General features: G+C 53.4%; 3 protein-coding genes across 5 annotated transcripts in view; 2 read left to right on the top strand and 1 right to left on the bottom strand.

Annotated features, from left to right (window-relative positions):
* Window positions 1–22,744: 22,744 nt before the first annotated feature.
* Window positions 22,745–35,128, bottom strand: nbr1a (NBR1 autophagy cargo receptor a). 3 transcript variants are annotated; one of them, XM_030087592.1, is made up of 21 exons: window positions 34,920–35,128; window positions 34,504–34,566; window positions 34,400–34,418; window positions 33,861–33,883; window positions 33,540–33,722; window positions 33,388–33,465; window positions 33,068–33,306; window positions 32,290–32,409; window positions 31,837–32,136; window positions 31,342–31,501; window positions 30,670–30,918; window positions 29,890–29,994; window positions 29,727–29,802; window positions 28,654–28,770; window positions 28,327–28,551; window positions 28,144–28,238; window positions 27,535–27,962; window positions 25,116–25,201; window positions 24,919–25,003; window positions 24,736–24,841; window positions 22,747–24,658 (listed from the first exon to the last, which is right to left on the bottom strand). In XM_030087592.1, the coding sequence occupies exons 1-21, from the start codon at window positions 35,019–35,021 to the stop codon at window positions 24,404–24,406; spliced, it is 3,114 nt and encodes a 1,037-aa protein (XP_029943452.1). In that variant the 5' UTR covers window positions 35,022–35,128; the 3' UTR covers window positions 22,747–24,403. The 3 variants fall into 3 exon arrangements, with proteins under 3 accessions (XP_029943453.1, XP_029943452.1, XP_029943451.1); XM_030087591.1 differs by having other exon boundaries at window positions 22,748–24,658; window positions 24,736–24,844; XM_030087593.1 differs by lacking the exon at window positions 30,670–30,918 and having other exon boundaries at window positions 22,745–24,658; window positions 24,736–24,844.
* Window positions 35,129–35,895: 767 nt separating this feature from the next.
* Window positions 35,896–43,696, top strand: psme3 (proteasome activator subunit 3). Its single transcript, XM_030087590.1, is given in 11 exon segments — window positions 35,896–36,048; window positions 38,392–38,424; window positions 38,499–38,522; window positions 38,524–38,562; window positions 39,244–39,348; window positions 39,421–39,469; window positions 39,551–39,669; window positions 39,855–39,991; window positions 40,084–40,138; window positions 40,253–40,339; window positions 43,300–43,696. Coding segments are annotated over 11 exon segments (771 nt in total). The 5' UTR covers window positions 35,896–36,006; the 3' UTR covers window positions 43,381–43,696.
* A 6,193-nt stretch (window positions 43,697–49,889) lies between these two features.
* The window catches only part of LOC115385536 (protein HID1-like), a 20,575-nt gene continuing 401 nt past the window's right edge, over window positions 49,890–70,063 (top strand). The window contains exons 1-18 of the mRNA XM_030087605.1: window positions 49,890–50,038; window positions 51,075–51,224; window positions 51,973–52,143; window positions 54,059–54,175; window positions 57,685–57,791; window positions 57,866–57,979; window positions 59,117–59,354; window positions 59,444–59,500; window positions 59,604–59,743; window positions 60,929–61,038; window positions 61,809–61,960; window positions 62,076–62,154; window positions 63,535–63,699; window positions 63,774–63,998; window positions 66,003–66,148; window positions 66,227–66,310; window positions 66,778–66,869; window positions 69,917–70,063. The exon at window positions 69,917–70,063 is cut by the window's right edge and continues 12 nt beyond it. Coding sequence (XP_029943465.1) covers window positions 49,973–50,038; window positions 51,075–51,224; window positions 51,973–52,143; window positions 54,059–54,175; window positions 57,685–57,791; window positions 57,866–57,979; window positions 59,117–59,354; window positions 59,444–59,500; window positions 59,604–59,743; window positions 60,929–61,038; window positions 61,809–61,960; window positions 62,076–62,154; window positions 63,535–63,699; window positions 63,774–63,998; window positions 66,003–66,148; window positions 66,227–66,310; window positions 66,778–66,869; window positions 69,917–70,063 — 2,360 coding nt within the window. The 5' untranslated portion in view covers window positions 49,890–49,972. The remainder of the gene's footprint in view (window positions 50,039–51,074; window positions 51,225–51,972; window positions 52,144–54,058; window positions 54,176–57,684; window positions 57,792–57,865; window positions 57,980–59,116; window positions 59,355–59,443; window positions 59,501–59,603; window positions 59,744–60,928; window positions 61,039–61,808; window positions 61,961–62,075; window positions 62,155–63,534; window positions 63,700–63,773; window positions 63,999–66,002; window positions 66,149–66,226; window positions 66,311–66,777; window positions 66,870–69,916) is intronic.

Raw genomic sequence — 70,063 nt, 5'->3', positions numbered from 1 at the left:
TGCCCATTTATTAGTAAGGCTTTTATTTTGGTAGGGAGTCCATTTGACCCGTGACGTCAGGGGTCACGTGCTTCTGTTTTTTCGTTTTGAGACCTGAAACGAAAAAACGAAAAATTGAAATCCAAAAAACAAAATGTGGCAGTAATTTGCTTGTGTTGGTTTTGTTTTTGGTTTTGAATTGAGAAAGAAAAAACTGTTTTTTCGTTTTTTGGTTGAAAACGAAAAAAGGAAAATTGAGCCATTTTTTCCCTTTTCGTTTGTTGGTTTGGTCAGAAAAACAGATTATACTTTTGGCCCCTGACCGCTGAAGAGCAGAATGAAGAAAATGCTGCCGAAAAGGAGGAAGGACGACAAAGAAAACACCAGAAAAGTCAAAAGTTTGGGAAAGCTTTAAAGAAAAAAAGGGAAGAGCTCGGTGCAAAGTCTGCAGTGCCGAGCGGAGCTGGCGGATTATAACGGCACTGTTGTGATATGCATGTTATTGTGTTGTGTCTCCACCAGAGGGCACTAGGTGCTAACTGAGGAAGGTTATCAGGCAGGAACAAGAAGAAGAAGACACTTGGAGTAACATGGAGAAATGTATGTAAAGCAACGATGCTAAACTGCTTTATTAAAGTTTGAGCACAAGCTCATTTGTTCATAAAAGTGATACCTCATCATTTTTTAACAAGAACAACACATGGTACCAGGAGTGAAAACCGACTCGTGCAGCAGTTTTTGTTCAAGATGGAGGCGCTGAGGCCACCGGAGGGACTGAAACTCGTCGGTAATGCGGACAGCAACTGGCGGTCTTTTAAGCAGCAGTTCGAGCTGTATCTCGCTGCTTTGGGATTGGAATCCAAGTCCGACGTCAGGAAGATTGCTTTACTACTCACCGTGGCGGGTCCCCAAGCCATAGAAGTCTTCAACACGTTTGAATTTGAACAAGCTGATGATAAACAAAGGTATGATAAAGTGATTGAAAAGTTTGATGCGCACTGTTCGCCGCAGAAGAACACTGTTTATGAAAGGTACGTGTTTCGATCACGTGTGCAACAGCCAGAAGAGACTTTTGATAGCTTTATCACGGACTTGAAGCTAAAGGCACAGTCATGTGAGTTTGGTCATCTAAAAGACTCTATGATTCGTGACCAGATTGTGTACGGCACTCATGACAAACGCACGAGGGAAAGACTGCTGAGAGAGGCTAAGCTAACTTTGGAGGAGGCAGAGAGAATGTGCCATGCAGCTGAGCTAGCCCAGCAGCATGCAAAGACATTCAATGAGTCAAATATGGCTGCAGCTCATGAAAGTGCAAAAGTGGCTGTTGTCAAAAACAAGACAAGAAGAAATATGTCACAAAACAGAGACTCAGAAACCATGACTTACTCCTGCAAACGCTGTGGTAACAAGCATGAACCCAGGCAGTGCCCTGCTTATGGTAAAAAGTGTGCAAAATGCAATGGAAAAAATCATTTTGCAAAACAGTGTCTAGCAAAGGGCAAATCCAAATCTGTGCGGCTGGTTGAAGAAACTGACTTGAGTGAGACATTCTTTGTGGGCATGGTCTCAGGCGACAACGCAGATCCCAAAGAAGAAAATGAGAAACACCCAGAAGAAACATGGATTGTGTCACTCCCAGTCAGTGGTGCATTAGTAGCACTGAGGATTGACACAGGGGCTCAAGCAAACTTAATCAGCATGACAGAAATTCAGGCGATGAAACAAAAGCCCAGAATAATTAACAAAAGAGTGGCTCTAAAAGACTACAATGGAAAGGAAATTGAAAGCAGAGGTCAGTGCAGGCTTAAAGTGACAGTAAAGAACAAAGACTTCCATGTACTGTTTACTGTTGTACCTGAGGGCCGTGAGTCGCTGCTTGGTGGGGCCACTTCAAAGAAACTAAACCTGGTAAAGAGAGTCTATCACATTAGCTTCTCACAAGATGCACAAACAGTAGAGTCCATTGTACAACAGTATGAGGATGTGTTCAAAGGCTTGGGATGCCTACCTTACACATACAGAATCCAACTGAAAGAGGCGGCAACGCCGGTGATTCATGCTCCAAGGAGAGTGCCTGCACCACTTCGGGACCGTCTTAAAATGGAGCTGGACAGGATGTGCAAGTTACAGGTAATAACGAAAGTAGAGGAGCCAACAGAGTGGGTGAACTCTATGGTATGTGTCGACAAAAAGAACAGAAATAAAGAACTGAGAATATGTATGGACCCTGGTGACCTAAACCAAAACATTAAACGTGAGCATTACCAGATTCCAAAACGTGAAGAGATCGTAAGTGAAATGGCTGGAGCACAATACTTCTCAAAGCTGGATGCGGCTCAGGGATTCTGGCAAATAAAGCTGGATGAAGAAAGCTCCAAATACTGTACCTTCAACACTCCTTTTGGCAGGTACAGGTTTTTAAGAATGTCATTTGGAATAATCTCTGCCTCAGAGATCTTTCATCGTGCTATGGACAATATGCTAGAAGGACTTGAGGGGGTTCGCTGTTATGTAGATGACGTGGTCATCTGGGGCTCCACTCTACAGGAACACAATCAAAGACTGTCAAAAGTACTCCAAAGAATAAGTGAGAATGGACTGAAATTAAATCGTGCCAAATGCCAATTTGGTGTGCAGGAAATAACATTTCTTGGAGATAAGCTGTCTGCAAAAGGGATCGCGCCAGATGAGAGAAAGATCAAAGCCATCCTCAGCATGCCTCATCCAACAGACAGAAAAGGTGTGCTCAGAATCATGGGAATGATCAATTTCATTGGAAAGTTTATTCCCAATTTGTCAGTGAAAACTTCAGCCTTGAGAGAGCTACTTCATGACTCTACAGAATTCAAGTGGACAAGCCGACATGAGCGTGAGTGGAACATCTTAAAAACCACTCTCACAACTGCACCTGTGTTAGCTTACTATGATCCAACTAAGAGACTCAAGATCTCAACAGATGCATCAAAAGATGGACTTGGTGCTGTCTTACTACAGGCTGAAGATGAAAACTGGAAGCCAATAGCATATGCTTCTAGGTCTATGACTAAAACTGAGACCAAATATGCTCAGATCGAGAAGGAATGCCTAGGGTTGACCTATGGACTGGAAATATTTCACTGTTATGTTTATGGCCTTCCTACCTTCACAGTTGAGACAGACCACCGCCCTCTAGTGTCCATCATTAAAAAGAACCTGAATGAGATGTCGCCAAGAATTCAGCGCCTCATGATGAAACTACAAAGGTATGATTTCGACTTGATGTACACACCTGGCAAGCACTCAGTGTTAGCAGATGCACTATCACGAGCGCCAGAACTGAGTCACATGAGTTCCACTGACAAGGAAGTAGAGGAACATGTAAACATGATTTTTGAGTCCCTACCAGTGTCTGACTCAATGTCAAAACGGATAAGTGAGGAAACAGTAAACGACACAGAACTACAAACAGTGATGACACACATTCAACATGGCTGGCCAAAAGGGTCCTGTCCAAAGTATTACCACATCAGATCAGAGCTCAGTGTAGCAAATGGACTGTTGCTGAGAGACAAAAGGATTGTGATTCCTCAGTGTATGAGAACAGACATTCTTCAGAGGATACATGAAGGACATCTGGGAGTTGAAAAGTGCAAGAGACGAGCCAGGGATACAGTATACTGGCCAGGCATCAATAAAGACATTCAAAACATGATTGGAAAATGTGAAACGTGTCAAAAACATCAGAGCAAGCAGGCAAGGGAGCCAATGTTGATTCCAGATCTTCCTACTGCACCTTGGCAGAAAGTGGGGACAGATTTGTTTCACTACAATGGCAAAGAATACTTATTGGTGATTGATTACTACTCCAACTTCCCAGAAATTGCCTTGCTCACAAGCACAACTGCAACCAATGTCATAACACACGTCAAATCCATCTTCGCAAGACATGGAATACCAAAGACTGTAGTCAGTGACAATGGTCCCTGTTACAACGGCAAAGAATGGCAGCAGTTCTCAATGCAGTACGGTTTTCATCATGTGACTTCCAGTCCTCAGCATGCACAAGCCAATGGGAAAGCGGAAAAGGGTGTGCACATCATCACATCATCAAGCAGCTTCTCAAAAAGGCCACTGACGCCAAATCAGATCCATATCTTGCTCTTTTGAGCTACAGAACTGCTCCTCTTGACTGTGGCTTATCCCCAGCAGAACTGTTGATGAATCGCAAACTACGCACAACCTTGCCCTGCTACACACAGATCAAAAGGAATGAAGAGATACAAACAAAGCTGGACAATCTGAAAAGGAAACAGAAGAACTATAATGACAAAGCAACCAAAACTCTCACTCCACTTGCAAAAGATGATGTTGTGAGAATCCATGATCAAGACACGTGGAGCAGAAAGGCAACTGTTCTCCAGGAAGTTGGACCAAGGTCATACAAAGTGAGAACAGAAGATGGAAACATTCTCAGGAGAAACCGCCGGAATCTTCTAAAAACCAAAGAACACTTCCAAGAGGCTAGTTGTGATGATGCACAAAGTGAAGATGCTGTGTCACTGCCAAACAAAGTGCCTAAACTGAGATCAAATGGACATGGACAATCAAATGATGAGACTTCAGCATTACCTGCTCTGAGAAGGTCTGAACGACACATTAAGAAACCTGTCAAACTTGATTTGTAACTCCATGGACATGCCTTGATGTGTTATGGGTCTATAGAATACAAACAACTGAAATGTGCACCTGTTGTGAAATGGCTTGGTATTATTGTTGACAAGCACAATGAAGAAAAATATATAGTTTGTTAATATGGATGTTTCTGCCTTTAAAGAAAAGGGGATGTTGTGATATGCATGTTATTGTGTTGTGTCTCCACCAGAGGGCACTAGGTGCTAACTGAGGAAGGTTATCAGGCAGGAACAAGAAGAAGAAGACACTTGGAGTAACATGGAGAAATGTATGTAAAGCAACGATGCTAAACTGCTTTATTAAAGTTTGAGCACAAGCTCATTTGTTCATAAAAGTGATACCTCATCATTTTTTAACAAGAACAACACAGGTACCAGGTCGACGCTAAAGAAGAAAAAAAGTGACTGCATTCTGAAGTTGCTGTTTTGTCCTCCTTTGAAGGCACTTTAAATTTTAGGGCCGCTGTCAGGTTAAAAAGCTGAAGGTGCTGTTTCAGACTCAGCCTGAGTTTGATTGTTTGTTTTTTGCAGACGACAGACGGCAAATTAATATCAGTAGGACTGATAATACTGAACACTGCCTGCTGTACTAGAAGTGTTCTTTAATAATCAGCTTTCATGTGCATTTTTTTTTATAATTGAAGCGAAGGCCTTAGCCCTCTATCAGGTATTTTATTTATTTTCTATTGACATAATTTGTGAATTTAAAGTGCAATGTTCATCCTAGCAATGAGTGTTCCTGTGCAGTTTAATAAATGTTACTGCAAGCATTAATAGCAGTTCATTTTTTGTCCGTGGTGAGTTTCATGCTTGCCAAAAAAATAAAAAATATCTATATGTGTACATATATACATATATAATTCCATTGATTGACCACATGAATCGATAGATTAATCGATTACTAAAATAATCAATAGCTGCAGCCCTACATGCATACCTGCAGCAAAATAAATAAAAATCATTTTATAAATTTGCAACTGAGGGTGGGTCCATACAGCATGAGAAGATCTCCCATCCCAGACACAGAGCAGCAGACAGAAACACAACTAAACAAGCACAACAAAATACAGCAGTTTAATTAAAAAAATATTGTTGGATGATGTTTTTGATCAGCATTTTATAAAATTGAAAATGAAGGACCTGTTCAAATTTTCTGAGGACCTGCTGACAATATTTAGAGGGCCTGTTAGAATGTTGACGAACTTCATGCCCTGTAATATAATGTCATATAGAAGCAGACTGTTTTAAAATGAAGAGAAGACAGAAAGACAGAGAGAGATAGATGGATAGAGAGAGAGAGACAGAGAGAGAGAGATGGAGAGAGAGAGAGACAGAGAGAGAGAGATGGAGAGAGAGAGAGAGACAGAGAGAGAGAGAGAGATGGAGAGAGAGAGGGAGAGAGAATCACAATAAGTCCTTTCTGCCTGTCGTGTACCAGAATAACAGAATGTTTCCCTTCATCACAGCTGACAGCCTGGCTGTGAAGCTGCTGCTCTCTGGAGGAGATCTGGAAACTGAAAGCTATGTGCCGAACTTTTAAATGTCTATGAATGTCCGTTTTAGCCAAGCCACCACTAGTGGAGATGACAAAATGCAGATTCAGCCGATCGGCTCCTCCAACATCTCGTGGGATTTTTCAATATGTATCATTCTTGCTTTGCTGGTCGACCTATGGCAAGCCGTTTTAACATTTAATGCCCAGACTGGATATTCGCAAAAGATATCTGTAATTCAGTTCTTCCTAGTCGAAAAGAACGATAGAGATATCAACAACTCTATTTCTCCTCTCCGTAATTATCATTTCAGATATCCACAAATACATTCTTCCTAGGAACGATGTCGCTTTCGCCATTCATGTGTACGGGTTACGTCATTATGGCAAGCCGTTTTAACATTTAATGCCTAGATTGCACGATCCGGAACGAAGACTGCGGATATCCACAACTCCATCCTGACCAGGCGTAATGAATCTTGGATATCCAGAATTTTCTTTAAAGATATCTATAATGTAATTTTGACTCTCCGAAAGGACTGATAGAGATATCTAAATCTGAGTTTGGCCTAGTCGAAACTGAGATTTAGATATCTCCAATGACGCCACTGAAACGTCATGAAACGCATCACATGTCCTAAATGACAATTACAGATATCCGGAATTCAGTTTCCACAAGGCGAAATGTAAGTTAAAGATATCTTAAACGTCACTATGACTCTTGGAATGACGTTGCTCTATTTTAGATGTCCAGAAATGCGTAACTTCCCAACCCCGCCAGAAAAAACAGGAGGCTTATGGCAAATGAAGCTTTTCCATGGCGGCAATGTTGTACAGAAATGCCACGGAGCAGAACGAGCCCTCAGTCAGGGCGTCTGCGGGGAGAGAGAGCGTCGTGCTGTCCAAAGCTGTCAAAGTAATGCAGAACGACCTGAACAGTTGCTGTCGCCGGACACAAAAAATGCGCTTATAGCCTGTTTAGATGAGCTACGAACGCTCATTTACACAAATGTAGCGGCCGTGGGAAACCGAGGTTTCTCTGTGAGGCGCATTTGTGGCATTTAGAGCCATTAGTGGATCAAGAACTGTTGTTCCATAAAGCAGTTGTCCTGTATTGAGATACGTATGACGTGACGACGTCAGAAGGCCAGAGAACGGAAGCGAGAGCCTCGCAGGCGGCATGTTTTTGTGGTCTGCAGTTGTTGAATAAAAGTACCAAAAGACAGCGCTTCATGTCTTGGTGTGTTGCCTAATTCAGCACTAAGGTGACCGGTACGCAACAATGGCGACGAGGAAGACGAGGACCATGACTTTTTTGGGGTGAAGAAAGAAAAAAGACGGCGGCGATGCGGCACGTTAGCAAAAGGCTAAGCTAACAGTATGGAAAAGTCAGGTATTCCACGGTTCGCTTGCTACACGGATCCAGCTACACTCGGACCGAGACGGACACGGTGGTTGACATCTTCCGAGCTGTATGCAGACGGGAAAGGACTTATTTTGACGAACGATGCCACGGATGCAATTAAACAGTGGAGACGAGCTCTTTTACTGCCCCTGGCGGGACCGGACGTGCAGGATGTTTTCTCCACCTTACCGCAGACGGCGAGGCGACGGACTACGCGGCGGCGGTGGCGGCACTCAACGCATATTTTGTTCCCGAAGTAAATGCGGCATTTGCACGTCAAATGTTTCACAAGTTGTCCCCAAAAACAAGGTGAGACTGTGCAACAGTTTTGTGCACGCTTAAGGCAAGCTGCAAAAGACTGACTTTGAAGGAGAAAGAGATAAACAAATCAGAGACGCTGTCATTTCTGAGTATGCACGGAGAAAGCCACTTGAGGAAGGTCCAGGGTTAACAGTGGCTCGCACATTGGAGGCGACTTCGCAATGTGAACGAGAGGAGGAGCAGCTGGCAGCGATGAGCGTCACGGGGGAGAAGAAAGAAGAGGACACGTCAACCGGATTCCAACGACAAAGAAAGGGAAGTACACAAAGCCAAAGGGAAAAATGAAAGAGGAGAATAAAACGGACAGACAGTGTTGTAGATGTGGTTAATCTGATCACATCAGTAAGGATTCCAAATGCCCAGCACGAGGACAAACATGGCACAAGTGTAATGGTGAGGACCACTGCTCAAAAATCTGTCGAACAAAAGGACATAAGAAGCAAACTGCGAACAGGCCGCCTTTACCAAAGGGCTAGCAGGGGCTGGAGCCATGGCCCCCCGCTGTCAAGGGCCTACGGCAAGTCGAAGAGAGGGCCAATCAGAATTCACATTAGTTTCATGTTATTCTTTGACTTGTTAAAATTTCTGTCAGTCATGGATCAGACCAGGCCTCCAGGCTCAGGGGCCTGCCTGCTGACCAAGAGGCTCGCCAGGCACACAGAGAACATCACGCGGACCTTATTCCTACATCTGCAGTTTGTTTGTTTTTCTGTCAGTCAATCCATTGTAGCCAATCACAATCCCAGGATTTAGGCCCATGCGTTGTTCTTGCTGTATGTCGGTGCCGAGTGCCGGTGCTGAATGGCGATCTTGAGACACAAATGTCAGGAAAGAAAAAGTTCGAGAGCGGAGCCCAGAAGAGAAAAACCCACAAGGAGGAAGAGATTCATGACAAACGATTACTGAGCACGAAGCTCACGGGATTTTTTAAGAAGAAAATTGACGAACAGGAAGGTGGAGATGTGGAAGTGAAGCCACGCAAAGCTTGGCTCCCGTAGCCCCGACAGTGAAGATCCACGGGACGGATTTTTAATTGATGGTTTTTATTTTCGGTTCCGGACAAACTTCATCCGTGTGTAGTTCAAGGACGCTCGTTTTTCTGAGAGGCATTCAATGACATTCAGTGCTTCCAGAAACAATGAAATAAAATGAATCGGGGGGGCGGGGGGTTTAGTCCAGGGGCCTACACCTTGGTTAAGGCGGCCCTGACTGTGAATGTGGTAAAACAAGATGATTATTTATTCACTGTAAAAGATGATGATGTACCTGAGAAAATAACTTGTTCGGTGGGAGGAGTGGAGTTGAAAATGTTAATAGATTCTGGTGCTACAAGTAATGTAATGGGAGAAAACGTATGGCAAAAGCTGAAAGATGAAAAGATAAAGAGTCATTCATACATGTCCAAAGAGCCGAGGAGTTGGTGTGCATATTCCTCAACAGCGCCACCATCGGTTAAAGGAGCCTTCAGATGTGAAATCAAGACTGGTGATAGGACTGATGAGGCTGAGTTCATTGTGATAAGAGGTGGTGAACCACTCCTGGGTAAAAAGTAGTGGTGGGCGGATCGATCCAAATATCGGTAGTATCGATACCAAAGTTAGTATCGGTATCGATCGATACAGCACGTTGAGATCGATGTTTTTCTTCTGCTCTGGCAGAGTCAGCAGCCTCTCAGTCGGACCTCAGCTCACTTCAGAGCTCAGACGCTCGTTAACGCGCTCGGCGCCGCTCCCTCCGCTCTTCACTGTAAATGGTAAATGGACTACACTTGTATAGCGCTTTTTACCCTGCATGACAGAGCCCAAAGCGCTTCACACTGCAATATCACATCCAGTGTTGGGAATAACGGCGTTAGAATAAACGGCGTTAGTAACGGCGTTATTTTTTTCAGTAACGAATAATCTAATTAGTTACTTTTCCCATCGTTGCAACGCCGTTACAGTTACTAAAAATATGAAGTGGCGCGTTACTACTGACTGAATGAAGCGCGAGTGTCCGCTGCTGCCGCACACATCAGCTGCAGGAGAGAGCAGGGAGGACGGGGGAGAGGGGAATGGGGGGGGGGGGGGGGGGGTGATGAAGACGCGATGATGATTGGTTGGTGGGCGGGCATGCCCTGCCCACGTGTCTCACTCGCTGCACGCGCTGACCGGTAAACACAAGACAGAGACAATGGCGTGGAGCTCGAGCCCAGGACATAGAAAGGTAGCGTTCTGAAACTGGAAGCCTCACTGGAAGACTTTATCCACGTCTGCCACATGCTAGCATGACACTTGTTGCTGCTGCTGCTGACCCGACCCCGAGTCCAAACGCAGCAGGAGGGAGACGAGCCGCTCTGTTAAAACAAGCAGCCAGCAGGCGACCAGAGCCGAGCTGAACACTGACTGCAGGTCCACTGGAACACAGCAGGCCTAATGTACAGTTACAGAGATTTGCAATACTTAATGGCCTTAAGTTTATATTTGTGTTTTCTTAACAGGCTGCAGTTTAGTTCAAATAAATACTAAATGGGGGGCGGGGCGGAACGAGGAGGATGTAAGGTGCGTTTCGCACGAGCTCCGCTGGAATGTGGCTTTTTTAACACTTTTTTTATTACACTCTTGTACCTTTTTGCCGGTGTGAAGTCCCAACGTTGCAACCTTTACTTTTCAACTCTTTTTTTCGGTCGATGATGGCAAACCGAGGTAAAAGTGAAACTACTAAAGCAGGCCGCAGCAAGCCTCGGCTGTCACCTGAGCCGCAATCCCCTAAACAGCCGGACGCCGACGCCGATTCCAACGCCACTCTGTTGCGCAATATGAAGGAGATGATGGAGGAACTGCGCACGGATATGCTCAGTAAGTTTGAATCCACCATCTCAGTTGCAGTTAAAAGGGAGATCGTGGCCGCTCTGGAGCCTTTTGAGAACAGACTTTCTTCATATGGTGAATCCATCGCGGACCTCGAGCGCTCAGCTAATGCTCACAGCACGGAGCTAACCCAGCTCCGTGCTGATGTTAGTAAGTTATCCGCCACTGTGGACTCTTTGGAAAAGAAATGCGAGGACCTGGAAGGTCGTTCACGTTGGAATAATGTTCGCCTGGTGGGCCTGCCTGAGGGAACAGAGGGTCCTCGTCCCACCGAATTCATGGCCCAGCTCCTACAAGACATGCTCGGACTAGACAACAAGCCTGTGCTGGATCGAGCTCACCGCACGTTACGTCCCAAGCCCAAGGATGGTGAGCACCCTCGTCCTCTCATTGTTCGGGTGAATCTGTTTCAAGTCCGGAACCAAATCCTACGTCGAGCTGGTGAAGCATCTCCGCTGTCCTACATGGGCAAGAGGATCTCAATTTATCCTGATTTCACTCCGGCGGTTGCTAAGAAGCGGGCTGCCTTTGCCAAAGTAAAGAAGGAGCTCCATGCTTGTCCCAATGTCAAGTTTGGGCTTCTTTACCCGGCAACTTTACGCATCACTCTGCCCAGCGGGCAGACGCACAAGTTTGAAGATCCAACACTGGCTTTGAATTTCATTGAGAAGAACATTAAAAAGGGCGTTTCCCCTGATCTCACTTAGAAGATCTGCCTACCTGTCATTTAGCCACTATGGTTACCAACCTTGAGGACACCATTTGCCTTTAATCCTGCTGGTTGCCCTGTTTTGTTTGTTTTTTAATGCAATCAGCTCCACAGTTCTGTTATGACTGTGGTTGTGCTTTCCAGCCTGCACTTGTCACTCTTGACGGGTCAAGGTGAATATATGACTGCAAGATTCTCTCAGGCATAATTGTCGCCTCTGTGTCTCCCTAATATGGCACTAATGACTGTGAAATGCTACAATGTTTCTTTTTCTTCCTCTCCTCTCTTTTCCTTTTTTCTTTAAGGGTCAATAATACTGTACAAGTTACTGTTTTATTAGTTGGCTTCTATCTGGTTTAGCTTTATATACATTTGTTAATGTGTAATCCCATAGATTTTCAATGGTTAGTCACAATTCCAACACCTAGGTAGTTGTAGTTTTTTAGTTGTTTAGTATAAGCTCTCTTCTGAGCATTAGAAGGTGTGATTGTTGGTTCATCAAGGGGGTATTTTGCGCGCATCCCGTTTGGGGGGGATGCTTCGGCTTATGTTTATTTGGTGGGAGGGTAGGGTGGGTGGGGAAATGTGGGCATGTGTGTTCATACTTCTGTTATTGTTTCTTTTCCTTTTTGCCTTGTTTTGTTCACATCAGTCAACCTTCTATTTTCAATTTTGCATCAGGTCATCACTTTTATATAACCCTCTTGTTGCCTAACTATGACCTCGTCCAGTGTGACATCATCCAGTGGGTGTGCCATCAGATTCACCAGTTTTAACTGTAAAGGCCTAAATAACCCTATAAAACGAAGTAAAATAATGCACCACTTACATCACCTTAGTGCCCATGTCATTTTTTTGCAAGAAACCCACCTTAAGGTTTCGGACCACTCTAAATTGAAGAGGGGATGGATCAGTCAGATTTATCATTCTTCATTTCAAGGCAAATCTCGGGGTGCAGCCATTTTGATCCATAAATCGGTTACATTTCTGCATTCAAGTACTATTTCTGACCCCAATGGCAGATTTGTTATAGTTGCGGGTCAGATTAATAACACTCAGGTAGTCTTGGCTAATATTTATGCCCCCAATTATGATGATGATGCTTTCTTTAAACGCCTTTTTCTAACTCTCTCTGGTTTTTCATCACATCATTTAATATTAGGTGGAGATTTTAATTGCTGGCTAGACCCGCAATTGGACCGTTCCTCCCCAAGACCTTGTGCACCATCTAAGTCAGCTAAGGTAATACAGTCTTTCATGGAGGAACTTGCCCTCATTGATGTTTGGCGCTTTTTTAATCCGTCTATGAAAGTGTATTCATTTTTCTCCCATGTTCATCACACCTTCACCCGTATTGACTATTTTTTAGTTGATAACAGACTGCTCCCATCAGTGTCTTTTTGTAATTATGATGCTATTGTTATTTCTGACCACGCCCCTACCTCTATGAATATATGCTTCAAGAACATTAATCCTGCACTACCACTATGGCGTCTTAATACATGCTTACTTTTAAATGATGATTTTGTTAGCTTTATTTCACAACAAATTGATTTTTTTGTGAGCCTTAATAAAACACCGGATGTGTCTGCCTCAGTATTATGGGAGGCCCTGAAGGCCTACATCAGAGGGGAGATAATCTCATACACTTGTTATGAGAAGAGACTTAGAAAAGAAAAATTAACTAAACTGACACAACGTATATCTGAACTCGACAGGTTGTATGCTACGTACAAAATCCCCGAATTCTATAAAGAGCGCCTCTGTTTACAGGCTGAATTTGATGCTTTGATGACACAACGTACTACTGAACTCCTTCTACAAACAAGGTCTCAGTTCTATGAACATGGAGATAAAGCCAGCAAATTATTGGCACATAAATTACGTCAGGCATCAACATCTCACCTTATCCCACAAATTCATACGAACACCCACAATACCACTGAACCCAGGGAAATCAATAATGTGTTTAAAGACTTTTACATGTCTCTTTATTCCTCTGATCAAGACACCACTCCTGATTTTGATAATTTCTTTAAAAATTTGGATATCCCTTTGCTCGCTCAATCTGCTATAGAAGATTTGGAGAGGCCAATCTCTATTGCTGAACTTAATAGGTCTGTAAAATCTTTGCAAAATGGGAAAAGTCCCGGGCCAGATGGCTTTCCTCCCGAATTTTTCAAAAAGTTCTGGGACAAGCTTGCCCCATTATTATTGGAAATGTACAATGAATCCCTTGATTTAGGTCTCCTCCCTCAAACTCTCAATCAAGCGTCCATTTCCCTCCTTCTAAAAAAAGGCAAGGACCCATTAGCCTGCACCTCTTATCGCCCAATAAGTCTATTGAATGTTGATTTTAAACTACTATCGAAATTATTAGCACTACGCCTAGAATCTCATCTCCCCTCTATCATCTCTGCAGACCAAACAGGATTCATTCGGAATAGGCACTCATTCTCTAATATTAGACGTTTGTTTAATATACTTTATAATACATCCTCTTCCAACACCCATGAAGCTATAATCTCTTTAGACGCCGAAAAGGCATTTGATAGAATTGAATGGGATTACCTCTTCTATGCGTTAGATAAATTTGGGTTTAAGAATAAGTTTATTTCTTGGATTAAGTTGCTTTATTCAGCCCCACAAGCCTCAGTCAGGACAAATAATATTCAATCTGAATATTTCCGTCTGTATCGCTCTACTAGACAGGGTTGCCCTCTGAGCCCTTTACTATTTGCTATTGCCATTGAACCTCTCTCGATAGCCCTTCGTTCTAACCCCCTCATTACAGGTATTTTTAGAAATGGCTCTCAGAACAAAATTTCTCTGTATGCTGATGATCTTCTTTTATATGTCTCTAATTTGCCTGTTTCGGTTCCTGCTGCTCTGGCCACCCTTCACTCATTTGGTCAAATATCTGGATATAAACTAAATCTAAACAAGAGTGAGTTATTTCCCATTAATTCCGCTGCCCAGATGTATCCCTTGACAAATTTTCCCTTTAAAGTTGCCTCCTATAGTTTTGTTTATCTTGGTGTCCATGTTACACTCAAATTTGAAGACCTCTATAAGGCTAACTTTGCTCCTCTTTTGACCCAAATCCAGAAAGATTTTGAACGATGGTCTCTCCTTAATCTATCTTTGATCGCTCGCGTCAACTCCGTAAAAATGAATACACTTCCAAGACTCTCATACTTGTTTCAGTGCATACCACTCTTTCTCCCTCAGTCTTTTTTCCGTAAACTCGATAGCCTGATTTCCGAATTCATCTGGAACAAGAAAATTCCTAGGCTTCGCAGACAATATTTGCAAAGACCGAAGTCGCTGGGAGGACTGGCCCTGCCTAATTTTAAGTTCTATTACTGGGCCGCCAACATTAGAATTTTGAAATTTTGGCTTCAATATGAGGCTTTTGATCCTCCCCCAACCTGGCTGGTCATGGAAGCAGGATCAGCAAACCCAGTCTCCCTAAAAGCCTTAGTGCATTCTCCTATTAATTCCTCTACTCTGCCTTACACCAAAAATGTGATTGTTAAGACAACACTTAAGATCTGGGTTCAATTTCGGCGCTTTTTTGGTTTACAGACGCTTTCCATTTATGCACCACTAGCAGCTAATCATGCCTTTCCTCCCTCCCTCATAGACAGTGTTTTTTTAAGGTGGACAAATTTTGGCATTCACAGCTTTAAGGATCTATATATCAACAATATTTTTGCCTCTTTTCAGCAACTTTCAGATAAATTCTCACTTCCAAATCAACATTTTTTTAGATACTTACAAGTCCGCAGCTTTGCTCATAACACATTTCCTTGTTTTCCTAATTTACCCCCTGACTCAGCTTTGGACAATTTTCTTACACCCATCTCTACTATTAAAGGCTCTATTTCATGTATCTATAATCAAATAAGTCTTTTACGTCCAGAGCCCCTAGGTTTGATAAAATCACTTTGGGAGGAGGACCTGGGGATGGAGTTGTCTGAGGAGATTTGGGCAGAGATCCTGAATCGAGTACACAAATCTTCTATCTGTGCAAGACACTGTCTAGTTCAATGTAAAGTCATACACCGTACCTACTATACCAAAGCTCGTCTAGCTAAGATTTATGATGGTGTCACTCCGGATTGTGATAGGTGTCAGCAGTCGCCTGCAAATTTAATACACATGTTCTGGGATTGTCCTTCTCTTCATGATTATTGGACTAAAATTTTTAACACCCTGTCAGAGGTGATTGGAGAAAGTATAAGGCCAAATGCTTTGACTGCTCTATTTGGGGTCACCTCTGCCTCCCTCCTCAGATCTAAGAGAGATGTACTTGCTTTTGCGACTCTGCTAGCCAGAAGATTGATTGTAATTAATTGGAAATCTACTGCACCACCCTCCTACACCCACTGGATTAGGGATACTCTATATTTTCTTAAACTGGAGAAAATCAGACTTTATTTAGCTGGCTGCCCCAGTAAATTTGGGAAATTATGGGGCCCTTTTTTTAAATTTGTAAAGAAGGATCTTCCACTCACCCCTGATTGATATGACTCAAACAGCTTAGAGAGGCAGATGCGCTATTTGTGTGATGAGGTCATATATTGCTATTTTCATTTGGGATGTCTGTCGCTACATTTATGACAATTAACTTTTAACAGACTGATGTGTGTTTTTTGTCATTCATTTCTTTCTTTTCCTTTTTTTTTTTTTTTTTTTTTTTAAATGTAATTTAATTTTATTTTTAATAAATGTGTATTAGTTCAATATGTTGTTTATCTCTGCTTTTATCTTTTTTTTTTTATTTATTTTTTTTTCTCTCCTTTCTATTGTTAAGGATTTTGCACATGTAAACCTTTTTGCTAATGTTCATGTAAAATTGTATTTCCCTGCAAAACTCAATAAAAAAAACATAAAAAAAAAAAAAAAAATACTAAATGTTCTAAAATACTGTATAAAGTGTTTTTATTCTTCAATCAGTTGATATAAACATCTTTGATGTTATAGATGTTATAGAATGTGGTAATGTGTAGAACATGAAAAATAATGTCAGTTTCTTTGCTGAGTAACTAATTACTTTTTCAGTGAGGTAACTGAGTTACTAACTCAATTACTTTTTGGGAGAAGTAATTTGTAATTCTAACTAATTACTTTTTTAAAGTAACTTGCCCAACACTGATCACATCACCCTTTCACACCATACTGGGTGGTGGTAAGCTACGACTGTAGCCACAGCTGCCCTGGGGCAGACTGACGGAAGCGAGGCTGCCAATCCACGCCATCGGCCCCTCCCACCACCACCAACCATTCACTCTCACAACTTTCATACTAGGCAAGGTGGGTGAAGTGTCTTGCCCAAGGACACAACAACAGTTTTACGCCTGCGGGAGCGGGGATCGAACCGCCAACCTTCCGGTTATAAGACGACCTGCTCTACCAACTGAGCTACTGTCGCCCCAAACTGTGTCAGAGCAGCTGGAGAGAGAGAGAGAGAGAGAGAGAGAGAGCGAGAGCGAGAGCGAGAGAGAGAGAGAGAGAGTGAGAGAGTGAGTGAGAGAGAGAGAGAGAGGAAAAGTGATGGTGGAGGATAAAGAAGCGCTGTGTGGACGTATTTCACAGCTTCAGACAGAGACACTGCATCCTGTGTGCAGGAAGCTGATTGGCTGCTGCAGTAACTCCACCAATCTGCACAAACTTCTAAAAGCAGCGTAAACGGAGCAGAGCCGACACAGACAGAGGTCTCTGCCTGAGGTTTCCAACAGAAGCCTCCAGAACATCCAGGGAGTGTTTTAGAGAAGCCAAGTTAAGATTTTGGTGTTTCAGCAGAATTTGACGTTGCTTTTCAGTTGGTGGTCAAAGATGTCATTTTAGCAGTGATTAAACTATTTTCATATATTTAGTCAGTTGAAATAAATCCTGATTGTGTTAATGGAACTAAAAAATATAATATATATCACAGGTGGTGGAGAATGACGGCAGCTGTAGTTTACAGTATATTTACACTGATGACTGGAGCTGTTTCATGTGGTTCAGCATGTGACTCTGAAGATGCTGTGTCTTGACACAGCTTGTGTGTTTTTAAAGTTTTGTTTATCGTGTTATTTGTTGTGCATTTTCAGGTCTTTTTTTAAATGTATTTATTTACTGTAGTATAACTGCTCACGATATCCAGGAGCAACAAGCGACCTCAGGGTATAGCTCAGTGACAGAAGAGCAAAGAGCCAGGAGTATTTTGCACCTTATTTGCACTAATGACTTTTTTCATAAATACCTGTGGGTAATGGGACTTTTTGTTGTACTGCTGATACTGTTACATTTTTTTTAATTGTATTTTCAGTATTGACATTTTCTGTGTGTGAAAAAGGCAAAAGGAATCATTTTATTGACATGTTGACATTGTTGTAGTAACCTTGTGTTTTTTGATACAAACGGTTCTTTTCTTTGGTTAAAATCTTGGTCCCGTGTTTTATTTTCCAGGTGAGGTGATTCCAGCTCGCTCCTCTCTCTCTCAGCTCCTCAGGCTCACTGTGCAGCTCTCCTCCTCCTCCTGCTGCTCATCAGACACACTGACTGCTTCATTAGTGGCAGATTTAAGATGAGGAGCAGGAGCAGGACTGTGAGGAGCTGCTTCAGAGCGTCAGACAGCGAAACTGCTGCCTGTGATCGATGTAAATTAAAAATAAAAACTTAAAAAACATTTTTTTTAAACCTAGTAAAAGAAGTATCGGTATCAGTATTGGTATCGGCGATACTGGCCCAGTATTTACTTGGTATCGGATCGATACCAAAATTCGGAGTATCGCCCACCTCTAGTAAAAAGACTGCTGTAAAGCGAGGGGTGCTGAAAACTGGGGGAAATGTGGCGGCTGTCACAGACCTAAAGCACACTCTGAAAGAGCAGTACCCAAAAGTGTTGAACGGGGCGGGAAAACTAAACAACGAACAGATCAGCCTGTATATTGACCCAAATGTCAAACCAGTGGCACAGCCGCTGAGGCGCATACCCGACCATTTAAGGGATGCTGTTGAGAAGAAGATAAACGCTGTAGAAGGACCTACACCCTGGGTAAGTCCTGCGGTGATACTCCCAAAGACAGGTGACAGATATCAGAATGTGCTTGGACATGAGAAAAGCAAATGAGGTGATAACCAGGGAAAGATACCCCATTCCCACAGTGGATGAAATACTCCAAGGATTGAGTGGCTCTGCACTCTTCAGTAAACTTGATCTCAAGTGGGGCTACCATCAGCTGGAGCTCGCCCCAGAGTCCAGAGAGATCACACCGTTTGCAGAGCATAATGGAGTTTACAGATACAAAAGACTGATATTTGGAGTTCCATCAGCCAGTGAGCAATACCAACACCAGACTGCTAACGCACTGGCAGGCACTGAAGGAGTTGAGAACATCTCAGATGGCGTGATCATACATGCACCAGACCAGGAAACGCATGACCAGCGCCTGCATGCTGCTTTGAGAAGACTGTCCGAATGTGGTTTAACACTAAACCCAGAGAAATGTCAGTTCAACATGGACAGACTTGTATTCATGGGAATACTGCTGACAGAAAGGCATTGGGCCGACAGAAGAAAGAGTGAGAGCTGCAGTAGAGGCCAGAGAGCCGAGGAATGCTGCAGAGGTGAGAAGCTTCCTGGGACTGGTAGGCTTCAGCAGCAGGTCCAGACCACAGCTGCTACACTCTCTGAGCCATCAAAGCTGCCTTAAGGAGTTTTCACGTTTTATGTGAAACAGCGCCCCCTGCAGGCCTTCGGCGTAACGCAGCTTAGTGAAAAACTCGTCCCTGTGGCTCGCGTGCACGTAAGAGGGGAACTCCTTCCTCGTTCTTTTAGCAGCGCTCCAGTAAAATGTAGGTTTCTCTCCCTGGTGGAGTCTGTGTGGAGCTGCAGTGCTAGAAGCCAGTCTGTTCTCACTTCCTGGAAGATCCTGCTCAGCTGTTGCTCACTAAGCATCTGGTGGAGTAATGGCGGACAAAACGAAACCTAACCAGCTGGAGCGCGCATTACGTCATTCCTTTCAAATTCTCCCCAAAAAACCTCTGGAGCCGGACCGGCACTGTGACTTTCAAGTGACAGTTTAGCCTGTTAGAGGTTCTGGTGATGAATCTGTCAGGGCTCATTGGACACAGCATTAAAAATGTGGAACATATTTATGGTGGAAAATAAGTATTTTTAAGGATGAAAAACTCCTTAATGCACCTTTAAGACATCTAACCCGAAAAGAGACAACATTTACATTTGGGCCAAAGCAAAAACAAGCATTCGAAACTTTGAAGAGTGAACCAGCCAGAGCTGGTACTCTTGTGTATTTTGACAAAGGAGCCCCAACCAAAGTCATAGCGGATGCAAGCCCGGTAGGCTTGGGCGCAGTGTTGGTACCAGAACAGAACGGAGAAGAGGCACCAGTACGCTATGTAAGTCGCAGCCGAACAGACTGCGAGCGCAGGTACTCTCAAACAGAAAGCAGCCCTGGCGCTGGTATGGGCATGTGAAAGACTGCATCCATATGTTATGGCAGGAAGTTTGACCTAATCACAGATCACAAACCGTTAGAGGTCATATACAGTCACAGATCTAAAGCATGTGCACGAATAGAACGGTGGGTTCTCAGACTACAGCCGTTTGACTTTAAAGTGGTGCACATTGCTGGAAAACAGAACATCGCTGATTCATTGTCAAGACTGCTGTCAGATGAGACACCAACACAGACACACAAACATCAATCAGAGGAGCATGTGAGGTTCACTGCAGTAAATGCAACTCCGAAAGCACTCACCACAAGAGAGGTTGAAGAAGCTTCTGCCACAGACTCAGAACTAACAGAGGTGTGAAAAGCGATTGAAATGGACATTTTGAAAAATGCAAAGCATATGCACCCGTTGCAAATGAACTGTGTGTGGTAGGATACATAGCTTTGAGAGGTAATCGCATAATATTGCCAGAAAAAGTCAGAGCTAAAGCACTATCACTAGCTCATGAAGGACATTTAGGAATTGTGGGAACCAAACAGCACCTCAGAACAAACGTATGGTGGCCTGGCACGGACAAAGCTGCAGAAAATACTGCAAAGCGTGTCATGGATGCCAAATCGTAGCCAAACCTGATCCTCCTGAACCACTGAGAGTAACTACCTTACCAGATGCACCTTGGCGAGATGTCGCTGTAGACATACTTGGACCGCTACCGTCAAACCACTCAATACTCGTACCGGTAGATTACTACAGTCGCTACGATGAATATGACGTGATGACATCGACACCTGCTGAAAAAGCGATTGACTCTATTGACTGTATTTTCAGCAGACATGGACTTCCAGTTACCATTAAGTCTGACAACGGCCCGCAGTTCCAATCTGAACTGTTCAGGGAATACCGGGAAGACAATGGAATTAAACATGAGAAAACGACACCAAAATGGGCTCAAGCGAGTGGAGAAGTTGAACGTCAAAACGCATCACTGATGAAAAGAATCAGGATCGCTCAAGCTGAGGGACTTGATTGGAAACGTGAACTGAGAAAATATGTTACTGCTTATCGTAGCACTGAACGTCCAACCACAGGAAAAAGTCCAGCAGAACTCCTGTTCAACCGGACACTGACAGGAAAGTTGCCGAACATTTGTGAGTCAAAACCGACGGCTTTAGATGTGCGTGACAGAGATGCAGAACAGAAAGGAAAAGCAAAGATGTATGCAGATGAACGAAGAGGAGCTCAGTGCTCAGAAGTGGACACAGGAGACACAGGACTGCTTCGACAAGACAGAACGGACAAGTTTACAACACCACTTAAAACAACACCACACAAGGCTGTGAGCACAACGGGAAACCAGGTGGTAGTGGAATCACCGACTGGAGCTCGCTGTCACCGAAATACAACACATGCAAAGAATACGTGACCAACGAGAGCTTGGAAGAACATCATGGACATGAAACAACACCTGAACGGGAGGAAAATGACATGAACAAAAACACTGACACTTACACTCTGACACCACTAGAGGGCACACAGGGTCCAGAGAAACAAACCAGACCCCAGAGGGTTAAAAAGACACCTGAGAGGTTTCCTGATTTTGTGGTGAAATAAAGACAAAAAGAAAAAAAAAAAAAAAAAGAAAAATGAGAAAAAAATTGTGGGTTCTAAGAAAATGTTCATGTTCTAAGAAAATGTTATTTTTTTGTTGTGAGATAGGTAGAAAATCACATTGTTAGAAAGTAAGACAGGTTGATGTAAAACAAAAATATATGCATGTACATGTATGTGAAGAGGAACGTTAATTCTAAGGAAAAGGGGGATGTCCTGTATTGAGATACGTATGACGTGACGACGACAGAGGGCCAGAGAACGGAAGCGAGAGCCTCGCAGGCGGCATGTTTTTGTGGTCCGCGGTTGTTAAATAAAAGTACCAAAAGACAGCGCTTCATGTCTTGGTGTGTTGCCTAATGATCAGCACTAAGGTGACCGGTACGCAACAGCAGTGTCTAACTCTGACCAGTAGAGGGCGCGTTCGCTACACGGTGTGTTCGGGTGTCGGGATAGTCTCCCCACGGAACCCTGAATGTATCAACTGTGGTGGTAAAATACATATTTTTGCTCTTTACAGAGCCAAAATAAAAGAAATTGAAATTAAATGTGTCGCGGAGGGCAACTTGGCCTGGAGCCACGCTACACACTCGGTTCAAATCAGCATTTCACCGCTTTCCGCCTGAAAGTGGAGGAGTAGTTGCACATTATGGATATCTGCAGCGGCATTTCCTCCAGTCAAAACTGTCATTCAAGATATCTTTAATTACATTTCGCCGAGGCAGAATTGTAAGTACAGATATCTCCATGTTTTAGATGTCTCTATCAAAATTAATTAAAGATATCTCTAACATAATTTTAGATATCTACAATCAAGTTTTGCCTATCCGTAATTCCCATTTGAGATATCTGCAACATCATTTTGACCAGGCGTTGCTGTGATTTAAGATATCTACAACGAATTCCGCCGAGTCAAAACTGAGTTCTGGATATCCATAAAGAAACATGTAGATATCTGTAGACGTTAACCTTCCTGTAACTCCCGCTCTCCTCCTCCGACTTTCTTTCTTTTCTTTGGCCTTTTTGCCAGGCGCCTGGTCGGGACCTGGGGGTTTAGGAAACTTTTTGTTTTAATCGTTATAAGGAGGGACTTGTGTCGTCGTCTTCTGCTCTTCTTCTCCTGCGATGCAGCGCCAGGCTCCGCCTCCGCTCATAAAACATGACTACAATGCGGAAGTGCAAAAAAGATGTAATTCCGGAGAGATTCCAGCAGGGGGCGATGATGCTGGTTTCAAAAAGAGCCCCGGTCTCATTGGAACCATTCAAAAACGCCGATATTCAGAGTGCAAATAAACATGTAAAGCTCCGGTTTCAGGACGGGTCCTGGTCTCTGTCTCTGGTTTCTACAACCTGCTGCTTCACTCTGGTTTTCACACAAATCATCTGTTGACTTTATATTACGAGTTAAAGTTTTGCATAAATCGCCCTATCACAGCGCCTCCTCTGTCGGGTCACGTGGCGGGCGAGACCAATCACATTACATCCGGTTTCAAATATTAGGTGCGTTCACACACCGTCAGCTGATCAGGGTCATGTGACGCCGAAACAAACACAGCAGGTGTTCCGAGTGAAAAACCAGGAAACCAGAAGGAAATGAGCAGAAAACTCAGCTTCACCCTCTGTCCCCGCGACAAGACCGCGTCCTCAAGCTAATGACGTGTGTGTGTGTGTGCTGTGTGTGTGTGTGCTGTGTGTGTGTGGTGTGTGTGCTGTGTGTGTGCTGTGTGTGTGTGTGTTCTACAATTGTTATAAAAATAAAAAATAATAATGCTGGGACATGGAGCAGCCCCGGTGCATGCTGGGATATGGACTGGTTTCGTGTTTTGCAGCTCCACGCTTCGTCCCCTGCTGTGGTCTCCGTCCTCTGTCCTCCGTCTCGGTTCAGGCTCAGAGCAAACGTCCCCTGGTGGGACGCTTCAGGTCCTCCAGGGGGGCAGGTTCTCCAGGTCCGGCTCCGCACAGAGGACAGAACCCCAGAGGACAGGGACCCAGAGGACAGAACCCCAGAGGACAGAACCCAGAGGACAGGGACCCAGAGGACAGAACCACAGAGGACAGAACCCAGAGGACAGAACCCCAGAGGACAGAACCCCAGAGGACAGAACCCCAGAGGACAGAACCCAGAGGACAGGGACCCAGAGGACAGAACCCAGAGGACAGGGACCCAGAGGACAGAACCCAGAGGACTGATGTGCAAAGACTTTATTGACGGAGGCTTCAGGACTGATCAGCTCTGCAGACCGAAGGTCAACTAATGATTCAGAGAAGAGGAACACACACAACACACACACACACACACACACACACACACACACACACACACACACACACACACACACACACACACACACACACACACACACACACACACACAGGTTTTTCTAAAGGAAGGAGGAATGTGCTGAATTAGTGTTGATGGGGAGGAAGCAGGCGGGGGTCGGGGGGTCAGAGGTCAGAGGTCATGAACTGCGCACTGTGCTGCGGGCCGGGAGGAGTCGCTCCACCTGTGGTGCAGGTGTGTCTCCTGGAGGGCGGAGCAACCGCGAGAACTCGGAACATTCCAACAGTTAAAGGAACGGTTCTCCACAGAACACAGGAACACCAGGACCAGCGTGACCTTTGACCTCCAGATCAGGGTTCTGAAGCTCTGTCAGGAGGATGTGTCCAGGTGTGTTCGAGGTTCCAGGTGTTCTTCCACTCAGAACCCGGAAAGAGGTTCCACCTGCTGCTGGAGACCTCAGTCTGACCCCCGACCTTTTCAGGAGCTTCTGCTGGAAGATGGTCCAATCAGGGGAGGAGGGGCGGAGTCAGCAGAGGAGGGGCGGGGTCGGAGAGGAGGGGCGGAGTCAGCAGAGGAGGGGCGGAGTCAGCAGAGAAGCGGAGTCAGCAGATGAGGACTCAGTGCAGGGCGTCCAGGGCCGGGTTCTGGGTGCGGCTCTGGCTCTTGTGGTCCCGGTCCCGGTCCCGGTCCCGGTCCCGGTCCTCGGCCCGCTGGACCAGCTCGTTGACGGTGTGCAGCAGGCTGTATCCGTGCTTCCTCAGCAGCTGCTGGTTCAGCCGCTGGTCTCTGAAGCCCATCTCCAGCAGCACCGCCATCAGGGCCGGGTCCTGCCGGGCCGCCGGGTCCCGCCGGGCCGCCGGGTCCACGCCGCGCTGGACGGGGAGGGAGGACACACGGGCGTCAGGACCGGGACCGGGGAGCGGGGCGCGGCCGGGGCTCCGGGACCTACCTGGACCGAGCAGCCGGGTCCGGGTCCGGTGAACAGGGCTTTGTAGGCCGACGCCGCCACCGACAGCGCCCCCTTGACCAGGCCCTCCGTCAGGCCCCCCTGGCCCCTGCTGCACACAACGCCGCCGTTACCACGGTGACAGGACGGCACGGCGGACGGACGCCGGACCTCGCCGGACCTCACCTGGCCTGCAGGGCGGCGCCCGGTCGGGGGGTGTAGGTCTCGAAGGCACTGGAGCAGGACCCTGCAGACCTGGACAGACCCGACACTGCAGGGACAGGAGCCGCGGGTTAGGGGGGCCGGGGGACCGGGGCCAGGACCAGGCCGCCTGCTGGGACCCGGGCCCGGTCCTGTTGCCGTGACGACGGAGCCGGACTCACGGTTCAGGTGGACTCGGGGCTCCTGGGGCTGGTCCGGATCACAGGCTGGAGGACCGGGATCCTCAGCCAAGTACAGAGCCTCGGACCTGGAACAGGACCAGGAGGGGGTCACACTGGAACTGTGTGTGTGTGCGTGTGTGTGTGTGTGTGTGTGTGTGTGTGTGTGTGTGTGTGTGTGTGTGTGTGTGTGTGTGTGTGTGTGTGTGTGTGTGCTGGAGACAAACTGAAAACCTCCAAACCTTCCTCCTTAAAATAAAAGATCCTGTTGTGGGATCTGCTCCGCTCTGACCGACTGGCTCCAGGTGAAGGACTGCGTCACTCAGATTCACTTATCGTACGTCTGAACCTCGTGATTCAGTCACGTTCTCACCACAAACTCCCCAAAGCGTTTTTTCCTTGGTCCCTGTGTGTTTGAGCGTTCCTGGTGTTCCTGCTGCTCAGAGAGGCCAGCAGGTGGCGGTAGTGCAGCAACAGGATGCTAGCTGCTGTAAAACATGACCGAAGCGTCAGTGCTAACAGAGCTAACAGTGCTAACAGAGCTAACAGAGCTAACGGAGCTAACGGAGCGAACGGAGCTAACGGAGCGAACGGAGCTAACGGAGCTAACGGAGCTAACAGAGCTAACGGAGCTAACGGAGCTAACGGAGCTAACAGAGCTAACAGAGCTAACGGAGCTAACGGAGCTAACGGAGCTAACAGAGCTAACGCTAACGGAGCTAACAGAGCTAACGGAGCTAACGGAGCTAACAGAGCTAACGGAGCTAACGGAGCTAACGGAGCTAACGGAGCTAACAGAGCTAACGGAGCTAACGGAGCTAACGGAGCTAACAGAGCTAACAGTGCTAACGGAGCTGACGGAGCTAACGGAGCTAACGGAGCTGACGGAGCTAACAGAGCTAAAGGAGCTAACGGAGCTAACAGAGCTAACGGAGCTAACGGAGCTAACGAAGCTAACGGAGCTAAAGGAGCTAACGGAGCTGACGGAGCTAACAGAGCTAAAGGAGCTAACGGAGCTGACGGAGCTAACAGAGCGGACCAGTAAAGATTACTAATTTAATGAATGACGTGGTCTCGGATCGGGGTCTGGACTCCAGGACTCTCCGATGCCGATGCAGCATTTTCGGCAGTATCGGCGCAATTTCTGATACTGGTATCGGAATCGGAACTTTTCTAACGTAGAGACGTCATTGAAATGTCAAAATGCTGCCATGTTTGTCCTCTATGCAGATGTGAAAAGCTCATTTCAAAATCTTCTACCAAATGTAAACAGTGAGCTGAAGTGTGGAGAGAATTCCAGCTGTTTCTGGAGTTTATAATGGGAGTGGACGGGAGAGGCTCTCTTTTTAACCAAGAAAAGGTTTCCCTCTTATCACCACGGCCACATTTCTGGCTCAATCTTCACAAATTATACATCAAAATGCAGGTATTTTCACTGTGACTCTCTCCACACTTTCATTTCATCTCTGTCTCAAACGGTTCACTCTGCTTTTGTTTGAGGGGTGTGCAGAACCTTCTCCCCCCAACCCACCCCAGAGGGCAGAACCTTCTCCCCCCAACCCACCCCAGAGGGCAGAACCTTCTCCCCCCCAACCCACCCCAGAGGGCAGAACCTTCTCCCCCCTAACCCACCCCAGAGGGCAGAACCTTCTCCCCCCTAACCCACCCCAGAGGGCAGAACCTTCTCCCCCCCAACCCACCCCAGAGGGCAGAACCTTCTCCCCCCTAACCCACCCCAGAGGGCAGAACCTTCTCCCCCCTAACCCACCCCAGAGGGCAGAACCTTCTCCCCCCTAACCCACCCCAGAGGGCAGAACCTTCTCCCCCCAACCCACCCCAGAGGGCAGAACCTTCTCCCCCCGCTCCAAAGCTTTCAGAGATTTTCTCCTGAATCCAAAACTTCACACATCTTTACCAGCTGGCTGTGGATGAATGGATGAATGGATGAATGGATGAACCTCCAGACAGGAAAACCTCAGGATGAATCCATGAACACTCACAGTGGAAGAAAAATGATTCCGTTTCACCTCTGGGTTCTGGAGAAACGACGTTTCTTCAACCAAACAAACTGGATGAAAAACTGCTGAGTCACTGTCATGGCTGCTGAGAGCAGCCGGTCTCCATGGCAACACACACCCTGCTGAGAGCAGCCGGTCTCCATGGCAACACACACCCTGCTGAGAGCAGCCGGTCTCCATGGCAACACACACCCCTGCTGGCTCTGTCCTGGCTGATCTCAGCTCAGAGCTCACAGTGATTGTGGAGGAATCACACACACACACACACACACACACACACACACACACACACACACACACACACACACACACACACACACACACACACACACACACACACACACAGCAAAATTTCCTCGTGTTTTCATTCCTGGACGTTTTGGTCTAAACGGCTGAACTCTCACCTGGGGGAGTAGAGGGCGGGCGGAGGCAGCAGGGGGCGGGGCAGGGCGGGCGGAGGCAGCAGGGGGCGGGGCAGGGCGGGCGGAGGCAGCAGGGGGCGGGGCAGGGCGGGCGGAGGCACCACCTCGGGGGTGAGGGTGACGGCGTCCAGAGTCTGGGAAGCGCACAGCATGTGGCTGACGCTGCCGTGGACAGGGGGGACGGGGGAGACAGGGGGGACGGGGGGGACAGGCTCCTCCCTCAGCGCCTCCTCCTGGGACCCGGACTCCTGCCGCTCCTCCTCGCTCGGCCTGGCGGCGGCGGCGGCGTCTGGCTGCGACAGGGCGGAGCTGTACATGGACTCCCCCAGAGGACGGGTGGTGTCAAAACAGTCCGGGAGGACGATGATGTAGTCCTCACTGGAGGACGAGGAGGACGACTGACTGCTGACCTGAGACAGGACAGACAGACGTGAGGAGGAGGAGGAGGAAGAGGAGGAGGAAGAGGAGGAGGAGGAGGAGGAAGAGGAAGAGGAAGAAGAGTAAGAGGAGGAGGAGGAAGAGGAGGAGGAAGAGGAGGAGGAGGAGGAGGAGGAGGAGGAGGAAGACCACTTCGGCAGCGTGACCTCTGACCTCGTCCCAGTCGTCTGGTCTGGCTGCCGGCTCTCCTGGTGCATCATGGGACGTGTCCTCCAGCTGCTGGCTGACCTCTGACCCGGGCTGCAGGTCTGAAACAGACGGTGTTGAAGGTCAGTCGTCTGGACCGCCGGCGGCTCCGTCTGGGACTCGAACCGGGGTCCGCTCAGCCTCACTGACCCGGCCTGCCGGGCGACGCCTCTCCGCTGCCGTCCTGCCTGTTCTCCGCCTCCGCCCGGGGCGCCCGGGGCGCCCGGCGGACCGGCCGGTGGTCCGGCTCCTGGTCCAGGGCCAGGGACCGGATCACCGTCTCACACAGGAACTGAGCGCCGCTGATCTCGTCCTCCCGCTCGTCGTCTGGCGCCGGCGGCTCCGTGGCCTCCCTGGGAGCCCGCGGCTTCAGGCCTGAGGGTGAAACAGGAAGTGCTGAGAGGACTGGCCCCTCCCCCCTCCCCCCTCCCCCCCGGACGTGGTGTAACTCCACCCGGGAGCGGCGCTCCAGCTCACCGAACAGCGTCCTCACTCCGGACGCCTCGCCGTCCGGTTTGGCCCGCGGGCCGCCGCCCCGGTCCGGCGCCGCCGCCGCCGCGTCGGGAGGAAGAGGAGACATGCAGGGAGTCAGATCTGAAACAGGAAGAGACCAGCTGATGGACACAGGCGCTCTGGGAGGAATCCAGTCGCTCCTGACGTCCTGCTGAGTCGCCCTGTTTGATGCTCAGCTCCTTCCCGCTGGACGCCTGCAAGTCAAGACCGAGGGCCATAAACCCAGTGTCACGCTGGAGCCTCGGGCTGGGCGGGGTTACGGTGTCAAAGTGTGTACCGGCCGAAATGTTGCCGTAGCGTCGACACCGGAGAGCCAGCAGACGCCTGCAGCTCTCCGGGTCGGTGGACAGTCGTCTGCTCGCTGACAGGACCGCCGCAGCGCAGCCGTTTGGGTGTTTTTTCACAGCGCGTCCCGACGTGGTGCGGGGTTTGTTCGCTGCGTTTCATTGGTCAGGTCAGCACAGGGTGCGCTCGCCAACAACACCAGCGTCTCCAGGAGGGGTGGAGCCATGATGGCGGACGCAGAGACGAGCGGCTCCAACAGTGACACTAAAAACTCAGCTCTTTCTTTATTTCATGTTGTGATTTTTTTTGTTTTGTTTTTAAGTGAAGTTATATAAACCAGAGTTTAAAAAATAAAAGAGGAAAATGAGCAAATGTGACAGTTTGGTTATTTTTAAGCCATTATTTGAATTTACAGAGGAAAAATAATACCGTGATGTACACCGTTATCGTGATGTGACATTTGTGATACAGTGATATAAGATTTTGTTCATACCGCCCAACCCTCCTGGAGGCGCCTGCGAGTCATGACTGAGGGCATGAAACCAATATCCCTGTCACGCAGAGGAACCATTGAGTCAGGACTGAGGGCACCAAAACCCAAGACGTCACAACGGAGCAGCCTGCCAGTCTACACTTAGGGCGCTAAACCCATGTCTAGTACAGCAGAGCAGCCTGTGAGTCCTTACTGAGGGCATAAACCCATGTCTTGAGCAACAGAGCAGCCTGTGAGTCAGGACTGAGGGATTACTCACCAGCAGGGGTGTTGTTGGGAACCTTGTCCAGCTCCTGAACTATATTGATGTCCAGCAGCTGGAAGGACAGCAGGTCCTGGGGGACAGAGGGAGGGACCATGATCACACTCTCTGATTGGCCGGTCTGCAGCGTAGAGCTACGGCGGTAGAGCGGCTGCGGCACCTGCGGGGTCAGAAGGTCGTCGGAGGGGAAGAAGAGGTCGCCGTGCTGGAAGTCCGCCAACAGGCCGGGGTCGCCGTCCTCCGTCCTGAACTCCTCCTCCTCCTTCTGCAGCACAAAGAGGAGCGGCGTCACGCCGGCGGCGTCACGCTGGCGGCGGCGGCGCTCCAGCTGTCCCTGTGCTTTATCCGTGACCATCTGATCACTTTCTCAGTCACTAAGGTTCTTCTTCATCACTGAACCGGTTCATCATCCATCGCTGACCAGACTCCTCCCGTCTGGACGGAAGTGTTCAGGAAACTCACAGAACATGCAAACTGCACAGGAGTGGAAGCCACGCCCCCTCAGGGACCCCTGGAAGCCACGCCCCCTCAGGGACCCCTGGAAGCCACGCCCCCTCAGGGACCCCTGGACTGAACAGGTTTCCTTCCAGTGTCGGGGTTTTTCTGGATCGTTGTGCTACTCGGTTTGGAGGGGGGGCTTGGAGGGACTGGGGGAGGGGCTTGGAGGGATTGGGGGAGGGGCTTGGAGGGATTGGGGGAGGGGCTTCATCAGAATAAGATGAAAGTCATGGACTGATGATCAGTAAACACCCTGATGGACTGATGTGCATTTGGGGCTTTTCCCTGTGGAGTTTGCATGTTTTCCTCTGCGCCCAGAAGGTGCCCCGCCTGCAGCCCCGCCTCCAGCCCCGCCTCCAGCCCCGCCCTGCTGGGATTCGAACCCGTGACCCAGACGTGTCCCTGCCGTGTGTGCGTGCGGACGGGTGCGCGGCGGACTTGCCCGTGGTTCTCCGGCGGGCCCGGGGCGGCGGCGGCCGGCGGCGGGGTCGACCACGACGCTGCACCACACCCGGGGGCCGAACTGGCGGCCGCGGTGCGCCAGGCGCCAGTGGGAGGTGTAGCTGCCCTCCGCCCGCGGCGCCGCCAGCGCCACGCTGACCACGCCCACCTGGCCCGGCCGCAGCGGCGGCACCGCCACCTCCCGCCTCTCCTCCGACGCCAGGCCCAGGTTCCCCCACATGAACACCAGCTGCGTACACACACACACACACACACACACACACCACACACACACACACACACACACACACACACACACACACACACACACACACACACACACATTCACACACACACAAAATAGGAAAACACATGCGAAAAAGAAGACACAAAGACACACACAACCAAAGTCACACAACTGAAAGAATAAAGGGGGGTGGGGGGAGCGCACACACACCCACACACACCGACACACACCCCCACACACACCAAGACACACACACCCACACCCCCACACACACCCACACTCAGGCAGGAGTGGCTGCGGACAGACGCCGCTGGAGGCGGGTGTTAGTGGGAGGAGCTCGGGTGGAGCTGAAGCGGGGCGGAGCGTGTCCTCCGGGCGGGCGGGGGGGACGGGGGGGGGGGGGGGGGGGGGGGGGGGGGCGGGTACCTTGGTCTCTGCGGTCCAGCCGACGCTGCCCGAGTTCCTCATCTTCCAGTACTTGACGAAGGCGGCGCCGGGCTGCAGACGGGTGCCGTCCGGCAGGTTCTCGTCCAGAAACAAGGCGGCCATAGAGGACACCCCGGACGAGAGCCGGACCCCGGGACCCCTGGTTTCAACGTACAGAGCATCGCTGAAAACAGCCGGTTTCTCAAAATACCATCTCTTCTCCTCTACGAATCAAAAAAGCAGGAGCTCAGATTCTTTGTGCATCTTTTTTTTTTTTTTTTTTTGCGTTTTTGTTAGAAAACCTAGGAAGCGGCGGCGGCGGGGTGACACTGAGGTAGTTCCAGCGTTCTGCACCGAGCAGCAGCGACACACTCAGACAGACTAGATTACAAAGATGGCTTATTCGGATTCTTTTCTTGGAAAAAAAAGACTTTTGCATCCATGCGGGGTCTGAGGGGCCCGGCACCGGCGGACGCCCCCCGAGGCGGCGCTTACTCTGGACTGGAGGCCTGGGGGTCAGGGGCCGGGGCCGGGGCGGGGGCCGGGGCCGGGGCCGGGGCGGGGCCCGAGTCTGAGGCGGCGGGAGGGGGCGGGGCGGGGGCCTGGGTGGAGGCGGAGGCCGTGTCCGTGGCGGCGGCGGGGCCGGAGGCGGGGGGCCCGCTCCACTGCAGCCCCCTCTTCTCCAGCCGCAGCTTCTTCTTGATCTCCTTCACCTCGGCGCGGAGCTGCCGCCGCTCCGCCTTCAGACGCTGCCGCTCCGCCTTGCGCACCGTCCGGTCGCCTCGCCGCGGGAACCTGGTTTGAAACGCCATCAGGACACCCGTTTGTCGCCCGTCAGAGGTTTATTTCACGTCCCCGCGCGGCCGCGACGGACAGACGCGGTCCGGGGACGGACGGCGGCCCGTCCTGCGGCGGAGGCAGAGACGGGTCCCGGCGGGGGACGTTTACCTCGACTCCCCCGACATGCCGTGCTCGGGGATGGACAGCGGCGTCTTGGTTCTCACCAGGCTGTGGCTGGGGTCGTGGCTGTGCCGGCACGTCTCGCACAGGATGCAGGACGGACACACGCTGGCGGGAGACAGCAGGGCGTCACGCCAGGGACGCAGCGGGGACGGGGCGGGGCGGGGCGGGACGGGGACAGGAAGGGACGGGACGGGGACAGGAAGGGACGGGACGGGGACAGGACAGGACGGGATGGGGACAGGATGGGGACAGGGACAGGACAGGACAGGACAGGACAGGACAGGATGGGACGAGGACAGGGACAGGAACGGGATGGGGACAGGACAGGACAGGATGGGGACGGGATGGGACGGGGACAGGGACAGGACAGGACAGGACAGGACAGGATGGGATGGGACGGGGACAGGGACAGGGACAGGGACAGGGACAGGACAGGACAGGATGGGACGGGGACAGGGACAGGGACAGGGACAGGATGGGGACAGGACAGGACGGGGACAGGGACGGGATGGGGACAGGGACAGGGACAGGGACGGGATGGGGACAGCACAGGACAGGATGGGACGGGATGGGGACAGGGACAGGATGGGGACAGGACGGGACGGGACGGGGACAGGACGGGACGGGGACAGGGACAGGGACAGGGACGGGATGGGGACAGGACAGGACAGGATGGGACGGGATGGGGACAGGGACAGGACGGGGACAGGACGGGACGGGACGGGGACAGGACGGGACGGGACGGGGACGGACGCGGGCTGACCTGCACTTGTACGCTCCGTCGGACGTCAGCTTGTGGCAGCTGCTGCAGCTGGGGGTGTACCCCAGGGACCCGGGGGGGGCGGAGGGGCCGGGCCGGGGCCCCGGCGGGCCGCCGCCGGCCGCCTCGCCCGGCCCCTCGCTCGCCTCGCCCGGCCCCTCGCTCGCCTTGTGCGTGCAGCACTGCCCCGAGAAGTCCGTGCACATCCTCTCCACCACCTCCTTCACCACCTCGTCCTTGAACTGGGGGGACGGAGACGCCGGGTCAGGACGGTCACTCAGACCAGGACCCGGCGGGTCCCCCCTCCCCCCGGGACACTTCACCTTCTCCATGTAGGACCGGAACCACATGGGAGGGGGCTCGTCCTCGGGCTTGGCCGCCCGGCCGTCCTTCATGGCGACCTGCAGCAGACAGGGCGGCGGTGACGGAGCGTTCCGGCTGAGCGGTGGGGGTGGGGTGGGGGGGGTCCCCTTACCGCCTCGCGCTCCGGGGTCACCTGCGTCCCTTTGTCCACCGTCTTGACCCGGGACGGGTAGGGCGGGGCGGGCCGCAGGTCCCCCTTCAGCTCCTTCACCTCCGTCTTCAGCGGACCGCCGCAGGCCTGCCCCTTCATCTTGTACACGTTCATGTGGAGCTGGTTCCCCTGCTGCTCTGCACTCTGAGCACACACACACACACACACACACACACACACACACACACACACACACACACACACACACACACACACACCTTCTGACTTCTGTGGAAATCTTTCTTCACTACAACACAGAGAGCGTTCGGCAGGGATCCATACCTTGATGGCTTCTTCATACTCGTCTGGAAAAGAGAAACACAGATCATTAAAATGCTTCATCTGAGTCCGTGACTGTCGCTGCTCTTCACACTCTGGTCGTATCTCCTGTCGCTGCTCTTCACACTCTGGTCGTATCTCCTGTCGCTGCTCTTCACACTCTGGTCGTATCTCCTGTCGCTGCTCTTCACACTCTGGTCGTATCTCCTCTGTCGCTGCTCTTCACACTCTGGTCGTATCTCCTGTCGCTGCTCTTCACACTCTGGTCGTATCTCCTCTGTCGCTGCTCTTCACACTCTGGTCGTATCTCCTGTCGCTGCTCTTCACACTCTGGTCGTATCTCCTCTGTTTGCTCACAGCTGTCATTCGGACTTTGACCCGTTTCATTTCCTTCTCTCTCTGGTTCCTTCAGCTAGTGGTCAAACACCTGCCATCTGACTTAAAATGAGTGTTTTGACATGACTTGTAATGAATTGATGACTGGTTGGAGGAACTGATCCATGAGCCCTCCTCCTCAGCAGTGTCAGAAAACCACGTCTCACCTTGACTGTTGATGCAAACCTGCCATGAAAAGGAAAAGACAGCAGATTTAACCCTGCGGACGCTCAAATGAAGCGGAGTAACAGAGTCACGACCGGCTCCTCACCTCCTCGTTGTCCTCGTCAAAGTATTTCACCTGGAAGTGGTTGATCCCAAACGACGCTTTGATCTGAAAGAGGTCAGGACGGAGAGTTCAGACCGTCTGCATGTTTTCACTGTCATCCATCAAACAGCAGGGACAGGAACTCCAGACTGAAGAAACAAGTCACGTCTGAGCGCTCAGGTCGTTTTCACCCTGACACCGTCTATCTGGGTCTAAATCCACCACCCGAGTCCAGACCGGCTCGGCCCCCGCTGTGCTTCAGCCGGTTCTCCGTGTCCGGGCCTCGTCTGGCTCCTCCGGGCCTTTTTCCTCTAAACTGCGCCACCTGAACGACCCGCTCCGCTAGGCTAGGCTAGGCTAGGCTAGGCTAAGCTAGGCTAGGCCAGGCTAGGCTAGGCTAGGCTAGGCTAGCTGCTCACCCAGGCTTCAACAGACTCCCACTCCAGCTTGTCCAAGTCCTGGGCCAGAAACCTCTTCACGTTCCCGCGGAAGTTGACTTTAATGGTCACGGGGAGCCCCATGGCGGCCGCCTAGAGCAGAGGAACCGGGCTCATCTGATCCGTTTTGTCCTCGACTGTCTTTTCTTGTTTACATCGTCTGGAAAAATACGGTGACGTCACCGCCGCTTCTTCGGCGCCCCGTTTCCTGGCAGGAGGTAAACAAAGTTCAGCAGGCACAGCGCCCTCTGCGGCGAAGGGGGGTACTGCCGCTCCGTTTCAGTCGGCAGAAGGATTTTTTCAGAAACCGCTGAAACAAAGCGACATTTCTTAAACACGTTTAATTCCCCAGTTCAGTCCTGACCGATATTCCTGGAGTTCTTCGTGCATGACTGTTCAATTTAATCCAACTCAATTCATTTCTGTTTGATTTATGTCTCATGCGTTTGTCGATGTCACATCAGCTGTCTTTGCCCAAAGCTATTTGTTCACCTCTAAAGATGAATTCTTCTCTAAGTTCCTGCAATGAAGCCACATTCCATGTAACTGATGGCCTGGTACTCTCATGTTTTCATTGTGATGTAGCCATCTTTTTCTTTAGCCTGACACACCACTAGTTTATCTCTTGCTGTTTACTCTTAAACTGAGTACTTTTGTAACAGAAATTAAATAAATGCTTCATCTTTAACCCCCTCCCTCAAAGAATACCACTGAAAACAATCATCTTAAGGGTAGTTTTATTCTTCTATAACAAATAATACTTTTTTTAAACTTTGTCCTGTCATATTAACTCATATAACATTTATTTTGTGTTGTTTCCGGCGTGGACCTACTTTACAAGAATCACCCTCTCAGATGAATAAATCATTTCTATTTTATGTTCTGTTTTGTTTCGCTCTATTCTATTCTATTCTATTCTAATCTATCTTGACCCACGTGGTATCGTGGCGGCCCGGTCGCATGTGGATGTCGTCATCACCGTGTGGCTGACAGGTCCTCAAGCCACACGTTTTGCCGCTGAATTTAATGTTTTCGGGACAATCTTACTCGGCTTATCTGATCCCAGAAGATGTCTTCACTCCTCAAGGTGGACAATGAAATCAAAACCAAGGTACCGCTCCGTGTTTCGGGGAAGCGTTTCCGTTCCGCGACGTGTTTTTGTGGCTCTGCCGCCTGCTAGCCCGTTAGCCACGTTAGCATGTCGGGCTAGTAGCGGCTAGCCGCGGCTAACCGGCTTCTCTCCCGCCGGACTGTAAACTCCCGTCGAACCGTGAAGCGGCTGTCCGGTGCCGGGAGCGTGATTCGCCGGGCGGGACGGAGTGAGGCGAGCTTTAGGAGTGTGTGTTCGAGTGTGTTTAGGGAGAGGAGCACATGTCCCGCAGGAGGCCGGAGCTAGCTAACAGCTGAATCACCGGACAGTGCTTATCGCTCCCCGCATCTCTCAGTTCAGTTGAGGAGCTTCTCCAGGAATTCAGCCTCTATTCCGCCCAGACACATGCACGGAACGCGTGTGCATGTCTGCTTCAGTGCATGTTGAATTGTCTGCTTTCCAGCTGCAGAGGTGGAGCTGGGAAGCATTTCTCAGGAGCCAAACAGACCCGCTTCCTCTGGAATCCTTTCACTGCAGCTGCTTCTCTGTTGACTCGAAGTAAACATTAAAACCTCCACGTTGTTAAACCCAGACAGCCGCTGATCAGCCGCAGTCCGAGCCGCGGCCTCTGCAGCTGCTGCGTCCTGCACGGCTTCACGCTCCCACCCTGGAAACACAGCTTCACCAAGTCCGGCTGGACCAGCAGCGTCAGGGCCCGGAGGAGCTGGGCTGGGTCCGGGACCAGGACAAGCTGGGCTGGGTCCGGGACCATGAAGCTCTGGGCTGGGTCCGGGACCATGAAGCTCTGGGCTGGGTCCGGGACCATGAAGCTCTGGGCTGGGTCCAGGACCATGAAGCTCTGGGCTGGGTCAGGGACCAGGAGGATCAGGGCTGGGTCAGGGACCAGGAGGATCAGGGCTGGGTCAGGTTCTGGGACCATTAGGATCAGGGCTGGGTCCAGGACCAGGACCGGTCCTCTCGGTCTGCATGGACACAGCACCTGAGCGTCTCCACGGAGCCGTTGTTAGAACGTTGTTCTCCGCGGTGCTGTGGGCGGGGTCTGGAGCTGGTCTGGAGGTCACTCGGATCCAGCTGGACTCGCCGGGTTCTGCTGGCTCCTCAGGGTCCTGGTGGTGGTCTAGTCCTGATTGGAGCTGGTCTAGTCCTGACATGGAAAACAGGAGCGGTTCAGAGCGCTGGAGCTTCTGCTGTCATGACCAGGTTCCAACTGCCAGACCCCAGAGACCGTCCACCGCATGTCCACTAAGACCAGGAAACAGACCGTCCACCGCATGTCCACTAAGACCAGGAAACAGACCGTCCACCGCATGTCCACTAAGACCAGGAAACAGACCGTCCACCGCATGTCCAGTAGGACCAGGAAACCGACCGTCCACCGCATGTCCACTAAGACCAGGAAACAGACCGTCCACCGCATGTCCAGTAAGACCAGGAAGCAGACCGTCCACCGCATGTCCACTAAGACTAGGAAACAGACCATCCACCGCATGTCCAGTAAGACCAGGAAACAGACCGTCCACCGCATGTCCACTAAGACCAGGAAACAGACCGTCCACCGCATGTCTACTAAGACCAGGAAACAGACCGTCCACCGCATGTCCACTAAGACCAGGAAACAGACCGTCCACCGCATGTCCACTAAGACCAGGAAACAGACCGTCCACCGCATGTCCACTAGGACCAGGAAACAGACCGTCCACCGCATGTCCACTAAGACCAGGAAACAGACCGTCCACCGCATGTCCAGTAGGACCAGGAAACCGACCGTCCACCGCATGTCCACTAAGACCAGGAAACAGACCGTCCACCGCATGTCCAGTAGGACCAGGAAACCGACCGTCCACCGCATGTCCACTAAGACCAGGAAACAGACCGTCCACCGCATGTCCAGTAGGACCAGGAAACCGACCGTCCACCGCATGTCCACTAAGACCAGGAAACAGACCGTCCACCGCATGTCCAGTAGGACCAGGAAACCGACCGTCCACCACATGTCCACTAAGACCAGGAAACAGACCGTCCACCGCATGTCCAGTAGGACCAGGAAACCGACCGTCCACCGCATGTCCACTAAGACCAGGAAACAGACCGTCCACCGCATGTCCAGTAGGACCAGGAAACCGACCGTCCACTGGGGCGACGCTGGTCACTGCAGGGTGGAGAAACAACAGAATGGATCTACTGTGATTTATCCTGCATCTTCTGAGGAGGTTAGAGGGTCAGACTGAGGGTCAGGGTTAGGATCGGGGGTAGACTGGGGTCAGAGGGTCAGGGTTAGACTGGGGTCCGGGTTGAAGGAAGGGTTGCTGCTGCCTCTCTGACGTCTCTCGTTTGCTCTCGCAGGTCGATGCTTTCAGGGAACGAATCACGGCAGAGGTTGGTGGATTCTTCTGCAGCAGACTGACTCCAGCTGTTCTCCTGGATTAAACCTGTGTCTGTTTCCACTGCAGGCAGAGGATCTAGTCGCAAATTTCTTTCCCCAAGAAGTTACTGGAGCTGGATCACTTTCTCAAGGTGGGTCAGGAAACCGGAGGACCTGAATCTGTTTCTAGAGCTTTCAAAAACCAGCTCCAGCTGGACAGGAGTCATGAACCAATCAGACGGTTTCCACCTGTACTGGACCACGGAGCCGCTGACCTCCACCCGCCGGAGGCGGGGCTTCACACACCTTCACCTCTTATGATTCCTCCACTGCAAACCCCGCCCCAGTCAGTCCTCTCTAAGCCCCGCCCCAGTCAGTCCTCTCTAAGCCCCGCCCCAGTCAGTCCTCTCTAAGCCCCGCCCCAGTCAGTCCTCTCTAAGCCCCGCCCCAGTCAGTCCTCTCTAAACCCCGCCCCAGTCAGTCCTCTCTAAGCCCCGCCCCAGTCAGTCCTCTCTAAACCCCGCCCCAGTCAGTCCTCTCTAAGCCCCGCCCCAGTCAGTCCTCTCTAAGCCCCGCCCCAGTCAGTCCTCTCTAAGCCCCGCCCCAGTCAGTCCTCTCTAAGCCCCGCCCCCAGTCAGTCCTCTCTAAGCCCCGCCCCAGTCAGTCCTCTCTAAGCCCCGCCCCAGTCAGTCCTCTCTAAGCCCCGCCCCCAGTCAGTGGTCCTCTCTAGGCCCCGCCTCTGTCCATCGTCCAGTGGGTCGTCGTCCTCACAGGGAGGTCTGGACGTCCTCTGCTGTCCCCTGGTAACTCTGTCCCTGGTCTTATGTCCTCAGGACCCGAGCATCAACATCAGCGAGCTGAAGGAGATCCACTCGGAGATCCACCTGACGGTTCCGGATCCCATCCTGCTGTCCAGCCTCCATGACGGTCTGGAAGCGGTGAGCCCCGGAGCGGCGGCGGTCCGGCCGCAGGACAGACGCGTCCAACAGCCTGTCCCTGTGTCTCCACAGCAAAACGCCAAGAAGAGGAAGCTGGACGACGCGGGCGGAGACGACGCGGGTGAGTGTGGGCGGAGCCCGGGGGTCGGGGCGGAGCTCCGCCCTCCTGGACGGGGACCTGATCTGTCCTCTGCTCCGTCAGTGACGGGAACCAAGGTGTTCGTCATGCCGGGCGGGATGATGAAGAGCAACGGGAACCTGGTGGAGCTGATCGAGAGGGTGAAGCCCGAGATCCGGACGCTGATCGAGAAGTGCAACACGGTGAGTTCACCATCGGCCGATCAGCTGAGCGACGCGCTGAGCGATCAGCTGAGTGACGCGCTGAGCGATCAGCTGAGCGATCAGCTGAGCGATCAGCTGATCCACGCGCTGAGCGATCAGCTGAGCGATCAGCTGAGCGACGCGCTGAGCGATCAGCTGAGCGATCATCCATCCCGCCCCCCCAGGTGAAGATGTGGGTCCAGCTCCTCATCCCCAGGATAGAGGACGGGAACAACTTCGGCGTGTCCATCCAGGAGGAGACGGTGGCTGAGCTGAGGACGGTGGAGGGAGAGGCCGCCTCCTACCTGGACCAGATCTCCAGGTCCGGACTCAGTACCTGGCGTAGCCCCGCCCCCCGGCGGAGCCCCGCCCCCCGGCGCTGTGGTTTGACAGTCTGCCTTTCTCCACCTGCAGATACTACATCACCAGAGCCAAGCTGGTCTCCAAAATAGCCAAGTACCCTCATGTGGTGAGTAAAACCCGTCCAGCGCCCGGGACACCCGGACCCCCCCCCCCCCCAGACCCGGACCCCCGGGGAGACCGCCGTCCAGCTCTGATCCGGGTCATGTTGTCTCTGGAACAGGAGGACTACCGGCGCACCGTCACCGAGATCGACGAGAAGGAGTACATCAGCCTGAAGATCATCGTGTCCGAGCTCAGGAACCAATACGTACGCATCCATCCTCCATCCATCCTCCATCCATCCTCCATCCATCCTCCATCCATCTACCATCCATCCACCATCCATCCACCATCCTTCCACCATCCATCCTCCATCCACCATCCATCCACCATCCATCCACCATCCTTCCACCATCCATCCTCCATCCATCCATCCATCCTCCACCCATCCACCATCCATCCTCAATCCATCCCTCCATCCATCCTCCATCCTTCCATCCATCCACCATCCATCCACCATCCATCCTCCATCCATTCACCATCCATCATCCATCCATCCACCATCCATCCATCCATCCATCCATCCATCCACCATCCATCCATCCATTCATCCTCCATCCACCATCCATCCTCCATCCATCCACCATTCATCCTCCATCCATCCACCATCCATCCACCATCCATCCATCCATCCATTCACCACCCATCCTCCATCCATCCACCATCCATCCTCCATCCATTCACCATCCATCCTCCATCCATCCTCCATCCTCCATCCATCCACCATCCATCCACCATCCATCCACCATTCATCCTCCATCCATCCATCCACCATCCATCCTCCATCCATCCTCCATCCTTCCATCCATCCACCATCCATCCACCATCCATCCTCCATCCATTCACCATCCATCATCCATCCATCCACCATCCATCCATCCATCCATCCATCCATCCATCCACCATCCATCCATCCATCCATCCTCCATCCACCATCCATCCTCCATCCATCCACCATTCATCCTCCATCCATCCACCATCCATCCACCATCCATCCATCCATCCATTCACCACCCATCCTCCATCCATCCACCATCCATCCTCCATCCATTCCCATCCATCCTCCATCCATCCTCCATCCATCCTCCATCCATCCACCATCCATCCACCATCCATCCACCATTCATCCTCCATCCATCCATCCACCATCCATCCACCATCCATCCTCCATCCATCTACCATCCATCCACCATCCATCCACCATCCTTCCACCATCCATCCTCCATCCACCATCCATCCACCATCCATCCACCATCCTTCCACCATCCATCCTCCATCCATCCATCCATCCTCCACCCATCCACCATCCATCCTCAATCCATCCCTCCATCCATCCTCCATCCTTCCATCCATCCACCATCCATCCACCATCCATCCTCCATCCATTCACCATCCATCATCCATCCATCCACCATCCATCCCATCCATCCATCCATCCATCCACCATCCATCCATCCATCCATCCTCCATCCACCATCCATCCTCCATCCATCCACCATTCATCCTCCATCCATCCACCATCCATCCACCATCCATCCATCCATCCATTCACCACCCATCCTCCATCCATCCACCATCCATCCTCCATCCATTCACCATCCATCCTCCATCCATCCTCCATCCATCCTCCATCCATCCACCATCCATCCACCATCCATCCACCATTCATCCTCCATCCATCCACCATCCATCCACCATCCATCCACCATTCATCCTCCATCCATCCATCCACCATCCATCCACCATCCATCCTCCATCCATCCACCATCCATCCACCATCCATCCACCATTCATCCTCCATCCTCCATCCATCCATCCATCCACCATCCATCCTCCATCCATCCACCATCCATCCACCATCCATCCACCATCCATCCACCATCCATCCTCCATCCATCCTCCATCCATCACCATCCACCCTCCATCCACCATCCTTCCACCATCCATCCTCCATCCATCCATCCATCCTCCACCCATCCGCCATCCATCCTCAATCCATCCCTCCATCCATCCTCCATCCTTCCATCCATCCACCATCCATCCACCATCCATCCTCCATCCATTCACCATCCATCATCCATCCATCCACCATCCATCCATCCATCCATCCATCCATCCATCCATCCATCCATCCATCCACCATCCATCCATCCATCCATCCTCCATCCACCATCCATCCATCCATCCATCCACCATTCATCCATCCATCCATCCACCATCCATCCACCATCCATCCACCATCCATCCATCCATCCATTCACCATCCATCCTCCATCCATCCACCATGCATCCTCCATCCATTCACCATCCATCCTCCATCCATCCTCCATCCATCCACCATCCATCCACCATCCATCCACCATTCATCCTCCATCCATCCATCCACCATCCATCCACCATCCATCCTCCATCCATCCACCATCCATCCACCATCCATCCACCATTCATCCTCCATCTTCCATCCATCCATCCATCCACCATCCATCCACCATCCATCCTCCATCCATCCACCATCCATCACCATCCATCCTCCATCCATTCACCATCCATCATCATCCATCCACCATCCATCCATCCATCCTCCATCCATCCATCCATCCATCCATCCACCATCCATCCATCCATCCATCCTCCATCCACCATCCATCCTCCATCCATCCACCATTCATCCTCCATCCATCCACCATCCATCCACCATCCATCCACCATCCATCCATCCATCCATTCACCATCCATCCTCCATCCATCCACCATCCATCCTCCATCCATTCACCATCCATCCTCCATCCATCCTCCATCCATCCACCATCCATCCACCATCCATCCACCATTCATCCTCCATCCATCCATCCACCATCCGTCCACCATCCATCCTCCATCCATCCACCATTCATCCTCCATCCTCCATCCATCCATCCATCCTCCATCCATCCACCATCCATCCTCCATCCATCCACCATCCATCCACCATCCATCCTCCATCCATCCTCCATCCATCCACCATCCATCCACCATTCATCCATCCACCATCCATCCACCATCCATCCTCCATCCATCCACCATCCATCCATCCATCCATCCATCCATCCTCCATCCATCCATCCACCATCCATCCTCCATCCATCCACCATCCGTCCTCCATCAGGTTCTGCTCTGCTTCCTCCTCAGGTCACGCTACACGACATGATCCTGAAGAACATTGAGAAGATCAAGAGGCCTCGGAGCAGCAACACAGACGCCCTGTACTGATGCACACGCACACACACACACACACACATGCACACACACACGCACACACACACACTGGACAAGCCCCGCCCTCATCTGCAGGACAACAACTCGACATTCATCGTCTTATAATACAATCAACTCCGCAACATTAGCCTCCACACACACACACACACACACACACACACACACACACACACACACACACACACAGCCCTCTGTTTCAATTGTAAAGTATTTTTTTGTTTTAAAGCCGTTTGACTTTTCTCTGGAGTGCAGCCGGATAGAAAATAGAATCGATGTATTTTTTAATTTTAATTAAACATTTTGTCCTCACGTCTCGTCTGTCCCTACTTTGACCTTCTGTCCATCCAGTCCTGGTTGGATCTGAGTCGGGTTCATGCTGAACTCCCCCACGGTGCGCAGACAGATCCAGCAGGCCCCCCTCTGGATTCAGGACTGCCCTGATCCTGCTGGACGGGGACCAGTCGATCAGTCAGATGGCGGTCAGTCGTCGTGTCTGGTTCGCAGCCTGCCGTGGAGCTGGGATTCGAACCGGCACACCGGCCGTGGAGCCACAGCTTCATCCAGAGAGTCTGACAGGAGCTGGACTCCACCCTGCTCCACCCTGCTCCACCCTGCTCTACCCTGCTCCACCCTGCTCCACCCGGAACAGCAGCAGCGTTTCCTGGACGGCTCCTCCGCCGGTCTGGAGCTTCAAACCAGGAAGTGATCAGACTCAGTCCCTGAATGTGGAGGATCTGAATGAATGAGCGAATGAATGAGCGAATGAATGAGTGCTTCGGGGTGATGGGAGCCGTCTGCTGACTGGATCCATGGATCTCTAATCACGGATTGGTCCATCGCAGAAATAATGGAAAACGTCTTTATTCAGGAATCCACTGTCAGACGTTCAGAACAACCTGATGGTCCGACGGGAACCAGATCTGTGGGGGGATCAGGGGCTGCAGGGGGTCCGGTTCAGGGACCAGGTATCAGAGTCGGTCCAGTTCAGGGATCAGGTATCAGAGGGGGTCCGGTTCAGGGACCAGGTATCAGAGGGGGTCCGGTTCAGGGACCAGGTATCAGAGGGGGTCCGGTTCAGGGACCAGGTATCAGAGGGGGTCCGGTTCAGGGACCAGGTATCAGAGGGGGTCTGGTTCAGGGACCAGGTATCAGAGGGGGTCCGGTTCAGGGACCAGGTATCAGAGGGGGTCCGGTTCAGGGACCAGGTATCAGAGGGGGTCTGGTTCAGGGACCAGGTATCAGGGGGTCCGGTTCAGGGACCAGGTATCAGAGGGGGTCTGGTTCAGGGACCAGGTATCAGGGGGTCCGGTTCAGGGACCAGGTATCAGAGGGGGTCTGGTTCAGGGACCAGGTATCAGGGGGTCCGGTTCAGGGACCAGGTATCAGAGGGGGTCCGGTTCAGGGACCACAGGATTCCATCTCTGCTTGTTGCAGATGATGTCGTCCTGTTGGCTCCATGGAACCTGGACCATCATGCACTGGGGCGGTTTGCAGTCAAGTGTGAAGCGACAGGGATGAGGATCAGAACCTCCAGATCCCAGGCCCTGGTCCTGGTCCTAGAGGGTCTCAGCCCTGCTTCAACACAGCTGATTGCTGTGTGAACGGCTGAGGCTCGTTATCTGGTTCCTGCTGGACTGGGCCCTGGACCCTCATGAGATCCAGCTGTGGTGAGGCAGGGAGACCATGCAGGGCTGAGGCCCTCCAGGACCAGGACTGCCCTGGTCCTGCTCTGGACCCTGGTCCTGGACCAGAAGAAGGTGGTCCATCCTCTCCAGGTCGGTGGAGAGACTCTGGTCCAGGTGGAGGAGTCTCAGTATCTCAGGGTCTTGTCCTCAGGTGGAGGGAGGGTGGAGGAGGGGCTGACAGGAGGGTGGAGGAGGGGCTGACAGGAGGGTGGAGGGAGGGTGGAGGAGGGAGGGTGGAGGAGGGGCTGACAGGAGGGTGGAGGGAGGGTGGAGGAGGGAGGGTGGAGGAGGGGCTGACAGGAGGTGGAGGAAGGGTGGAGGAGGGAGGGTGGAGGAGGGGCTGACAGGAGGTGGAGGAAGGGTGGAGGAGGGAGGGTGGAGGAGGGACTGACAGGAGGTGGATGAGGGACTGACAGGAGGGTGGAGGAGGGGCTGACAGGAGGTGGAGCAGTGTTTGGGTCGTCGTGGTGAAGAAGGACTGAAAGAAGCTCTGGATTCACCGTCAGTCCACGTTCCCCCCTCACCTCTGGTCCTGATCTGGGTCAGGATCCAGGATCAGGTCCAGATGCAAGAGACTCAGCTTCCTCTGGAGGGGGAGGAGCTACGTCACCAGGGGGAGGAGCTACGTCACCAAGGGAGGAGCTACGTCACCAGGGGTGGAGCTACGGCACCAGGGGGAGGAGCTACGTCAGCAGGGGAGGACCTACGTCACCAGGAAGGAGCTACGTCAGCAGGGGAGGAGCTACGTCAGCAGGGGAGGAGCTACGTCACCAGGAAGGAGCTACGTCACCAGGGGGAGGAGCTACGTCAACAGGGGGAGGAGCTACGTCAGCAGGGGAGGAGCTACGTCACCAGGGGGGGGAGCTACGTCACCAGGGGGGGGAGCTACGTCAGCAGGGGAGGAGCTACGTCAGCAGGGGAGGAGCTACGTCACCAGGGGGAGGAGCTACGTCACCAGGGGGGGGAGCTACGTCACCAGGGGGGGAGCTACGTCAGCAGGGGAGGAGCTACGTCAGCAGGGGAGGAGCTACGTCACCAGGAAGGAGCTACGTCACCAGGGGGAGGAGCTACGTCACCAGGGGGGGAGCTACGTCAGCAGGAGAGGAGCTACGTCAGCAGGAGAGGAGCTACGTCAGCAGGGGAAGGAGCTACGTCAGCAAGGGAGGAGCTACGTCAGCAGGGGGGAGCTACGTCAGCAGGGGAGGAGCTACGTCACCAGGGGGGGAGCTAAGTCAGCAGGGGAGGAGCTACGTCAGCAAGGGAGGAGCTACGTCAGCAGGGGAAGGAGCTACGACAGCAGGGAGGAGCTACGTCAGCAAGGGAGGAGCTACGTCAGCAGGGGAAGGAGCTACGTCAGCAGGGAGGAGCTACGTCAGCAGGGGAGGAGCTACGTCAGCAGGGAGGAGCTACGTCAGCAGGGGAGGAGCTACGTCAGCAGGGAGGAGCTACGTCAGCAGGGGAGGAGCTACGTCAGCAGGGAGGAGCTACGTCAGCAGGGGAGGAGCTACGTCACCAGGGGGGGAGCTAAGTCAGCAGGGGAGGAGCTACGTCAGCAAGGGAGGAGCTACGTCAGCAGGGGAAGGAGGTACGTCAGCAGGGAGGAGCTACGTCAGCAGGGAGGAGCTACGTCAGCAGGGAGGAGCTACGTCACCAGGAAGGAGCTACGTCACCAGGGGGAGGAGCTACGTCACCAGGGGGAGGAGCTACGTCAGCAGGGAGGAGCTACGTCAGCAGGGGAGGAGCTACGTCAGCAGGGGAAGGAGCTACGTCAGCAGGGAGGAGCTACGTCAGCAGGGGAGGAGCTACGTCAGCAGGGAGGAGCTACGTCACCAGGGGGAGGAGCTACGTCAGCAGGGAGGAGCTACGTCAGCAGGGGAGGAGCTACGTCAGCAGGGAGGAGCTACGTCAGCAGGGGAGGAGCTACGTCAGCAGGGGAGGAGCTACGTCAGCAGGGAGGAGCTGGGAGGAGAGCCGCTGCTCCTCCACAGCGAGCGGAGCAGTGAGTCTCGGCTCCTCTTCAGGACGGAGCCTCCTGGAGCCTCCCTGGGAGGACATCTGGACACGTCCCACCGGGAGGAGGACCTGAGGAAGACCAGGACACTGGAGGGACTATGGCTCTGAGCGGGACTGGGTACGCCTCGGGATCCTCCTGCAAGAGCTGGAGGAAGAGTCTGGAGACAGGAGGTCTGGCGTCTCTGCTGAGACTGCTGCCCCTGAGACCCGGTCCCGGATCAGCGGTGGAAGGTGGGTTTGAGTCTGGAAGTGTGGCGGTGGGAGCACAGAGCACCGTCCTGGTCTCTGGGTTCTGCCACTGCAGCGGAGCACCAGGACCTTCCTGGAGCCGGAGGACCTGAAGAAAAAACTGTTCCTGCTGCAGGACTCGGGCTGAGTCCGGCAGCCCGGTTCGTCAGAGACCCGGTGCCGGATCGGGTCCTCTCTGGGAGGACTGTTTCTGGACCTGGACCTGGACCTGGACCTGGACCTGTCAGCGATGTAGCTTCAGTGAAACCAGTCTGAACGCTCTGAAGCTGAGGGAGAACCCTCCAGAACCCTGTGGAGGGTCTCGAGCTGGACCAGGGTTCTAGGACCAGGACAGAAACCACACTGTCCCTCCTGGAGCCGAGGTTCCACTATCGGTGGAATTCTCCTCTCCAGAACCTGGACTAGACTTTCCAGGCAGGCTGAGGAGTCTGACCCCCTTTAGCTAGACCACATCCTCCGGCCCCCCTTTTTAAACAGGAGAACCTCCACCTGGTCTGCTGGTCCAGAGGTTCTGTCCCCGACCGCCACGCCCTGGTCCAGAGACCAGTCCACAAGACGGTCTCTGGACCACACCCGGACCAGGCACTGGACCAGGTCTACCGGACCAGGTACTGGGGGTCAGGGGGGTCTGGGGTCAGGAGGGTCTGGGGGGGTCAGGGGTCAGGGGGGGTCTGGGGTCAGGGGGTCTGGGGGGTCTGCGGGGTCTGGGGGGTCTGGGGGGTCTGGGGTCTGGGGGTCTGGGGTCTGGGGTCAGGGGTCAGGGGGGGGTCTGGGGTCAGGGGGTCTGGGGGGTCTGCGGGGTCAGGGGTCTGGGGGGTCTGGGGTCTGGGGGGTCTGGGGGTCTGGGGGTCTGGGGTCTGGGGTCTGGGGTCTGGGGGTCAGAGGGTCAGGGGTCTGGGGTCTGGGGGTCAGAGGGTCAGGGGTCAGGGGTCTGGGGTCTGGGGGTCTGGGGGTCTGGGGTCTGGGGGTCTGGGGTCTGGGGGGTCTGGGGGTCAGTGTCTCTCAGTGTCTCCCTCGGAGTCCCTCAGTGTCCCTCAGTGTCCCTCGGAGTCCCTTGGAGTCCCTCAGTGTCCCTCAGTGTCCCTCAGAGTCCCTCAGTGTCTCTCAGAGTCCCTCAGTGTCTCTCAGTGTCCCTCAGTGTCCCTCGGAGTCCCTCGGAGTCCCGGACCAGATGTCCCGCACGAGACGCTCCGTGTCTTCATACTCTGCCCCGCAGGGAGGAGGAGCGCTCTGATTGGCTGACGGCCGGCCGGCAGTGCAGCGCCCCCTGTGGCTCTGCAGGGTCTCACATGGTCCGGGTCTGAAACAGTGAGAGAGGCACATCAGAGGGACCACGGTTCGATTCCCGCTGAATGAGACCAGAACGAGGAGAAGTGGAGAGTTCGGTTCTGAGGGGAAACATCCGGGTTCTGCTGATGGAGTCAGAACATCAGCAGCTTCCTGCAGGGGAACATCTGGGTTCCTTCATGCAGAACCGGTCCAGATGTGGAACAGCTGGACTGAGTTCAGAACGTGAGGCTTCAGAGAAATCAGCTGTTTTCAGTTTGTGAAGCTTCAGGTCTGGAAGGTTCTCGTCCTGCAGGTTTTCTCCGAGTCTTTCTTCCTTCATTCTGGACCCGTTATTCAACACATTTAACTCACCTGGACTCAACATCAGTCAGTTACTAAAGTAACGAAGCATTACAGAGCTGAGTAATCTGATTACTTCCTCAGATTACTTAGATTGAGATGAATCAGTCAATGTGTACTTTCACATCCCGGAAGTCTCCTTCTGGATCCTGGTTAGGGATGCTGCCTTCAGGAGCCGTGGGATTTTTTACACTCTTTACTTGGGGATAGAATAGAGTAGAGTAGAGTAGAGTAGAGTAGAGTAGAGTAGAGTAGAGTAGAGTAGAGCAGAGTACAGTAGAGTACAGTAGAGTACAGTAGAGTACAGCAGAGTACAGTAGAGCAGAGTAGAGTAGAGCAGAGTAGAGTAGAATGGGCTGATGGAGCTCGTCCTGCTGGGTTCCCTCGCTGTGAAGTCCTGCTCAGCGGTTCCGGATCGTGTCTGGAGGGTTTTGCGGACGCTGAAGTTGGTCTGTGGATTTCCAGAGATCCTCGTCGTTCCCAGAGGAACGTTCTTCCTTTGAGGCGCTCTTCGTTTATTTCTGAGCATTTCCAGGTTGATTCAGTCTTTATTTAGAAATCCAGCCTGATTTCATTAAAAACTTTTTCTACAACCAACACTTCAGTCATTATTTTCGGGGTTTGCAGATATGTGAATGATTTATATGAGACATGAAGCGCGTTCCCTGCATGAAGAAATGAGGGTTGGTGGTTTATTTGTGTGTTTCGATGACCCGCCGCTGTCTGGGGTTGTGGAATCATGACACCTTCTGAACAGTTCTGCAGCTTCAGACAGAATCACAGCGTGGCTTCTGTCCAGGCTCGGTCCGCTTCAGAGTGAAGTCTGATCAAACCTCCTGCTTTCTGAGAGCGGAGCGCGTCTTTGTGCCGATAAGGGTTTTTCCCAGGCGTCCCTGAAGGCACCGTGCGCTGCGCGCTGAGGAGGAGGAGGATGAAGATGAAGATGAGGAGGTGGGGGCCGGGGGCCGTCCTCTCCTCTCACGGTCCCGGCGGGCTGCAGCGGACTCAACATGGGGAACGCGGACTCGAAGCTTCACTTCAGGAAGGCGGTGATCCAGCTGACGACCCGGACTCAGGTCGGTTCCGGTTCCCCTCGTGAACCCGGCCACGCGCCGCTTAACGCGTTGATGCAGGAGCCGGTCCCGGTAACAGATGGTAGCGTCAAACCCGGTCCAGGTCCCAGAACAGCTGAGGAAAAACCCAGAAAGTCTCCATCTGGGACCCAGCGAGGCGTTTCGCTCCAAACAGTCAGGAGTTTAGACGTTTTTCCTTTTTTTTCGTGTTTTTTTTCGTGTTTTTTTTCTGTAAATTCACCACCAGTGTTCGACTTTTGACATTTTAATCCTCCATAAAGTCCCACTTCTTACTACAATCATCCGTACCTGCCACCCTGTTTGGAAAAGCGGCTTCAAAATGTTGGTTTTTGTCGCTTTTCAGGAGTTTTCACCTGTTACACCTGCGTGGTGCGTTCACGGCCCTCGGTTAATCGATCAATCAGCTGCTTTGAAGCTTTTCCGTGGATTAAATTTAATTAACAAGATCAGATCCAAGCGGAAGAAGCGTTCAAATACAAACTGTAACTAAATCCAGTTTCTAATATTTAAGCTGGAAGTTCATTTAGTTCTTGTGCAAATTTAAAGAAGCAAACTGGACGCTTGTTTCAGTTCTTCAGAGAATATTTTATGAAGATAATACGACTAAACTGAAGATAGTTTCAGTAATTACATAACTTCTATATTCAGGGGAATTTATTTTGAATGACTTTTCCAAACACCTCAAATCCGTCACTTCCAGAAACTAATCGTTACTCAGACGGAGCGGCGCCGAAGCCGATTCCCGACAGGATCCAGCAGATGTGGGTCATTATTACTGATTTGGGGGGGGGGTCCATGGTAGAGGTCTCTTTAAGGAATCACTCTGACCCTGGATCAGTTTCACTTGCTTGATCACTCCTGGACCCTCTGGTTCTAGATGGGATCAGTTCTAGGATCAGGTCCAGGGTCAGGTCTAGGATCAGCTCTGGGATCAGGTCCAGGGTCAGGTCTAGGATCAGCTCTGGGATGAGGTCTGGGATCTGGTCCAGGATCAGCCCTGGTGTTTTGTGGTCCCCAGCCGGTGGAGGCCTCAGATAACGTGTTCTGGGATCAGTTCTGGTCCGACCCGTCCACCACCGTCCAGGACGTCTTCGCTCTGGTGCCGGCGGCCGAGATCCGGGCCGTCAGAGAGGAGTCTCCGTCCAACCTGGCAACCCTCTGCTACAAGGTAACGGCGGCCATCCATCCATCATCCATCCATCATCCATCCATCCATTTCATCATCCATCCATCATCCATCCATCCATTTCATCATCCATCCATTTCATCATCCATCCATCATCCATCCATCATCTATCCATCCATTTCATCATCCATCCATTTCATCATCCATCCATCCATCCATCATCCATCCATCCATCCATCCATCCATCCATCCTTCATCCATCATCCATCATCCATCCATTTCATCATCCATCCATTTCATCATCCATCCATACATCCATCCATCATCCATCATCCATCCATTTCATCATCCATCCATCCATCATCCATCCCCATCCATCATCCATCCAATTCATCATCCATCCATTTCATCATCCATCATCCATCATCCATCCATCATCCATCCTTCATCCATCCATCATCCATCCATCATCCATCCATTTCATCATCCATCCATACATCCATCCATCCATCCATCATCCATCCATCCTTTTCATCATCCATCTATCTGTGCCTTCATCCCCGGTCCTCTTGGTTCCTTCCTGGTGCTCCCTGGTCCTCCCCGGTCCTCCCCGGTCCTCCCTGGTGCTCCCTGGTGTTCCCCGGTCCTCCCCGGTCCTCCCTGGTCCTCCCTGGTCCTCCCCGGTCCTCCCTGGTCCTCCCCGGTCCTCCCCGGTCCTCCCTGGTGCTCCCTGGTGCTCCCCGGTCCTCCCCGGTCCTCCCTGGTCCTCCTGATCCTCCCTGGTCCTCAGGCGGTGGAGCGTCTGGTCCGGGCCGCCGACTCGGGCTGCAGCTCGGATCGGGACCGGGGCGTGGTTCTGAACTGCACCCGCCTGCTGACCCGCATCCTGCCCTACATCTTCGAGGACGCCGACTGGAGGGGCTTCTTCTGGTCCACGGTGCCCGGGGCCGGCCGAGCGCGGGTACGAATCCCCTCCGCCCGTCGCCCGGGCGGCGTTAGCTCCGCCCCCCAAAACAGCAGACGGCAGGTTCAGGCTCCTCAGGCTCAGGAACAACATGCAAACCGCACAAAGCAAAGCCCGAACCAGGGTCCCGCTCAGTGTGAGGTGAGAGCTCAAACCACTGCTCCACCGCGTCTGAAAGAAAGACCTCGAATCCGGTTTTTAAACTTCCCGTTATGTTTGGAATGAAAGTCCTCCAGGAAGCTGCAGGTCGGAGCGTTTCTCACCCGAAGCTCTGATTCCGGTCATTTGATCCTTCAAAACATTTGATTTACAGGAGAAAGACTCGGCCAATAAAAACATCCAGAAGCAGCGTTGATCCCGCTGGTCTCAGCAGCAACAGTCGTTCTGCACCACCGCCTCGTCGGGCTCGGAACGCTGTAACCTGCAGCCCGACAGGAAACGGGTGGAGCAGAGACGGACTCCAGCTGGCGGACGAACAGACTGTCAACAGCAGGAACCGTGTGTTTGGTGTAGCTCGGTGTTGGTCAGTGACGGTGTAGCTCAGTGACGGTGTAGCTCAGTGTTTGTCGGTGACGGTGTAGCTCAGTGTTGGTCGGTGACGGTGTAGCTCAGTGTTGGTCGGTGACGGTGTAGCTCAGTGTTGGTCGTTGACGGTGTAGCTCAGTGTTTGTCGGTGACGGTGTAGCTCAGTGTTGGTCGGTGACGGTGTAGCTCGGTGTTGGTCGGTGACGGTGTAGCTCAGTGTTGGTCGGTGATGGTGTAGCTCGGTGTTGATGGTGTAGCTCAGTGTTGGTTAGTGACGGTGTAGCTCGGTGTTGGTCGGTGACGGTGTAGCTCGGTGTTGATGGTGTAGCTCGGTGTTGGTTGTGACGGTGTAGCTCGGTGTTGGTCGGTGATGGTCGGTGACGGTGTAGCTCGGTGTTGGTTGGTGACGGTGTAGCTCGGTGATGGTCGGTGACGGTGTAGCTCGGTGTTGGTTGGTGACGGTGTAGCTCGGTGTTGGTCGGTGACGGTGTAGCTCAGTGTTGGTTGGTGACGGTGTAGCTCGGTGTTGATGGTGTAGCTCGGTGTTGGTCGGTGACGGTGTAGCTCGGTGTTGGTCGGTGACGGTGTAGCTCGGTGTTGGTTGGTGACGGTGTAGCTCGGTGTTGGTCGGTGACGGTGTAGCTCGGTGTTGATGGTGTAGCTCGGTGTTGGTTGGTGACGGTGTAGCTCGGTGTTGGTCGGTGATGGTCGGTGACGGTGTAGCTCGGTGTTGGTTGGTGACGGTGTAGCTCGGTGATGGTCGGTGACGGTGTAGCTCGGTGTTGGTTGGTGACAGTGTAGCTCGGTGTTGATGGTGTAGCTCGGTGTTGGTCGGTGACGGTGTAGCTCGGTGTTGGTCGGTGACGGTGTAGCTCGGTGTTGGTTGTTGACGGTGTAGCTCGGTGTTGGTTGGTGTACCTCAATATCGCTCAGTGTTTGTAGTTGGGTGTAGCTCCCTGTTTGGGTGTAGTTGGGGCAGGCTGTTCAGTCTCGTCCACTGTTAGCAGTTCGCTGTAGCTGGGTGTAGCTCTGTCAGTGTAGCTCGCTGTAGCTGGGTGTAGCTCTGTCAGTGTAGCTCGCTGTAGCTGGGTGTAGCTCTGTCAGTGTAGCTCGCTGTAGCTGGGTGTAGCTCTGTCAGTGTAGCTCGCTGTAGCTGGGTGTAGCTCTGTCAGTGTAGCTCGCTGTAGCTGGGTGGGGGTGGAGGACCAGAACGGACTGGATCCACCCGGGATCCAGCAGATCCTTTTAACACAATGAAATGAAAACGAGTCTCTGAATCAGTCCAGATGCGGATGTGGGACATGGAGCTGCCGTCCTCACGTCCTTCACTGGGATCGTCTCTTGTGTCTCACTTGTGTGTCTCTCGTCCGTCTCTGGTGCCGTGCAGCGTCTGGACGGAGACGTGGAGGACGGAGACGCCCGTCCCCTGGCGGAGTCCCTGCTGCTGGCCGTCTCCGACCTGCTGTTCTGTCCAGACTTCACCATCCAGAGGAGGAGCGGCGCGGTGAGTCCGGCCGTCGCCATGACGACGACCTCAAACAGCTCTGAGACACACTCCGCGGTGAGCGGACGGTGGCGTGGGGAACGCCGCCGCAGGGCCCATGAGCAGGACATTCCAGGAGGTGTGAGGCGGAATCTCTCCTCTGCTGCTGTCTGGAGGGTTTCAGCCCTGCAGGCGCCGCTCTGCTGGCAGCCGTTATCTCACCCCCCCCTCTGCCCCCCCCCCCCCTCTGCCCCCCCCCTCCCCTCTGCCCCCCCCTCTGCCCCCCCCCCCCTCTGCCCCCCCCCTCCCCTCTGCCCCCCCCCTCTGGCCCCCCCCTCCCCTCTGCCCCCCCCTCTGGCCCCCCCCTCCCCTCTGCCTCCCCCCCCCCCCCCCCCAGGCAGCAGCAGCAGTTAATGAGTGGCTGAGCAAACAGAGGTGGAGGAGCGGCTGTTTGAACAGGGTGGAGAACTCCACCCAGCAAACTCTGCCCCACAGGCCGGGGTGACGGCTGACCTCCTGACCTTTGACCCTCCACTCAGGCTGTGCAGCGACTCTCTGCTCTGTGACCTTGAAGTGACCCTGAGGCGCCGCTGCGCGTTTCCTCGCTCTCCCTGCTATCAGGGAACGCCGACGTTCCATGTCGCTGACGTTCCGTGTCCTGACGTTCCGTGTCCTGACGTTCCGTGTCGCTGACGTTCCGTGTCCTGACGTTCCGTGTTCCGCTCTCCACGTTCCTCAGGGGCCAGACCTTGGGGGACAGGATCCAGACCCTCTGAGGGAGGTCTGAACATAGACCGGAATGATCCGGGTGGATCCGGGTGGATCCGGGGTCTCGGTTCTCGGGGTTCTCTTCTCATTCAACCTTCAGGATCGAAGCGCCTCCGAGGAACCATCAGAACTCTGATCCCTCCTGAGGACCGGAGAACCGGAGGAACCTTCTGAACTGAAATACTGTCAGCGAGGAGGTTCTGGAAGGGTTCTGGTGGTTCTGGACCCGTCCTCAGATCGGAGCCTCCATACGTTCTGGTCCAGAGTTTTACAGACGGTTCCTGGGTCCTCATGGTTTTGGTTCTGGTCATGATGTGAACTTCAGGTCGAGATTCCAGATCAGCTCAGATCCCTGTTAGTGATCTGTCATAGAACATATTTATATGGTCCGGGTCCTGGTCCTGGTGCTGGTGCTGGGACAGATCCTGGTCCAGGTCCTGGTGCTGGTCCTGGTCCTGGTCCTGGTCCTGGTCCTGGTCCTGGTGCTGGTCCTGGTCCTGGTCCTGGTGCTGGTCCAGGTCCTGGTCCTGGTCCAGATCCTGGTCCAGGTCCAGGTCCAGGTCCTGCTGCTGGTCCTGGTCCAGGTCCAGGTCCAGGTCCTGGTGCTGGTCCTGGTCCAGGTCCTGGTCCTGGTCCAGATCCTGGTCCAGGTCCAGGTCCAGGTCCTGCTGCTGGTCCTGGTCCAGGTCCAGGTCCAGGTCCAGGTCCTGCTGCTGGTCCTGGTCCAGGTCCAGGTCCAGGTCCAGGTCCAGGTCCAGGTCCAGGTCCAGGTCCAGGTCCAGGTCCTGGTGCTGGTCCTGGTCCTGGTGCTGGTCCAGGTCCAGGTCCTGGGACAGTCCATTATATTTAGACGTTTTTTTCTCTGGGTTTTCGGTACTAAAACGACCAGCAGCACCAACTAGTGGACCAACGGGAGAACTGCAGGTGTTCAGTCGTCTGTCCTGAAAGGTCACCAGGTCAGCAGGTCAAAAGGTCAACCAGGCTGCAGGACTGGGTCTCTGTGGTGCCTGCAGGGCTCCCCCTGCTGGAGAAGCCCGCCATGTTAATAAAAAAAGATCAAAGTTGACAGAATTGTTGAAATGAGGACTTTTTTGTGTTGCTGTAGCGTTTATTAACGTGACTTGACTGCAGAGTCGTACAGAAAGCCCCGATCTTACTGTAACGTTTTAACAAACAAACAATAAAATGAAAATAAATATCAGATGTTTTCAGCTGAGGTAAAGGTGCTGCAGGCAGGATTCGAAGATGGCCATTTGAAACCCAGCACAGCCAATCCTGTCCCGTTTTCTCTGACATCACGCCCTCACGCAAGTTAAGCCCCTCCCACAAGAACGTGCGACGAACGCCCCTCGACCAATGACGGTTAGAGCCTCATGGGCTCTTCTGATTGGTCAAAGATACCTGGAGCTGTGGAAATTCCTTTTCAGCTCAGAACAGAGACAGAGGGAAACGCTGCCCCCTGGCGGTAGAGCAGTGATGCTGCACTCCTGAAGGATTATCAGTGATACTGACATTTAATCCAAAGAAAACACAGAAACATCAGCATCGACTAGCAGAATCCTGCCGACAGCAGCTTTAAATCCCAGTGAGTCTTAAAACAGCCACTGCTGTTCACATTTAAAGCTAAAATAAATTAACAAAAATAAAAAAGTGCAAACATGATCAAGGTGTGAAAACGGGGAACTGAGAGGCTGAAGGACTCTGCTGGACCGTGACCTCGGCTGCTTTCTGAATGAAAAACTGAAGAAAAATTATTGAAGAATGATTAGATTGCTGACAGTTATTAATATAGTTCATATTTTAATATAGTCCAAAACTTGCTCACTGTACTCGGCGTTGTAGCCATCGGCTAAATGTAGGGTCGGCTAGCTGCAGCACGGCAGGAAGTCACTGACTGTTGGACAGGTTTCCGTCTTGCCAGTTGCTACGGTAACGCTTGTTGCTGCCGTGATGTTCTTTCAGTGTTTGTTGTTTCTGTGGAGTCCGCAGCAGTGCAGCAGTACCTCCTCCGGCCCAGCAGAGGGCGCAGTGTCGCTGTTAGCTGTGCAGTGCAGTGTGAAGCAGCAGCAGAATGTGTGACTGATGAAGCTGTTGTTCATCAGACAGAAGCAGTTCCTCCGTCTGGACCGGGACTCGTTCTGAGGACAGAACACCAGCCGTTCTGGATCAGATCCTCCAGTTCCATGTTTCCCGTCGCGGCTCGCAGAAGGCTGCTCTGACCACGCGCTAGCATCCGTGCTAACTGGCACCGCCGCGGCTCGGCGGGCTCACCGCGGCGCCCCCCCCCTGGCCGGGGGGGGAAGGAGCGGCCTCGCCGTCTCCTGAGCTCCTCTGACTCCGGAGAAACGAAGTGTCCGCCGTCTGCGACCCTTCCTCCGAGACGCCTGGCGTAGACGCTGTCAGCGGCAGACGGGCCGTGGCTGTAGGGTCAGGGATGGAAACACACCTGACCTCTGACCCCTGTGTGTTCACGTATCCACCATCAGGCGGCGCCATGGCGCCTTCAGCCGTGTCGCCAGACGTTTGAAGCTCCAGGTTCTCTGCTGTCGCTGTTTTGGTGAAAAAAAACTGATTTACAATAAATAAACCAGCGACGCTTCGCCTGGCGGCGCGCCGGGCCTGAGGGCTCCGAGGACTGGTTCTGGTTCTGGTTCTGGTCTGCAGGACTGGTCTCTCTGTGGTGACTGGTTCTGGTTCTGGTTCTGGTCTGCAGGACTGGTCTCTCTGTGGTGACTGGTTCTGGTTCTGGTTCTGGTCTGCAGGACTCCAGTGAGGACGTCCAGTCCATCGACAGCTGTGAGTTCATCTGGGAGGTGGGCGTCGGCTTCGCTCAGGCTCCGCCCCCTAACTCCGCCCACGACATGAACCGGTGAGCGGCGCTACGGTCCGGGTCAGAGCCCCAGAACCTCCCTAGACCCTGTTCCGTCTGGACCCGGTCCTCAGGACGGAGCTGCTGAAGCTGCTGCTCACCTGCTTCTCTGAGGCCATGTACCTGCCGCCGTCCGGGAACCGAACCCTCAACCCCTGGGTCTGCTTCTTCTGCTCGCCGGAGAACAGGTACCACCGGAGAACAGGTAACTGATCCGTAGAGCCAGTCTGGACGCTGAGACGCCAGCCTCCAGTAAGCCCCGCCCCCTAAACCCTGCCTCCAGTAAGCCCCGCCCCCATGCCCTGCCTCCAGTAAGCCCCGCCCCTAAACCCTGCCTCCAGTAAGCCCCGCCCCTAAACCCTGCCTCCAGTAAGCCCTGCCCCTAAACCCAGCCTCCAGTAAGCCCCGCCCCTAAACCCAGCCTCCAGTAAGCCCCGCCCCTAAACCCTGCCTCCAGTAAGCCCCGCCCCTAAACCCTGCCTCAGTAAGCTCCGCCCCCTAAACACTGCCTCCAGTAAGCCCCGCCCCTAAACCCTGCCTCAGTAAGCTCCGCCCCCTAAACACTGCCTCCAGTAAGCCCCGCCCCTAAACCCAGCCTCCAGTAAGCCCCGCCCCTAAACCCTGCCTCCAGTAAGCCCCGCCCCCTAAACCCTGCCTCCAGTAAGCCCCGCCCCTAAACCCAGCCTCCAGTAAGCCCCGCCCCTAAACCCTGCCTCCAGTAAGCCCCGCCCCTAAACCCTGCCTCAGTAAGCTCCGCCCCCTAAACACTGCCTCCAGTAAGCCCCGCCCCTAAACCCTGCCTCCAGTAAGCCCCGCCCCTAAACCCTGCCTCCAGTAAGCCCCGCCCCCATGCCCTGCCTCCAGTAAGCCCCGCCCCCATGCCCTGCCTCCAGTAAGCCCCGCCCCCTAAACCCTGCCTCCAGTAAGCCCCGCCCCCATGCCCTGCCTCCAGTAAGCCCCGCCCCCTAAACCCTGCCTCCAGTAAGCCCCGCCCCCATGCCCTGCCTCCAGTAAGCCCCGCCCCCTCTGACCAGCCTCCAGTAAGCCCCAGTTCTGGTTCTGGTGGACCGGGCGGGTCCTGGTCTGATTCTGGTGGACCGGGCGGGTCCTGGTCTGGTTCTGGTGGACCGGGCGGGTCCTGGTCTGGTTCTGGTGGACCGGGCGGGTCCTGGTCTGGTTCTGGTGGACCGGGCGGGTCCTGGTCTGGTTCTGGTGGACCGGGCGGGTCCTGGTCTGGTTCTGGTGGACCGGGCGGGTCCTGGTCTGGTCTGTGGAGGCCGGGGCTCCTGGGAGGCCTGCTGTGACCTCTGACCTCTGACCCCCAGGCACGCCCTGCCCCTGTTCACCTCGCTGCTGAACGTGGTGTGTGCCTACGATCCGGTTGGCCTTGGGATCCCGTACAACCACCTGCTGTTCTGGGACCGCAGGGAGCAGCTGGTGGAGCAGGCGCTGCAGGTCCTGGTCGTGGTCCTGGAGCCGGAGGCGGGTCCGGCCGCCGGCGCCGCCCTGCGGGCCCTGAGCGCCTCGCCGCCGCCGCCGCCGGAGGAGGAGGAGGAGCCGGAGGTAGCGTCGCCGTGGAAACCGCCTCCTGCAGCCCAGAACCAGAACCGAGTCCAGAACCAGAACCAGAACCGAGTCCACCTGTCTTCCAGGCCTCGGGACCGGAGAACCTCTTCGTCAGCTACCTGTCCCGGATCCACCGGGAGGAGGTGAGTCCGGGACCGGGACCGGGACCGGGACCGGGACCGGGACCGGCGGAGCCCCGCCCTCAGCCAACATGGCCGCCGTCCAACGCCTGTCCCCGTCCTCCAGGACCTGGCCTTCGTCCTCCGGGGACTGGCCCGGCTGCTCAACAACCCGCTGGTCCAGACCTACCTGCCCCGGTCCGCCAGGAGGATCCGGTTCCACCAGGAGCTGCTGGTCCTGTTCTGGAAGCTCTGCGACTTCACAAGGTCCCCGTCCCCGTCCCCGTCCCTGTCTGTCCCTGTCCCCGTCCCTGTCTGTCTCTGTCCCTGTCTCTGTCTCTGTCCCTGTCTGTCCCTGTCCCGTCTGTCTCTGTCCCTGTCTGTCCCTGTCCCTGTCTCTGTCTCTGTCCCTGTCTGTCCCTGTCTCTGTCTCTGTCCCTGTCTGTCCCTGTCCTGTCTGTCCCTGTCCCTGTCTGTCTCTGTCCCTGTCTGTCCCTGTCCCTGTCTCTGTCTCTGTCCCCTGTCTGTCCCTGTCTCTGTCTCTGTCCCTGTCTGTCCCTGTCCTGTCTGTCCCTGTCCCTGTCTGTCTCTGTCCCTGTCTGTCCCTGTCCCCGTCCCTGTCTGTCCCCGTCCCGTCTGTCCCCGTCCCGTCTGTCCCTGTCCCTGTCTGTCCCCGTCCCTGTCTGTCCCTGTCCCTGTCTGTCCCCGTCCCGTCTGTCCCTGTCCCGTCTGTCTCTGTCCCTGTCTGTCCCTGTCCCTGTCTCTGTCTCTGTCCCTGTCTGTCCCCGTGCCGTCTGTCTCTGTCCCTGTCTGTGCCTGTCCCTGTCCCTGTCTCTGTCTCTGTCCCTGTCTGTCCCTGTCCCTGTCTGTCCCCGTCCCGCCTGTCCCTGTCTGTCCCTGTCTCTGTCCCCGTCTGTCCCTGTCCCCGTCCCCGTCCCTGTCTGTCCCCGTCCCGTCTGTCCCTGTCCCCGTCCCCGTCCCTGTCTGTCCCTGTCCCGTCTGTCTCTGTCCCTGTCTGTCCCTGTCCCTGTCTCTGTCTCTGTCCCTGTCTGTCCCCGTCCCTGTCTGTCCCCGTCCCATCTGTCCCCGTCCGTCCCTGTCTGTCCCTGTCCCTGTCTGTCCCCGTCCCGTCTGTCCCTGTCCGTCCCTGTCCCCGTCCGTCCCTGTCTGTCCCCGTCCCATCTGTCCCCGTCCGTCCCTGTCTGTCCCTGTCCCTGTCTGTCCCCGTCCCGTCTGTCCCCGTCCGTCCCCGTCTCGTGGTTCTCAGTCTGGTTTTGGTTTCTTCTCGTTCTTTGTTTTTGTGGGACCTGGTTTGGTGTCCGGGTTCTCGGCTGGTTCTGTCCCGGTCCTGGTTCTGTCTCTGGCGGTCCTGTTCGTCCTCTGGAGCTCAGGGACGGTGCGGACGGGACCGGCCGTCTGTCCTCCTGAGCCGGACCGGACCGGGTTCCTCAGGTTCTCTGTTCTGTTTCAGAAGTTCCTCTTCTTCGTCCTGAAGAGCAGCGACGTCCTGGAGGTGCTGGTTCCAATCCTCTTCTACCTCAACCACGCCCGGGCAGACCAGTGTGAGTCCGCCTGGACGGGGGACGGGGGACGGGGGACGGAGGGACGGGGGGACGGAGGGACGGGGGGGACGGAGGGACGGGGGGACGGGGGGGACGGAGGGACGGGGGGGACGGGGGGACGGAGAGACGGGGGGACGGAGGGACGGAGGGACGGGGGGGATGGAGGGACGGGGGGACGGAGGGACGGGGGGACGGGGGGACGGGGGGATGGAGGGACGGAGGGACGGGGGGACGGGGGGACGGAGGGACGGGGGGACGGGGGGATGGAGGGACGGGGGGACAGAGGGACGGGGGGACGGAGGGACGGAGGGACGGAGGGACGGGGGGGACGGAGGGACGGAGGGACGGGGGGACGGAGGGACGGAGGGACGGGGGGACGGGGGGACGGAGGGACGGGGGGACGGAGGGGACGGAGGGACGGGGGGGACGGAGGGACGGAGGGACAGGGGGGACGGAGGGACGGGGGGACGGAGGGACGGAGGGACGGGGGGATGGAGAGATGGGGGGACGGGGGGACGGGGGGACAGGGGGACAGGGGGATGGAGAGATGGGGGGACGGGGGGACGGAGGGATGGAGGGACGGGGGGACGGAGGGACGGGGGGATGGAGGGACGGGGGGACGGAGAGACGGGGGGATGGAGGGACGGGGGGATGGAGGGACAGAGGGACGGGGGGACGGAGGGACGGGGGGATGGAGGGACGGGGGGACGGAGAGATGGAGGGATGGGGGGACGGAGCACTGAGGTGTGTGTGTGTGTGTGTGTGTGCAGCTCGGTTGGGCCTCACACACATCGGTGTGTTCATCCTGCTGCTGCTCAGTGGAGAGCGGAACTTCGGCGTCCGTCTCAACAAGCCGTACTCGCTGCGCGTCCCCATGGACATTCCTGTCTTCACCGGGACACACGCCGACCTGCTGATCGTGGTGACCGCTCTGTTCTCACACACACACACACACACACACACACACACACACACACACACACACACACACACACACACACACACACACTCTCCTCAGTGTGTCTTCTCGTCTGCAGATCTTCCACAAGCTGATCACCGGCGGACACCAGCGCCTACAGCCGCTGTTCGACTGTCTGCTGACGGTGGTGGTGAACAGTGAGAGCGCCGCCGCCCCCTGCTGGACGCCTCCGTCCCCTGCTGGACGCCTCCGTCCCCTGCTGGACGCCTCCGTCCCCTGCTTGACGCCTCCGTCCCCTGCTTGACGCCTCCGTCCCCTGCTGGACGCCTCTGTCCCCTGCTGGACGCCTCTGTCCCCTGCTGGACGCCTCTGTCCCCTGCTGGACGCCTCCGTCTCTGACTGGACGTTTTTCTCCCCGACTGGAAGAAGCTGAACGCTTCACTTTCTGCTCCGCTGCCCCCAGTGGACACAACATGAACTGCAGTTCACTCTCAGCACTGATCAATGTTCTGACCCTCTGACCCCCGGTCTGACCCCCAGTCTGACCCTCAGTCTGACCCTCTGACCCCCAGTCTGACCCTCTGACCCCCAGTCTGACCCCCAGTCTGACCCCCAGTCTGACCCCCAGTCTGACCCCCAGTCTGACCCTCAGTCTGACCCTCTGACCCCCGGTCTGACCCCCAGTCTGACCCTCAGTCTGACCCTCTGACCCCCAGTCAGCCTGGACCAGATGTTTCACACCTGTAATCAGGGACGTTGATTCTCAAAGTGGGAAAAATTGATCAGCCTCAACCAATCACAGGGAGAGAAACGTTTCAGAAGCTAAACAGCGTTTTACTTTGTAATTCTCTCTCTGCTTGACCTCTGTTTGACCTCTGTTTGACCGCCATTTGACCCTGTTTGATCTGCTGTTTGACCTTCTGTCTGTCCTCTGTTTGACCCGTTTGACCTCTGACTCCTGTTTAACCCTCTGTTTGACCCTCTGTTTGACCCTCTTTGACCTTCTGTTTGACCCTCTTTGACCTCTATTTGACCTCTATTTGACCCTCTGTTTGACCTCTGTTTGACCCTCTTTGACCTCTGTTTGACCTCTATTTGACCCTCTGTTTGACCCTCTTTGACCTGTTTGACCTCTATTTGACCCTCTGTTTGACCTCTGTTTGACCTCTATTTGACCCTCTGTTTGACCCTCTGTTTGACCCTCTTTGACCTCTATTTGACCCTCTGTTTGACCTCTGTTTGACCTCTATTTGACCCTCTGTTTGACCCTCTGTTTGACCCTCTTTGACCTTCTGTTTGACCCTCTTTGACCTGTTTGACCTTCTATTTGACCCTCTGTTTGACCCTCTGTTTGACCCTCTTTGACCTTCTGTTTGACCCTCTTTGACCTGTTTGACCTCTATTTGACCCTCTGTTTGACCCTCTGTTTGACCCTCTTTGACCTCTGTTTGACCTTCTATTTGACCCTCTTTGACCTCTGTTTGACCCTCTATTTGACCCTCTATTTGACCCTCTGTTTGACCCTCTTTGCGACCCTCTCTGACCTCTGCCTGACCCCTCTGACCTTTGCCCTGCAGTCTCTCCCTACCTGAAGAGCCTGTCCATGGTGGCGGCCACCAAGCTGCTGCAGCTGCTGGAGGCGTTCTCCGCCCCCTGGTTCCTGTTCTCCTCGGCCCAGAACCACCACCTGGTCTTCTTCCTGCTGGAGGTCTTCAACAACATCATCCAGTACCAGTTCGACGGTGAGCCCGTCTCCTGCGGCCCGGTCCCGGTCCTCCGGAGGCCCCCCTCGTGTCCTGACGGTCTGGTCTTCCAGGGAACTCCAACCTGGTCTACGCCATCATCCGGAAGAGGGCCCTGTTCCACCAGCTGGCCAACCTGGCGTCCGACGCCGCCTCCATCCACAGGGCCCTGCTGAGGAGGAGGAGGAGGTCCGGGGTCTCCGGGAAGACCTCCGGGGACAGCCGGTCCATGGAGGGCTCCAGACCGGCCGTCCCCGCAGAGCCCGGAACCCTCAAAGCCAGTTTAGAGGCCACTCCAGGTACCAGCTCACTTCCTGTGGACTTCTGACTTTGACTTTTTTATTTTTCACACATCATAACATAAAGTACAGAAAGAGAGAGGTCACAGTAATCTGATGCATGAAGGGGTCACCCCAAAACCCCCAAAACAAAGCTATTTAAAGCTTCTGATGGGGCCCGGGGGGGCCTGGGGGGCCGGGGGGCCTGGGGGGCCCGGGGGGGCCCGGGGGGGCCCGGGGGGCCTGGGGGGCCCGGGGGGGGCCCGGGGGGGCCCGGGGGGCCCGGGGGGCCTGGGGGGCCCGGGGGCCCGGGGGGCCTGGGGGGCCCGGGGGGGCCCGGGGGGCCCGGGGGGGCCCGGGGGCCTGGGGGGCCCGGGGGGGCCCGGGGGGGCCCGGGGGGGCCCGGGGGCCTGGGGGGCCCGGGGGGGCCCGGGGGGGCCCGGGGGGGCCCGGGGGCCGGGGGGGCCGGGGGGGCCCGGGGGGCCTGGGGGGCCCGGGGGGGCCCGGGGGGGCCCGGGGGCCACACAACAGCTAACAGAAACAAACACACAACAGACCATCCCAGTGTCATGACAGTGGATCATCCTATATGGTCGCTGTACAGGAAATGATGCAAATGTTAACAGAACAAGATACAAGCAGCAGTTATAGTTATGATTTTTAGTACAATGAAGAAATTCAATATACATTGATAGGAGTTGTATTTTCATTTTTTTTAAGGTGGAACTGGAGTGTGACAATTTTAGTTTCTCGTCGAGCTCAATCCAGTCTGTGGTCCTCTGGACACGATACTACAGCTGGAACACTTTAGTCTTCGTTTTCTTCCAGTAACTTTATTGATGTTCCTAGTCATATATTTGTGTATTGGATGAAAGATTGGAATGAGGTTGCATAGTTAATGATTTAGTTTATGAACAGTTTGGTACACGACACAAGCGTTCTGGAAGCAGTTCTGTTCAGCAAGCCTCAGAAGTTTATAGTGATAGAAAAGTATTCTGGGTTAGGGTTAGGGCTTGAAGTATCTCAAGTTTTTGTAAATAAGTTGGAAACGTATTACACCATATAATGTTACAATATTGTAGATGGGGCTCAAACAAGGTCTTGTATAGGGTGAGAAGTGCAGATCGTGGTAAAAAATGTCTCAACTTAAAAAATAAAGCAGCACATTTAGACGATCTTTTTGTAAGGTCCTCAATGTGACATTTAAAGTTAAGAAATTCATCAATTAGAATCCCCAGGAATTTTGTAAAGCCAACTCGGAGGATATTCTGTCCATTATTTTATAGATATATTTGCTTAATGTCTGCTTTTTTATTAGAGCGTAAAACAATATAGTTAGTTTTACTGACGTTAAGTCAAGCTTATTGCATCTGGACCAGGTGTCAGTTTTCTGTAACTCTGTTTATGATTTGCTCCAGCATGTTTGGGTTATTAAGAGAGAAGAACAAGTTTGTGTCGTCTGCAAATAATACTTTATGCGGTACAGGTGAAGAGTTAACAAAGTCATTTATATATAAGATGAAGAGAAGCGGCCCTAAAATGGAACCCTGAGGAACCCCGTGATTGATGAATTTACATGATGAAGTTTGGTTATTTACATGAACATGTTGTTGTCTTCCATATAGAAGAAAACCAGTCTAGTGCTCGGCCTGTAATGCCGTAGCGCTCTAATGTCTTAATTAAGATATTAATCTTGATGGTATCGAATGCTTTCGATAGGTCCAGGAAGATCCCAACACCGAGGTCACCTTTATCCATCGCATCATTTATTTTATCAGTTAGATCCAATACAGCCTGTTCCTCTTCCTCTTCCTGTTCCTCTTCCTGTTCCTCTTCCTGTTCCTCTTCCTGTTCCTGCAAGCAGGTCTGCTGATCTGTGTCGGGATCTCTAGTTGGGTTCTTTGGGGTGTTTGGGTCTTGGGTTGGGTCTTTGGTTGGGTTCAGTGGGGTGTTTGGGTCTTGGATTGGGTTCATTGGGGTACCAGACTTGGTTCTTCTCCAGGTGGACCGGTTCTTGTGTTTCAGGACTGGATAAGATCACGGAGAAGTCTCAGGTGAGCGTGGACGGGACGATGGTCTCCGTCCCTCATCCGGACCCTCAGACGTCCGTTGGGACCGGGGCCACGGCTGGAGTCAGCGACACCGAGTCCAACTCGGAGAGAGACCCAGAGGTAGTCCGCCCCCCCCACGGTGCCACGCTGGGCCCAGCAGCTCGGTTCTGGAGCTCAGCTGGTCCCTCCTGTCGGCAGGTGGACCACACCGAGTCCGAGGCGGCCAGGAGTCGTCCGTCCAGCGTCTCGTCCACGGCGGACTGGAGTCCCACTACGGACTGGGTGAGGATCCGTCCCCATACTGGTCCTGGTCCTGGTGGTTTCACTCTGGTCCTGGTGGTCCTGGTGGTTTCACTCTGGTCCTGGTGGTTTCACTCTGGTCCTGGTGGTCCCGGTGGTTTCACTCTGGTCCTGGTGGTCCCGGTGGTTTCACTCTGGTCCTGGTGGTCCCGGTGGTTTCACTCTGGTCCAGGTGGTCCCGGTGGTTTCACTCTGGTCCTGGTGGTCCCGGTGGTTTCACTCTGGTCCAGGTGGTCCCGGTGGTTTCACTCTGGTCCTGGTGGTCCCGGTGGTTTCACTCTGGTCCTGGTGGTCCCGGTGGTTTCACTCTGGTCCTGGTGGTCCCGGTGGTTTCACTCTGGTCCAGGTGGTCCCGGTGGTTTCACTCTGGTCCTGGTGGTCCCGGTGGTTTCACTCTGGTCCAGGTGGTCCCGGTGGTTTCACTCTGGTCCTGGTCTTCTGCTCCTCAGGTGTTGTCGTGGAAAGCCAAACTGCCTCTCCAGACCATCATGAGGCTCCTGCAGGTCCTGGTCCCTCAGGTGGAGAAGATCTGCATTGATAAGTAGGTGTACTGAAGAGGGTCACCAGGTCCGGACTGCAGGTCTCAGGTTCTGGGTCTGAGCGTCAGGGTGAATCAGGATCTGGTTTCTGGTTTCAGGCTCAGTCAGGATTCATCGTTTTTTACTTTCAAGCAAAATTTTCACCAAAACCAGGAAGTAGACTGAATGTGGGCCGAAGTCGGTTTCTGGGGGGGGTTCCTTTTTTCTTTTTCCCTTGTCCTGTTCGGCAGCTGGGCGTGCAACACTGTCTGACTGGAGCCTTTTACTGTCTGAACAGATTTTAATGTCAGCAGCAGGACGAGACTGATTCTTCTCCTGCTGCTGCCTTTATTTAAAACTGGCATCCGGCATGGCTGAGGACAGGACCGGGACGGAGACGCTCAGAGAGCAAGAGACAGAAAGAGAGAGAGATAAAGAGAGGGAGAACGGGGGGGGCACAACCTATGTACACATTCATGATGCAAAACAGTGTTGTCGACGCACCACACACAACCAAGAATCATCATCACCAACAACAATCTAGACAACACCAAAACAGAGCCGACAACCAACGCAAAAACTGACAGAACCAGACATATATATATATATATATATATATATATATATATATATATATATATATTTTTTTTTTTTTTTTTTTTATCTCCCCCTGGCGAACCATATTAGTGAACAGACCAGACCACAAAAATAAAAAGAGGTGTAGGGGAGGAAGGAAATGCAAAGACACCACAAACCCTTTTTTTTTTTCTTTTTTTTTTGTGAGAATAGAGCTAGCAGTAACTAGTAGTAACTAGTAGTAACTAGCAGTAACTAGTAGTAACTAGTAGTAACTAGCAGTAACTAGTAGTAACTAGTAGTAACTAGTAGTAAACTCGGGGCGTGCATCAAGAGAGGTCTGCTACAGATCACCATTAGTCTAACCACCACAAGAAGACAAGGTAACCCAGTATGTGAAGAGTGATTAAAGATCAGCGTGATCATGTGAATACGATGGTGACAGTGATGGTGATAGTGATCATGCATATATGACCTCTGACCTCTGAGAAGGCCAGAAGCAGGCCAGAGAGGCCCTCAGAGCCCAGACAGCCGGCGGTCATCACAGAGCCCGGATCCAAGCCGCCCCCCCAGGCAGACGCCCCCGCTCCGGTTCAGACATGGGGCAGAGGGAAGCCCCGGCCGGGGACCCCGGCGGTCCCGGGGCCCGGGCCCCGCGGAGCCACGACCGGCAGGAGCCGGTCCACCCCGGGCGCCGGACGCCTGGGGCGGGCAGAGCCGAGAGCCCAGGAGCCAACCCCCCACCCAGGCGGAGGGCCATGACCCCCCCGGGAGAACCAGCCCACACGGGAAGCTACCCACCCCAGGCCAGTACACCCCCCCAGCGCTCCGGCCACGCACCCCGAGATCCAGGGCATCACCCCCCCGCCCATCCACCCCCCGACCCACCCCTCCCACCCTGTCCTCTCCCACCTCACTCTCCCCCACCCCAGCCCAACACTCACACCCACTCACTCATGCTGACACACACACACACACACACACACACTCACACGCACAGTCTCGTATTTCTATCCTTGTGGGGACCGTCCATTGACTCCCATTCATGTCTAGCCCCTAACCCTGACCCTTACCCTAACCCTAACCCACACCACAACAAAGCCTAACCCTAAAGAAATGTTTTTGCACTTTTACTTTTTTCAGTAACAACAACATGGTCAAGAAAACACTGTTTCTCCTACTGAGGACCGGAAAAAGGTCCCACAAGGCACGTCGTTTCACGTTTTGCTATCCTTGTGGGGACATTTGGCCCCAACAAGGATAGAAATACAAGAACACACACACACACACACACACACACACACACACACACACACTCATCCCTAAACCAAACATACTCACATTCTGACACACTCACACGCTAGCAAGCACATGCACACGCACACGCACACATGCACACACACACATGCACATACACATACACACATGCACATACACATGCACACACACACACACACACACACACACAGACACACACACACACACACACACACACACACACACACACAGTCCATCCTACCTCAAACGCACTCACATTCCCGCGTCATCCAACCGTCATATCCTGTGGGAGACCCCCCCGGAAGGCAAGGAAACACCGGACCCCACATCCAGGACCCCCCGCCACCCACAACCGCCGCCCCCACCCCCCAAACCCCACCGCTGCAGACAGGTATGCACCCCCCAGAGCCAGCAGCCCCCCAAACCACAGCCGGTCCAAACCCCAGGCCTGTGGGGAAAACAACAGCCCCCATCCCCCACCCCCCACCAGAAGGAATCCGGAAACGGGGGCGCAGAAGACCCCATTGCCCTCCCTCCCCCTCGCCTCATGAGTGTTGATGGAGTATATGTTGTTTTGTGATTAAAATTGAGGGGCAGTAACCACACCGTGCTGCGAGTGAGGCCAAAGGAGCAGTCTCATCCACCTGAACAGCCCCCCCCACCACCGAGCAGTCCCATCTACCTGAACAGCCCCCCCCACCACCGAGCAGTCCCATCTACCTGAACAGCTCCCCCCCCCCCGACACGGCGCGCCAAGACCCCCCGACGTGTGTGTTTGTATGTATTTGGTCGTGTTAGATGACTAAGTGCAATTAAGACTGAGAGGCGAGCCACCGAAGCGTGCAGTGATTGGGGCCACTTAGACGGCCCCCTCCACCCCCCCTCCACCCTCCACTCTCCACCACACCCAACTTGATAAGCCCGCCTCCCAGAGCCCTACGTGTGTGTGCATGAGAGCGGGAGGAGAGAGGGGGGTCCGGGGATGCCGCAGCACCCCCGTCACCAGGAGCCCCCGGACGAAGGACCGGGTCAGGAGCGCCACCCCCTGGGCGGGGGTTCCTGCAGACCGGCTGCGGTCCTTCAGGGGTTTTCCAGATGTTGATCTTATCCTTCTGGTTCCTGTTAGAGCAGCAGAACCCAGAACCTGGATCAGGTGTTTGTGGGAACCGAGACGTTTTGTCCTCCAGTCTGACTCGGTGGACTCTGTCGTCCTCAGAGGACTGACGGACGAGTCTGAAATCCTCAAGTTCCTGCAGCACGGCACCCTGGTGGGCCTGCTGCCGGTCCCCCACCCCATCCTCATCAGGAAGTACCAGCCCAACGCCAGCACCGCCTTCTGGTTCCGCACCTACATGTGGGGCGT

The sequence above is a fragment of the Salarias fasciatus genome, unplaced genomic scaffold, assembly GCF_902148845.1.
Source record: "Salarias fasciatus unplaced genomic scaffold, fSalaFa1.1, whole genome shotgun sequence".
In the NCBI taxonomy this organism is placed as follows: Eukaryota; Metazoa; Chordata; class Actinopteri; order Blenniiformes; family Blenniidae; genus Salarias; species Salarias fasciatus.
This window is presented reverse-complemented; position numbering and strand designations above follow the sequence as displayed.

Excerpts from the sequence above, each read along its gene's own strand:
- nbr1a (XM_030087591.1), bottom strand. The coding sequence starts at position 35,021 with ATGGGGCTCCCCGTGACCATTAAAGTCAACTTCCGCGGGAACGTGAAG. Across the intron at positions 33,307-33,387 it reads TCCGGTCCTACATGGAGAAG|TTCAAGGACGAGGTGGTGAA; the intron begins GTGAAGTGTCCC and ends CCGTCCCCCCAG. Across the intron at positions 31,502-31,836 it reads CCCCAGGCCTCCAGTCCAGA|GGGTCCCGGGGTCCGGCTCT; the intron begins GTAAGCGCCGCC and ends CGTTGAAACCAG.